The 72,089-nt window shown below is 37.7% G+C and overlaps 3 protein-coding genes across 9 annotated transcripts; 2 read left to right on the forward strand and 1 right to left on the reverse strand.

Annotated features, from left to right (window-relative positions):
• Window positions 1–11,995: 11,995 nt before the first annotated feature.
• On the reverse strand, window positions 11,996–14,844 carry LOC121973278 (E3 ubiquitin ligase PQT3-like). Of its 7 annotated transcripts, XM_042524803.1 has the most exons (6): window positions 14,517–14,751; window positions 14,320–14,430; window positions 13,784–13,822; window positions 13,400–13,652; window positions 13,019–13,138; window positions 11,996–12,248 (listed from the first exon to the last, which is right to left on the reverse strand). In XM_042524803.1, the coding sequence occupies exons 4-6, from the start codon at window positions 13,642–13,644 to the stop codon at window positions 12,158–12,160; spliced, it is 456 nt and encodes a 151-aa protein (XP_042380737.1). In that variant the 5' UTR covers window positions 13,645–13,652; window positions 13,784–13,822; window positions 14,320–14,430; window positions 14,517–14,751; the 3' UTR covers window positions 11,996–12,157. The 7 variants fall into 7 exon arrangements, with proteins under 7 accessions (XP_042380737.1, XP_042380743.1, XP_042380738.1 ...); XM_042524809.1 differs by lacking the exon at window positions 13,400–13,652 and having other exon boundaries at window positions 14,517–14,844; XM_042524804.1 differs by having other exon boundaries at window positions 14,315–14,752.
• A 5,757-nt stretch (window positions 14,845–20,601) lies between these two features.
• LOC121969872 (dihydroxy-acid dehydratase, chloroplastic-like) lies at window positions 20,602–44,646 on the forward strand. Its single transcript, XM_042520160.1, has 14 exons — window positions 20,602–21,312; window positions 24,545–24,616; window positions 33,355–33,402; window positions 35,540–35,694; window positions 35,790–35,984; window positions 36,057–36,168; window positions 36,255–36,324; window positions 36,390–36,448; window positions 36,530–36,653; window positions 36,753–36,823; window positions 37,473–37,574; window positions 38,040–38,120; window positions 44,038–44,196; window positions 44,434–44,646. The coding sequence occupies exons 1-14, from the start codon at window positions 20,731–20,733 to the stop codon at window positions 44,482–44,484; spliced, it is 1,881 nt and encodes a 626-aa protein (XP_042376094.1). The 5' UTR covers window positions 20,602–20,730; the 3' UTR covers window positions 44,485–44,646.
• Window positions 44,647–45,902: 1,256 nt separating this feature from the next.
• LOC121972379 (serine carboxypeptidase-like) lies at window positions 45,903–49,760 on the forward strand (the record flags this gene model as incomplete). The annotated part of the gene is made up of 9 exons (XM_042524060.1): window positions 45,903–46,366; window positions 46,631–46,799; window positions 47,072–47,191; window positions 47,734–47,877; window positions 47,990–48,140; window positions 48,489–48,577; window positions 48,657–48,915; window positions 49,229–49,362; window positions 49,484–49,760. Coding segments are annotated over 9 exons (1,653 nt in total), but the record flags the coding sequence as incomplete, so codon positions are not given.
• Window positions 49,761–72,089: the final 22,329 nt, after the last annotated feature.

Genomic DNA, 72,089 nt, shown 5'->3' on the forward strand with positions numbered 1-72,089 from the left:
TACATAAATATGTGTTACACCAGTGCACCTTTCATCCGGCACGATAAGGCTGGAGATGATTCGCACTCCATGGCTGATCCAGCTGCCGTCCGTCCTCATCTTCCAGATAGTAAGCGCCCGAGCGGAGCTTTTCGATAACCTTGAAGGGGCCCGCCCACAGAGCTTCAAGCTTGTCGACGTCGCCGACCGGCTTGACTTTCTTCCAGACGAGATCGCCAACCTGGAATGATCTGGGGATTATGCGGCGGTTGTAGTTTTGCTTCATCCGCTGCCGGTATGCCATCAGCCGAACGGACGCCTTGGCTCTTTCTTCTTCGACCAAATCCAGCTCCATGTTCCTCCGCTCGGCGTTGTCCTCATCGTAATTTTGGATCCGAGCGGACTTAACGCCGACTTCAACAGGAATGACCGCTTCGCCGCCATACACTAAGTGGAAAGGCGTGACGCCCGTCCCTTCCTTTGGAGACGTTCGGATGGCCCATAAGACGCCCGGCACATCATCTACCCAACTTCCTCCCAAGTGATCGAGCCGAGCGCGCAGAATGCGAAGAATCTCCCGATTGGCTACTTCAGCTTGACCATTGCTTTGGGGATAGGCTACAGATGTGAAGTGATGCTCGATGCCGTAGCTTTTGCACCAGTCTTCAAGCAACTTTCCTGTGAACTGCCTTCCGTTGTCGGAAATCAGTCGGCGAGGGATGTCGAACCGACAGATGATGTGTTGCCATATGAACTTTTTGACCATTTGTTCGGTGATCCTGGCTAGCGACTCGGCTTCCACCCACTTGGAAAAATAATCGACCGCCACTAGTAAAAATTTCTGCTGTCCGGTCGCCATAGGAAATGGACCAACGATATCCATTCCCCACTGGTCGAACGGACATGAGACCGTCGATGCCTTCATTTCCTCTGCCGGTCGGTGATAGAAGTTGCGGTATTTCTGGCACGAAAGGCACGTCGACACGGTCCTCGCGACATCTGCTTGTAAGGTCGGCCAGAAGTACCCGGCCAACAGGATCTTCTTAGCCAGCGATCGTCCGCCCAGATGCCCACCGCAGGATCCTTGATGCACTTCTTGGAGGATATACGCCGTGTCTTCCGGGCTAACGCATTTCAGTAACGGGCGGGAGAAAGCCTTCTTGTAGAGCTGATCGCCGATGAGTGTGAACCGACCGGCTCTCCTCCTTAGCAGCTGAGCTTCATTCTGATCGGACGATGTGGCGCCCGAGCGCAGAAACTCTGTGATGGGTGTCCTCTAGTCGCTCGGAAATGCGAGGCCCTCCATCCGATCGACATGCGCCACCAAAGATACTTGTTCAATTGGTTGCTGGATGGCGATCGGCGTCATTGAACTTGCAAGCTTGGCTAACTCATCAGCCGCTTGGTTCTCCGCTCGGGGTATCTTTTGGATGATAACTTCTCTGAAGTCAGTCTTGAGCTTCTCGAAGGCTTGAGCATAAAGCTTGAGCCGAGCGTTGTTGATTTCAAAGGTGCCTGTCAGCTGCTGAGCAGCTAATTGGGAGTCTGAATGGAGTGTTACCCGTCCGGCACCTACATGCCGGGCGGCCTGTAAGCCGGCTATGAGGGCCTCATATTCTGCTTCGTTGTTTGTAGCTTTATAATCCAGCCGGACGGATAAGTGCATCTTTTCTTCTTGAGGGGAGAGCAACAGTATCCCAATCCCGCTTCCGAGCCGAGTGGATGATCCGTCCACAAATATTCTCCACATAGCTTCCGGCTCTGAATTCTGAACTTCAGTCACAAAATCCGCCAAGGACTGCGCTTTGATTGTCAAGCGGGGCTGGTATTGGATATCAAATTCACTTAACTCCGTCGTCCATTTAATGAGCCGCCCGGACGCTTCTGGATTCAGCAATACACGCCCGAGCGGGCTATTGGTTTTGACAATGATGGTATGCGCCAGGAAATATGGACGAAGGCGCCGAGCGGCGAGGACCAGAGCGAGCCCAGTGTAGCGAGATTCAGCATCTTTTAAAATGTGACTAAGGAAATACACAGGCTCCTCTCCGCTCGCCCTCACCAGTGCTGAGCCGATTGCCTGCTCGGTCGAGGATAGATAAATACAAAGTGGCTCACCAATAGTCGGCTTGGATAATACCGGGAGCGAATTCAGATATGCCTTTAAATCTTCGAACGCCCGGTCGCATTCTTCGTCCCAGTGAAATTTTGTAGCCTTGCGTAAGATCTTGAAAAAAGGAAGGCTCCGGTCGGCGGTTTTGGAGATGAATCTGGACAGAGCGGTTATCCGACCGGTCAAACGCTGCACCTCCCTTGTATTTCTTGGAGGCGGCATATCTTGTAGAGCTTTCACCTTGCTGGGATTTGCTTTAATGCCCCGCTCGGTCACTATGTACCCCAAGAAACGCCCTCCTTTTGCTCCGAACAGACACTTCTGGGGATTTAGCTTGACTCCATATTTGCGTAGCGTTCGGAAGGTTTCTTCCATGTCCTTGAAGAGATCGGCCGCTCGGACGGACTTAATGAGAATGTCGTCCACATAAACTTCTAGATTCCGCCCGATCTGCTCTCTGAATACTTTATTCATCAAGCGCTGATATGTGGCCCCCGCATTCTTTAATCCGAACGGCATCACATTATAGCAATAAGTGTCGTCGACCGTCACGAAGCTGACTTTTTCTTGATCTTCACGGGCGAGCGGCACTTGGTGATAGCCCTGGTAGGCGTCGAGCATACAGATTAATTCGCAGCCGGCCGTAGAGTCCACCAGCTGATCTATCCGGGGCAGAGGATAAAAATCTTTCGGGCAAGCTTTGTTGAGATCCCGAAAATCTATGCACACTCTCCACTTGTTGCCTGGCTTGGAGACTAATACTACGTTAGCCAACCAGCTCGGGAACTGCACCTCGCGTATATGGCCGGCCTCCAGAAGTTTTTCCACCTCCGCTCGGATGATGGAATTCTGCTCGGCGCTGAAGTCCCTTTTTCTTTGCTTTACTGGTCGTGCGTCCGGTCGGACATGTAGCTCATGCTGCGCTATGCTCGGCGAAATTCCAGGCAGCTCATGCGTCGACCAGACGAAGACATCGTGATTCCTTCGGAGACATTGGATCACCTCCTCTTTTTGATTCGCCTCTAGATCGGACGCGATGAAGGTCGTAGCTTCCGATTGGGTCGGGTGTATCCGCACTTCCTCTTTTTCTTCATAAACTAAAGAGGGAGGCTTTTCTGTGATGGCGTTTACCTCAATCCGGGGCGTTTTCCGAACGGAATTGGCTTCTGCTCGGACCATCTCGATGTAGCATCGCCGAGCAGCCAGTTGGTCTCCCTGTACCTCTCCTACTTTGTCTTCGACGGGAAACTTGATCTTCTGGTGGAAGGTTGAGACGGCTGCCCGGAACTCGCTGAGCGTCGGTCGTCCCAAAATGACGTTGTAGGACGAGGGAGAGTCCACCACCACGAAGTTCACTGTCCTCGTCCTCCTGAGCGACTCTTCTCCCAGTGAGATGGCTAGCCGGATTTGCCCGACTGGCAGGACTTCGTTGCCCGTGAACCCGTAGAGGGGGGTTGTCATAGGCAGCAGCTCGGCTCGGTCAATTTGCAGCTGATCGAATGCTTTCTTGAAGATGATGTTGACCGAGCTTCCTGTATCAATAAAAACGCGGTGCATAGTATAATTCGCTATTACCGCTTTGATGAGGAGAGCGTCGTCATGCGGCACTTCAACCCCTTCCAAGTCTCTGGGCCCAAAGCTTATCTCGGGTCCGCTCGCCCTTTCCTGACTGCAGCCGACCGTATGAATCTAGAGCTGTCGGACGCTCGCCTTCCTCGCTCGGTTGGAGTCTCCTCCGATCGGCCCACCAGCAATGATATTGATCTCGCCTCGGGAAGTATTGCTTCTATTTTTTTCTTCCCGAGCAGACGGTCGAGACCGTTCCCTAGACATGCGGCGATTCTCCTGCCTTGGTGAACGATGCCGATCGGGAGTCTGTTGTTGTCGCCTATCAGGTTGGGTCCGGTCGGCCTCATGAGGTCTCTACCGCCTATCGGATGAGGGAGATCGCCGACCGCCATTCCGGGGCACGGGCTGAGCAATTAAGGGAAGGCTTCGACAATCCCTTGTGTTGTGCGTATCCGTCCGGTGGAAGGAGCAAAACATCGGGGTCCATTTTTTCTTTGGCTTGGGCTGGGCGGCCGCTACCTCTTGCACGTGGGTCCTCACATGAGAGGAGCGAATTGCTTCGGCCCTTGGTCCTCTTGGCAGTTGATGAGCGGTGGGAGGCTTCCGCTCGGCAGGTGGAGCCCGATCAGTCGGAGCTTCCTTTCTTCGAGCCGCTTGGGCCTCCTCCACGTTGATGTACTCGTTGGCTCGGTGCAGCATATGGTCATAGTCTCGAGGCGGCTTCCGAACGAGCGAGCGGAAGAAGTCCCCGTCCACGAGGCCTTGTGTAAATGCGTTCATCATTGTCTCTGAGGTGGCCGTTGGAATATCCATGGATACCTGATTAAACCGCTGGATATAAGCTCTGAGCGGCTCCCTCAGCTCCTGTTTGATGGCAAACAGACTAACACTGGTTTTCTGATAGCGCCGACTGCTTGCGAAGTGGTGTAGGAAGGCCGTCTGGAAATCCTTGAAGCTTGTGATGGATCCGTCCGGCAGCCTCCGAAACCACCGTTGAGCCGATCCCGCGAGAGTGGTAAGAAAAACTCGGCATTTTACTCCATCTGTATATTGATGGAGCGTAGCTGTGTTATCAAACTTACCCAGATGATCGTCTGGGTCGGTTGTCCCATTATACTCGCCGATCGTCGGAGGCACGTAGTGCTTCGGCAGAGGATCTCGTAGAATAGCCTCTGAAAATTGGCGATTAATCCTCTCGGGCGATGCGTCCGCTCGGGGGGCTTTCCCTTTTCTGTCATCTCGTCTAGGCATTTCGTCCGAAGAAGATCCACGATCTCTATGAGTTGCTGCGGCTTCAGGGGTGCGAAATAGGGCTCGATGAAATGCAACGGTGGCTTGAGGTGCTTCCGCTCGGCCACCAGAAGCTGAGGTTGCTTGCTGCTCCGGCCGCTCGGCTGTGGATTTCTGTTTTTGCTCCACAAGCTTGGCGGCCCTTATCTCGATCAAGGCGTCGAGTTCCTCCGTCGAAAGCGTCACCGTGTGTTGGCGTCCAGCCTCGTCCATCGTTTCCGTTCGGATGCAGGAGCGTTCCCACAGACGGCGCCAAATTGATCCTGTCCGAATGCTGAATCAACGGACGCTGGGCACGGGGCACTCTTAGACTGCTGACGTGTATCTTCGACTGGTGGCACGAAACTCCGGCGAACCTGTACAGAAGTCGGGCCGAGAAGGAGTTCCCGGCGGCGACCCTCCGACGCTCAAGTCAGGCGAAGCTCAAGAAAGAAACAGTGGCTTCAAAACTTGTAGAATGCGTACCTCCGGCGAACAATGAGGGCCTTTACATAGGGCAGCGAAGAAGTGAGTGTACACCTACTGAGGTGTACACGTGTCCATAGCCCATACTCCAGTAAGGACTTGTCAGTGTGCTTCCCTAACCCATACTGCTACAGTCTCAGCATGTCCTCGATGGGACAGCGGAATCCCCTGTCACAAGATTTGGAGCATGGCCCACACGTGAAACATACCTGCTGTCAGAAAAAGACGTTCCTTGTCCTTTTCCCCTTTGCTCCAGATCTGGCTTCCGGGCGGACAGATCCCTCAACATCCGGCCGGACATATGCGGTGGTTTACTTGGGGAGATCCTCCATCACGTGCTTTGTGGAGACTATTAGCAGTGTTACCTTATGGCTTTGGCCGAGCGTGAAGTCCGCTCGGCCCCGCGACCTTTTCCACTGAGCGCCGGAACCCTGATTTCGACAGGGCGCCTTTAACCATCAGCCGAATATCGTCCGGTCGGCCAGCCGATCGGACCCATCCCTCTCCGGACGTTCGATTCCACCGGACGGCCGACCGGCCGTCCAGTCGGACCCGGCCCTCTCCGGATGGACAACTGCCACTGTGACTTCCACGTGGCATTGACTCCACAGGGTGGGGTCCCCTGTTCTTACTACCGGATCAGTTTCCATTAGTTATAAGAGTAAATTGATAAATACTTATAGAGGTCCATCCAGATGATTAATATTCTTAAGTTTGTTTTTCATTGAAGGAAAAATCTCTTACAGTACGTCACAAATTAAGACTTAAACTTTAAATCTCTTAGTTATCCATTAGAGAGCATAATCATTGCACCATTATTGAGCACTATTTCTTACATGTGATAACATTAAAAATTAGGTTCATTCAATTTCAAAATTATCGAATAAAGGAAAACATTTATCGAATAAAGGCAAAAACAATCTAAAATTAGTTATCGAGAATACAAATGACAATTTCCCCTAAATTTGATATCCAATTCGAATAAAAAAGAGTATGGAAGAAATTTTTAGACTTAATTATTTAATCGGATATTCGAATATGGATATTTTTGGTTTTAGATATGAAAGCGAATGTGTGTGTGTGTATATATATATATATATATATATATATATATATACGCGATTGTATTTTACGCGCCCGTACACAACAGTAAACGTGGCATCTCATGCATTTTTTTCCTTTTATTTTTCTTTCTTTGTCGCATCATTTGTTATTTACTTTTATTTCTTAAACCTAACTTCCAACGTCGTTCCCGCGACCCCGCTCGCCGATCCCCGCCTTGACGCTCCTCTCTTGCCGATCTCCACCGTCTTTCGTCACTGCCGCCGCTGTCTGTTGAGAGCCGCCTTCTCCGCTCTCTGATCCTCACAGCCCTCACCTCGGTGTTCCTCGCTCGTCGATCCCTGTCGTGTTTCATCGCTGCCGCCATTGTCTGTCGAGAGTCGCCGACGCCACGCCGTCCCTACCGTCATCACCTCTCCATGAGACCCCTCCCTATTTTGTTTCTAATAGCAAAACTTTTTCTTGCAACACCACCCTGTTGTGCCTATCCTCTTCACTCTCGGATATAGCCTCCTACTTGAATCGAATTAATCTTCAGTTCTAGTAGTTCAACTTGCTTATAGAAATCATTATTCCTTTTTTCATCCAATTCAATTTCGAGAAGTATAACCTGTCGATGCAACTCTATCTCCTACCTCTTTAACTTTTCGATTAGTTTGTGAAGAGTATAAGACTTTCAATTGTAACCTGTAGTTTTGTATTTGATCGACTCAATAGATCAAACTTCTCTAACACTTCCATACAGCGATTTTTTGTCTCTTATAGCTTTTGTTTTAGTTCTGCTTTCTGCAACTCCGTTTCTACCTTTTGATGTTTAACTTCATTCTTCAAATCAGCAGCAAGTGAGCTTATATCTTCTAAGTACAGCCGGATGGATTCTTTGTCATTTTGTTATGTATTTTAGTTGGGCTTTTAAAGCAGATACAAGTTCTAATAGCTTGACATTTTCTTCTTCTAGCTGAGTTACGTGCAACTCTAACTCATTTTTGTTTCTTTCAAGTTCTATTGAACTTCTTTCAAAAGACTTATTAGTAGAAGAATGCAATTCTATGCTACCTGTGATCACTTGCAATTCTATGTCTAACACCAACAAGATTCACTAAATACCTTCAACCTTTCATGTCTCAATTATTTGTAAGTGAAACAATATATATAACCCCAACCTTATCATCCAAGTCCTGACCACATTTTGTTATTGGTAATCCTTTTTTAGCACAATATCATTTGAAAGAGAAAGAAAAAAATGCTTAAAAAATAAATTTAACACTCATCCACTACTTAGCAACATTTGTACAAGAAAATTTTCTTTTATTCTACATATGGGAAATACTTGGATGCCCTATAAGTTCTCAAACCACGGTGACCTAGGAAAAATAGCATTAGATGGCATGCAAGAGGCATCTGTCTTGCGTTCAGATAAAGCTAAACTTGAATGGAATCTTCTGGAAGCCAATTCAAAAATAAAGAGGCAGGAGATAGAGTTCAGATACACAATACCTCATTTTATACACATTCTAGGCATGATCAAGAGGGGTGTCATTATTTAACACGAAATATCAGTAACATTATTTTGGAAAATAATTTCTCTCTTGATGTTTCAGCAGAGTGGAAATTAACACTTGCAAGATGTGGAGCATGATTTGCAAGTGATCACATGTAGCATAGAATTGCATTCTTCTACTAATAAGTCTTTTGAAAGAAGTTCAATAGAACTTGAAAGAAACAAAAATGAGTTAGAATTGCATGTAACTCAGCTAGAAGAAGAAAATATCGAGCTATCAGAACTTGTATCTATTTTAGAAGCCCAACTAAAATACATAACAAAATGACAAAGAATCCATCCAGCTGGACTTAGAAGATACAAGCTCACTTGCTGCTGATTTGAAGAATGAAGTTGAACATCAAAAGGTAGAAACGGAGTTGCAGAAAGCAGAACTAAAACAAAAGCTACAAGAGACAAAAAATCGTGTATGGAAGTGTTAGAGGAGTTTGATCTATTGAGTCGATCAAATACAAAAGTGCAGATTACAATTGAAAGTCTTATACTCTTCACAAACTAACCGAAAAGTTAAAGAGGTAAGAGATAGAGTTGCATCGACATGTTACACTTCTCGAAATTGAATTGGATGAAAAAAGAAATAATGATTTCTATAAGCAAGTTGAACTACTATAACTGAAGATTAATTCGATTCAAGCAGGAGGTTATATCAGAGAGTGAAGAGGATAGGCACAACAGGGTTGTGTTGCAAGAAAATGTTTTGCTATTAGAAACAAAATAGGGAGGGGTCTCACGGAGAGGCGACGGCGGTAGGGACGGTGTGGCGTCGATGGCTCTCGACAGACAACGACGGCAACGACGAAACACGGCAGGGATCGGCGAGCGAGGAACGCCGAGGTGAGGGCTGCGAGGATCAGAGAGCGAAGAAGGCGGCTCTCAACAGACAGCGGCGGCAGTGACGAAAGACGGTGGAGATCGGCAAGAGAGGAGCGTCGAGGTAGGGATCGACGAGCGGGGTCGCGGGAATGGCGTCGGAAGTTAAGTTTAAGAAATAAAAGGAAATAACAAATGATGCGACAAAGAAAGAAAAATAAAAGGAAAAAAAATTGCATGAGATACTACGTTTACTGTTGCGTACATACACATAAAATACAATCACGTATAATATCATATTTTATATATATATATATATATATATAATTTTCGTCCATGAAAGTATTGGAACTTGAGAATTTAATAAATATTTATAAATTTATTAAAATAATTTATTTTATTTTATTTTAAAATAAAATTATAGATAATAATAAGATACTAAATAGAATATAAATATACGATCATCTAACGAATAAGAATAAATACAAAAGATATAAAATCAAAGATATGAAATCTGATCAGTCCTATCATTGTCCTACCTAAACGAGAAAACATTTCCTTAAAAAGTTTCTTAATATCCAATATTTTTTTGAAATTTTTACCAAGTGTAGTAGATAATTAGTCCATTAACAAAAAATATAAAATAAAATAAAAATATTTTTCGTGAGAAATCCATTTTCGTGTTCGAGAATTAAATTTCTAAGAAAAAGGGCATGATTTTTTTTAGGAATTTATTTAAAAATTTGTAATCACGAAAAAATCATGAAAATTTAATTTTTCATCGAAAATTTTAATTTTCGTGTTCACAGAAAAATAATTTTAATCGAAAACTATTTTTTATTAATTTTTAATTTCAATAAATATGATTTTCTGTAAAAAAAAATTATTAAAATTTTTCTAAACGTCTAAAAAATTTGACTATCGATAGGAAATATATTATATTTTTTCCAGAAAAATAATTTGCGAAAGCATATTTTCATAAATATTTAATCAACCATTGGAAAACAAAAAAAAATCTTTTTCTAAAATTGACTATCTAATATTTTTCATAAACATTCAAATTTGATTTAGACATCCAAATTAAATTTATCAAATATTTTTACGGAATCAAAAAAATCTTAATACTTTTTTAATTTAACCCAGAGAATTTATAAAATTATATCTTGGACTACTATAGCCTAGTCTTTGTCGGTTAAATCTGGTTCTTTGGTTCTTTACTAACAAATTCAGATTATTTAAACCTATAGAAAATTTTTTATCTTTAATTTCAAAGAATCTACCTCTCTGAACCTTAAATTCTCATTTAATAAGTTTTCAAATTCTTCTCTTGGGCAAGAAACAGTTAGTTGGTTTTCTAGATCAAGTTTAATCTTTTTCAGTTCCATGCATTTATTCCTTACATAATGATTTAGAAAATATTTTAATTACGTTATACAATTGATTTAATGGTAAATTACATACCTTACTTATCGTTTTGGATTCATAAGATGAAACTCTCGCTCCACTGTTGTTTTCTTCACTTGAGTCTTCTTGTTCACGAGTCACCATGAATGCAAGTTCCATCGTTTGTTTTGATCCCAAATTTTCCATGGACTCATTCCAAGTTACTTTAGGTTTTTGTAGTTGGATATGATGGATTCTGTTTATTTCCTGCACATGTAAAACATTTAATAAATGATACTCTGCTTATCATTTGCCGTGAAGTCTTCCCATTACCTATTTGTCCAACGAAACTCATCTAGTTCTTCTCTGTCCATGTCTCTAGGCATCTATAAACTGTATTTGATGGAAACCATAAGATTGAAAGAATACCTCTATTTTGCACTTCTAAAGGGTGAAGTCACCTACGTATCTAGGTGGCTGAATGCTTATATTCCTCCCAATCTAGTTGCTGAGTTGACGGTTAGTTGTTATAAACGGTCCGATTCTAATATCAATTGTTGGTGCTGGAGAATCGGCTTGGATCACTAGAGGGGAGGGGTGAATAACGTGCCTACAATTTAAAATACAATTTCTCTTACTAATGACTTAGCAAGGACATACACATTAATTAAAAAAAAAACAAACATAAAAAAGAAAGACTAGAGTATTTACTTGGTTCACAACTTCCTAGGGTTCTACATCCAAGTCTTATGCATAATTTAGCGCATATTCACTCAACTTATTCTCTTGTCACAAGCGGAGAAACCTCTTATGATAGTTGAGTACAAAATTAAAGAAAGCATTAAAGAACTAAGGAGCAGAAGGAATCTCGAATGTTTGTTGTATCTTGAACAGAGCCTCTTGCCTCCTTTTATAGCCTCTGCTCAAGTTGCTGATGTAGCATGTTCGGTCGACCCAATAGACTATTCGATTGATTGGATATCAATGACGTGGTAGATAGAATTCATCTAAATTCGGTCGACCTTATCCCTTACCGGTCAACCAAAACTTATCAGCTTTGTATGACTTTTTTAGATATGTTGCCATGTGTCCTTCGATCACCGATCTTTATCTTCAATCGCCCGATCTACTTACATTGGATCTCCGGTACTGGATCAACTTCCACGTAGACCACCAAAAAAAAAGTTTTTAAAAGCGGTTATAAAAGACCTACAGTAGCGATTTTCACCTGCTGCTAAGCCTATTGCACCAGTTAACTAACCATTACGGATGTTGGTGACGCTAAGACAAACCAAAACGGTAAATCTAACCGGTGGTTTAAATTATACAACCGCTTGTGATGTATGCCTACAAGAGTGATTAATAACCGATTCTAATGAACAACTTTTAGAAGTGGTCATGACCGGCTCTATAAATTACTACACAGTAGAATGATGACTTTTTAGAAGCAGTTAGTAACTGATTCAGAAGGATAATTTGTAGAAGCAATTGGGACCAATCCAATAAATAATTTCGGAGACTTTTAGAAGCGGTTTAAAATCGATTCAAATAGAAGAGTTATAGAAGCAATTATAAACCAATTCTATAAGTTATTTTTGCAACGACAACACTAATTTTAGGAGTAATTAAAAACCGTTGCTAATATTGAATTTGAATCAATTTTTAAAATGATCCTATATCATATTATATTTGTAAATTTTCAAAACCAAATACTCAAATTAAATCAATTGATAATATTCATATTTCACTTCACAAGCCTAATTTATATTAATAACACATAATATTTACCAAATCAACAAATCATATTCATATAACATTTCAAAATATTAATACATCTCATTAACATTTAACACAACACTATACCACCAACACTATTTTCTTAAATCTCCAAAATATATACAATCTTCAAAAACAAATTTTCTCTACTAAAAAAATATCAAATGACATTTGCTCCAAGCGACACAAGATATGTGCTCCAAGCGACAGAGACATTTGCTCCAACATTCAATAGCTAACCTTCAATAGAACCACTAAATCATATTCTATCAACAAATTTCAATATATAATGAAAAAAATATTTAACAAAAGCTTGCACCAAATTAAAAGGTTGAATTTAATCTGAGAGATTAGAAAAAATATAAGAAGTGATGCTTGCTCTGCATTCAAAGTACACTTACTAATCCTAACGTGCCACAACCACAACCAAAGATTGTTATTCTTAGTCAGAAGATTCCCAACCAATTTTTAGAAACATGACTTGATTAAAATGTCCAGTTGTGCTAATTTTTTTTTTAAAAAAAATCAAGACAAGAATAGTACAATGACCTCACCAAGCAATCTGATCCATCTGGCTTTTCCAAATGAGCCGATGAATTATTTAAAGAATACAACAGATAAGGAATTATTACTACTGAAATAAAGTAAGCAATAGCTATTCCTTCACGATAAAGGATAACAAAATTCATGAAAATTGTGTTTTTTTCCAACAGATATAGGAATATCAAAATCCATTCAGAATAGAATATTTTTCCTATTAACTAAATGCACTGTCATAATTTAAATGACAAATGGGTCTATCCCAACGTTCCTAACCCAACTTAAACCATAGGAGGATAGTTTGGGATACTTTGTGAGTTAAATTAGGATGGATAGTAGGCAGATATTAGAAACTGTGATTGAGGCAATTAAAAGAATAGGGGAATAATACAATGAATTTAACCAATTCCGTGAACTAATAACTTTCTAATCACCACAAGGAAGAAAGATAGCAAAAACTGATCACACACCTTTCATTGAATCGGTCCATTCCTCGCTTGTGCCTTATATCAGCCTTCCGGACCTCAATCTCTTCTCTATTCAGGCCTGGAGGCCTCTGAACCATGCCCATGCCTAACTCAGATAGATCCCTACAGAACGTATCAACCAAGCATCAACAATAGGCTGGCAAACACTAAAGTTAAAGCAGTATACCAATTCTACCACCTTATTAAATCAATTAATGGAACACACAACAGGATAAGAATTAAATAATAAACCATGCAGAAAATTAAATAGAATTTTAAACAGATGCGCCCTTCATATCTAGATGTAGCATTCCAAGCATTCTAGATCTAAAACAGAAGAATACTAGCAACCATTAAATCAACCATCAACTTTCAATAGCACACCTTGGAACCGCTGGCATCATATAAGTTTGTGCTGCAAATGGATCTTGTGGAAGCATTCCTCCACCGAACGGAACATCAAAGGGGCCAGGTGGATAACCCATAAATGGCATTGCACCGAAAGGTGTCACATAGGAGGCATCAACTCCTAATGGCATCCCATCACCCCAGTAAGGGTTATAGCCTGAAGCTACTAAAGGCATGCCAAAATTTTCAGTCCCAAGGTCTTGGTAGCCTCTCCATTGCATATCAGCAACTGTAGTTGAGTGAAAGAATGGAGTTAAGAAAATATTTAGGTTGTTTTGCAACCTGAACTGCAGTACATTCCAAGTTGTCATACTTGAAGTAAAAGCAATATGTAACTGAATCTAATTCAAGTGAACGAACCTGTGGCAGGAACTTGAGCTTTCTTCTTTTTCTTCTTTGCTGCAAAAATCACGTGTTAGAAAATGCAGCAGGAAACAAATCAAAAGGTAATTCTGCAATTCAACTCAAGTATAAACAAAAGGCTCAAAATTACAATTGGATAGCAAGGGATAAGAGCCATTTAGCCAATCCGAATAGTTTGGACCAAACAACTTGATGATGATGATAAACAAAGCACTTATGTGACTATAGACTAGAACAACATTGAATCTAAAAGAACAAATATAGCATGATTAGCCATCAGACAAATACTTTTTTACCTTGTTCTCGTGCAAGTGATCAATGACATGTCAGTGTAAATAAACCATTCAGTGAGAATGATCACCAAAATAATAAAGCATTAGTAAGATGCACCTCTATTCTGAATTATGCTATTCTATTGCTAAATGCACTGTCGAGGAGACAAACAAGAGGTAAAAAGATACTTTAGCAGAATATAATAAATGAAGTGAAAGAAGTATGCCAATTTAATCAACACTTCAAGAGATAAACCTTACAACATAATTATGTAGAAGAATGTTGGACATCACAGCGGCCTCTTGATTATTGTCTCATTGTTGAATCTACGAATTTCAGAAATAGGACCAAGAAGAGGCTATAAGTCGATGCTGTAATAAGGATCAGAAAAGAAGGCATGTTAAAAAGGCACTACTCAAAACCAAGGTAAATAAATCAAAAATCAAGTAAACTGCACATCTGAAAATGCAAGCGCTTTCAGTCATAGCACAACGCATGTGTTAGCACTCCACTCCACCATTGTCAGACCCCAAATCATGAAATTCTGAAAGGATGCAAAAAGTAAAATATGTAATAGCAGTGAGATTATCTGTAGATATCGCATCTCAGACAAGCCAGAAATTGCTATTAAATTTCAAACCAACCAATTTCTTATATCCGTAAATCCCAATAAACACTTCATATCAGAATGATAATTATTAAATAGTATTACCGCATATAGTCATTAGATTTTTAGAAATGACATTGATCTCCAAACAAAACTTGCTTCTGAAGTACAAAAATTAAGATTTGACAATAAGTTCGAACAACATTGTCCACTATCAAAAATAGAGTAATGGAGTTCTAAGGAAGAATACCAAAAACAAACATGTCAATTGAAGCTTAGAAAATAAGTGTAATTTTCTTGACATGACAAAAGATTCAATTCTACTTGAGTTAAGCCGACATTACCTTAGATTCTAAGTTCTGAAACTGAAATCTGGAAATAGGAATCTAGAAATCAATCTCAATTCTGAAATTCTGGATTTGGATTTGAAGAACAAAGGAAAAAAATAGAAAAAAGAAACAAAGAAATCTGGATGAAGAATTATGTTGAAATGGATTTTTATGGGTACAAGTTTGGGTTCCAAGTCATTGATCTCAATGATACTCACAATATGCGTTTACTGATTTATCTATAAACTCATTGGATCAAGTGGTTGTTGAAAAAAATAAATAAATAAATAAAAGTCTGAAAAACTAGAATTCATCATAAATGAATCTGATTTCTGAATTTGGGTTCTAAGGTTCTGAAGTTTGAAATGCAGATAATGAATACCATCTTGAAGGCTACTTAGCTGATGTTGGTAGCATTACTGTAATTCTGAAATACAGAATCAGTGAACAAAATTTCTCGAGATGACATTGTTTGTTTTCTCAAGCACCCAAAAAAAAACCTAAAATTTCTCAAGCTAACATTGCAGGTTAAGCAAGAGCATTTACCTGCAAAGAGAGGTCAAAGGATCAAACTAAGGTAGATCCCTAAATCACAAAACGATGGTGTATATTAAAATCCACAGATCGCTTCCCTGACTTCCTTTACCCTCCTCTGTAGAAGACTCCCAAATTCAATAAGTAACCTAAACTAAAAAAGTCGGAAAGGAGGGAGATAGGACGTACCTGGAAGGAGGCGGAGGCGGAGGCGGAGGCAGGGGAGGAGGATCGTCAGTGACGGTAAGGAGGCGGGGGCAGAGGATCGTGAGCGACGGGAAGGAGGTGGAGGCGGGGGCGTGAGGAAAGGAAATGGGGTGGAGCGTAGGTAACGGGGAGAGAAGAATCGTCGGGGGCGTGAGGAAAGGAAATGGGATGGAGCGTAGGTAACGGGAAGGAGATGAATATAAAGCGGGATATGAAATTTTCGGAGTGTGAGAGGGGAAATAATAATATCATTATTATCATTTTTATTTTATTATATTAATATTAATGTTATTAATTAATCGATTTAAATTTAATAATAATAATAATAATAATTAAAAACAGAAAATATAAATAATATATTTTTACTGAATTATATCTAAAATTTATATTAAATTCAAATAGATATATTTTCAATGAAATGATATCTAATTTTTATTTTTAAATGTCCTAACATTAAGATAAAATTTAAATAATAATAAAATATATCATTGACGTAATGGACGATAAAAATATAAGTATTACAATACAATAAAAATATATTTGATTTAAGTCTTAAATATTAAAATTAATTAAGGATACCATTTTTTCCTTTTAAAATAAAAAAGTAAAAATAAAAATAATAATTCTAGTAACAAATAAATTAATAAAAAAGAATTATCATGAAAATATTATTTTTAATAATAATAATAATAATAATAATAATAGTTTAAGTGTGATAAATGATTTAACTTAGAAGAGGATATCATTTAACATTAAAATAAAGGCGGATTGAATTCAAAATGTTACTGTTCAGAATGATTTGACACATTTGTTTATTTTATTTTTCCCTTCTGTTATGTTTTTGTAATGTAGATTCATGCATTTGCACTTCCAAGTTTATATGGTTCCGTGTTTATCAAGTAAACCCTCAATTAGATAATTTCATAATCTAATTTGATTTCCTATACTTTAAATGTTTTGTACTTTTTGATAACAAAGGAATTCTAGAGTTTATCATTATTGAGGTTCAATTAAAGTCTTATATTGAAAAGAGTCGGTAAAAATCATAATTTAAAAGGATATAAAATATTTCCATTGATATGAAACTTTTTAGAAAAATCTTAAGAGCAAAATCATAAAGGTCTAGGGCCAAAGTGGATAATATCATGTCATTATAAAAATATGTAGATATCCTTTGGGCAGAACAAATAGTATCAAAGTCATGGTCCAGACCAGATGTCATGTGGGGTGACCTTAAACAAAGTTGGGGGGGAGTAGGTTAGAGTGATCGAATACTCACGGGGAGACCCGTGGCAAGTTAAAAGTAATCGGATACTCGCAAGGAGATCCAGAGCAGGTCATGATGACTAGATGCTTGCGGGGAGGCCTGGAGCAGGTCAAGGTGACTGGATACTTACGGGGAGGCGAGCAGGTCAAGGTGACCGAATGCTCACGGGGAGGTCCAGAGCAAGTAAAGATGACCAAATACTCGCGAGGTGACACAGACCATGAGAGTAATTATAGTCCTTCGTTTGAGGGGATGATTGTTGAAGTTCAATAAAGTACTACATTGGAAAGATTTGGTAAAAATTATGGGTTTAAAAGGATGTAAGATATCTCCATTGACATGAAGCCTTTTGAGGAGAGTCCAAGAGCAAAGACATAAGAGTCTAAGTTTAAAATAGACAATATTATATCATTGTGAATATATGTGGACATCCTTTAGACACATTAATTATTTTATTTCATGCCAGCTAATGCCCCAAATTTCTGGATTCAGGAATTCCAGTTTAGGCATAAAAAAGGTCAAGAAATCAAAGCTAGGATTTTAGTACGAATATGATGCAAGGATAGTCCCTTGGACATTCAAATAGGTAAAAACAGACTCACCAAGAACCTCCCAAATCACAAAGGCGGACAAGATCAATAAATTTGGCACACTTACCTCCTAAATCAAGCGTAAAAACCTTGTTAGAGCAAAGAAGTTGCTAGAACGACTAAGAGGGATGAATTGCAAAAATAATATGAGATACGTAAACTTTAGTTTTTTAAATTCTCGATCACAATCTTTAGAAGTGATTTTAAACCGCTCCAAATATTACTTATAGAATCAGATATAAAAAAACTACTTCTAAAGGTGGGTCACGATCTTTAGAAGCGGTCTTGAACCGCTCCAAAAAGTAACTTATAAAATCGGATATATAAATCGCTTTTAAAGGTGGACAACAGAAATAATTTAAGAACCACTTCTAAAGATAATTCAATTGAAATGGTTTTAGAAGCGGTTAAATATGATCGATTATATTGGGTATTCTTTTACAATCGCTTATCAACCACTACTAATTTTCTGACGCTAATGTCTATTTTTTTTGTAGGTGTTCGGTCACCCGATCCTCGTTTAGTGATATCCTATTTTATCTCTTGTATTGGTCGATTGAACTGCTAGTCTAATCAATCGAAAGATCCAGTCTATTGAAAATATTTCAGTTGACCAAACTTCTTAACTCAACCGACTACGCCAGAGTTCGCCTAGAGCTGAGTCTACCCTCATCCGATTACAATTCACTCAACTCTTATCTCACTATCTTACCTTGCGCATGCTTCCTGCGGCTTCTCATCCTTCAGATGTCGGAATATTCTTCCATAGCTCCTCATCTCTAGAATATGCTGAGCCCCTCAACTTGCTTTCCATGTCATGCTTCTTGCTCGTTATATCTTCTGCCAAAGTCTGTCGTCTCTAATGCTCCTCATCCTTTCGAATCTCTTGGGTGTTGCATACCACTATATTTCACCAAGACCTGAGCCATCGGATACCTTTGTGTTTTCCTAAGTTTGTACACACTTGGACACACATATTAGAAACACAAGTAAAACCTAACTTAATCTTAGTTGATCACATATCAAAACTATGACTTAACCACTAGAGATACTAATATATGTTAATTGACGGCTAAATTTTCTGTTCAATTTATCACATACTTAGATCAGTAGGTGATATATCATAACACATCAGTCGATTGTTATAGATTGAATTTTAAATTTTGTAATCGAAATCAAACCAGATAAATTTAAATAACTAAGATTTTTTTTGAAAAAAAATTAAAATTTCAAATTTAAAAAACTAAAATTTCAAATTATTATTATTTATTTAACCCGAGATTTTGGTTAGCCCTAATGTAGGAGTATCTTAATTTTTATAATTTTTTACCGAACTACATAGATAAGTTTCTGAAATTACTAATCATGTATTCTAGTTTCAAAATAGCTAAATCATGTGCCCACTTTCATTTTTACTCCTGTTACTATCTCAGTCAAGAGCTTTTTTTTAAGTAGTCGAATTAATTTTTTTGTTGGTTTTAACTGATTTGTGTTTCAACCGAAATTGACTAATGGACCTAAAGACCTCAGAATAATATGACATTAGTTCTCATGTGTTCATCTAATTCTCTTGATTGTAAAAATACCTTCAAACATTAATTTTACCTAATATATTGATAACAGTGATTCTTTAGAATATGAATGTGTTCGAAAAACTAAGTCATGTTCTAAAAAAATCACTGTTTTCGATATATTTAGTCAAATTGATATTTAAGGGTATAAATATAATCATAAAAACTAGACAAACTCATAGTACATGATTTCACGTCATTCCAAACTTTTTAGGTTTATCAACCAATTTTAGCCGAAACTCTTTAGATTCATTCGACCAAAATCGATTTATGGACCTAAAGTGCTCGAAATGACTTGAAATTTGGTCATTTGAGATAATCTAGTCCTTATGATTATATTTATACCCTCAAATATCAATTTACTTTCAGTGATTTTTTTAAACGTGAATTAGATTTTTCAGACACATTCGTGTTCAAAAAATCAATACGCTCAATATATTAGGTTAAATTGATATTTATGGATATAGATATAATCATAAGAACTAGATAAACTCAAAATACCTAGTTTCACGTCATTCTGAGCACTCTAAATTCATCAACCAATTTTGGCCAAATGAACATAAAGAGTTTCAGCTAAAATTGGTTGATAGACCTAGAAAACTCAAAATGACATGAAATCAGATTCTATGAGTTCGTTTAGTTCTTATGATTATATATGTCCATAAATATTAATTTGACCTAATACATTGAGAGCAGTGATTTTTTGAATACGAATTAGTTTTTTGGACATAATTATATTAAAAAATCACTATTATCAATATATTAGGTAAAATTGACGTTTGAGGATATTTTTATAATCACGAGAATTAGGTCAAAACTTACTGATGGACCTAGAAATTTGAATGATATGACATTAGTTATTGTGTACTTTTCTTGTTCTCTTAATTATATAAATACCTTTAAATATCAATTTTATCCTATATATTGAGAGAATAATGATTTTTTTTAATACGAATAAGTCAAAATTAGCTTAAAAAAATCAATTCGATGGTTAAAAAATGACATTAGACTGGAAATAATAATAGGGGAAAAGTAAAAATAGATATATAATTTAGTAATTTTAAAATTAAAATATACGATTTAATAATTTTAAAATTTTATTTACATGGTTCAGTAAAAAAACCTTCTATTTTTTTAGCAATGATATACAAAAAAAGCTTAAGGAAAAGCTCAAGATATACACATAAAATCATGATCCATCATTTCACTTTTTATGGGTTCACTCACTTTATATGTTTATCATTACTTTATATGTTTATCATTGAACTGTTCCTTAATTTTTTTACTTGAACATTTTTTTTTTTTCTAATTTTTATCCTAAACCCTTCCAAATTTTATCTATCAAATCAACAAAAAGGCTCCGGTTTGTTCGTCGTGTATCGCAGCTCCCCAAGTGATATCGTAGGATATCTGACAGGTGCTCCCCCCTCCGTCATCTCCCCCCTCCACTTTCCATATCCAACGGTCCATATCATTTCAACTTCCGTTTCAATCCCCTCCCCGAGCTCCGAAACCCACTCTAAGCCCCTCTCCCTCTTGTGCGCCACCGCCGCCGCCGCCGTCGCCATGCAGTCCTCAGCACTCTCGTCGACGAGATCTCTCCGTCCTTATCCTTCTCCAACCACCAACGCATCCGCCACATGCAGCCGCCCCTTTTTTCTCTCCTGCCTCCGGCCTCAGCGCCTCTGCGTTTCCGCTTCGTCGTCCTACGAGCGCCAGCACGTAGTCGAAAGTCCCCCGCCTCCGGCGTCAGAGATTCCTCCCATTCCCCACAAGCTCAACCGCTTCAGCTCCCGGATTACGGAGCCCAAGTCCCAGGGCGGGTCTCAAGCCATCCTTTACGGGGTTGGCCTCTCAGATGACGATATGAAAAAACCCCAGGTGGGGATCTCATCCGTGTGGTACGAGGGTAACACTTGCAACATGCACCTTCTCCGTCTTGCCGAGGCCGTCCGCGAGGGCGTACGCGAGGCTGGCATGGTTGGATTCCGATTCAACACCATTGGCGTTAGCGATGCTATCTCGATGGGAACCAGAGGAATGTGCTATAGCCTGCAGTCGAGGGATCTTATAGCCGACAGTATCGAGACTGTAATGGCAGCACAGTGGTATGACGGCAACATTTCCATTCCAGGATGCGATAAAAACGTGAGCTTTCTTGAGTTCTTCCTGGACTCATATCTTTCCTCATTCATTTTTCTTTGTATTGATTTTACTTGTTTTTAGGTTCGAGTGTATCCATACTAGTCTCTGTTTCGGCAGGAGAGAGACGTAAGAAGGTAGAAGATGATAAAATAATAGAGCTAAGATCTATGCTTTCTATTAGAAAATGTTAAAGGAAAAATTTGTTTTGAACATGCGGAAAGGAAGGAGAGGTCCTAAGAGATCAAATGGAACCATATAGCAGATATTACCCTCTCATAACCAAAAAACATGGTAAAGTAGAACTTTGACCTTCTCCACTTTCACTGGGACCTATGAGAAATAGATTGGCAGTTCAAATTGGCTTTGCCAGCGATTGTGATTCCATCCAACTTAGTACCTATTTGATCCAGTGTTTGATCAACATTAATCAATTTATGGAGTGGGGTAAAAGGAATATTACTTTTTTGCTAGATGATTGTGATCCTTATCTGCTAGCTCAGTTTTGCAGGATAATTGAAATTGTTCTAAGACTATCTCCAGATGATTGTTGATTTGGTCTTAGGGAATTTACTCCAAATTTTATGGAGTCCCTTTAGCTAAATGATATTTTGTTTCCTAGAATATTTTACTTTATTTCTAATTTTGTTTCAGTTTGAATCTTTAAAAGAAATTCCAATCCCCCCTATTAATAATTTTCCATATTATTAATATTCCTCTTATTAGTTTTATTCCCTTTAAAAGAAAACACAATTCCTCCTATTAATCATTGCCCAGATTAATAATATCCTCTTCATTACTTTTATTTTGTGCATGAGAGATTGTTTCTCATGTTGTATCAAGTCATGTCAAAGCCGAATTTCTAATTATGTGTTTGTAAATCTACCTTCCCCTACACTACATCTTAATTATTCATGCATCCCACATTGCCTACCACCATCCGCCTATATTCCACTCGAGTCCCTTTCTACTCATAGAGAAAGGTCTCGTTTCTATTATATGGTCTCTTACATTGGTGATATATCGTGATGACAAAGGTACCCTTAAACCCTCACTAAAGGAGAAAAGAAAGTTCTAGGAGTCAAACATAGTACCCAAGAAACAATTGTAGAAGCCTTTCCTTAATTGACTCATCTCTCCTTGGGAATAAATCTAAATATATTATTCTAGAAAAGTCACTTGATGACTTACCTTATGAGCAACTTCTAGGACAAATTAAAGATCTAGAGATGAAGCCAATCTTAGCTCTACAAGAGATAGTTCTTGCGCTTGGTGATTTCTGTCTGGACCATAGAAACTATAAGCAAGTACAGATACTAGCTCTCTATGAAATACTCCCACTAGAAAACTTCCAACATTGCACTAATCATATAATCACCAAAGTTCTTAACATATTTAGCGATCCGTCTCCTATGATTGATGATCCTTTAAGTGAGCCTCCTAAGGATTCCTTCACAACTCGGCATCAAAGAAAGTTTAGCTTCCTAAGAGCAAAACTGAACTAAAAACAATAGAATAATCTACCAAAATAAACTTTTCAAATTCTAAAACTTCTAAAAATTAATTCCTAATCTGCATTAATAGGATGAAGAAAGAAGATACAACCATGCCTCATTCATTTGAAGGAATTCTTAAGGAAAGTAAATCAAAATACCATGTTGAACAAATTTGGTGAATAATTTTTCCTTGCATTTGCAAATACAACAACAACAACAACCAAGCCTTATCCCACTAGGTGGGGTCGGCTATATAGATCCTTCTACACCATTGTGTTCTATCCCCTATTATATCATCATCTATATTTAAATAAATTTTATCTTGTTTTATTGTTGCTAACCAATTTTTTTTTTTTTGCCTTCCTCTCCCTCGTTTGATATACGTATTTGTCATAGTTTTCACATCGCCTAACTGAAACATTTATTGGCCGTCTAAGTACATGTTTGTACCATCTTAAATGTGTTTCTTAAAGTTTTTCCTCAATAGATGCAACTCTGACTTTCTCTCCAATGCTTTCATTTCTTATTTTATCCATCTTCGTATGTCCATGCATCCACGTTGACTGTCAAAGTACATGTCCATTTGCATTTGCAAATGATGGCCAAAAAGGATGCATACAGCTTGCCTAAGGTCGAGTTCTCCATACTGCGGAGAATTATACAAACTAGGAATTCAAATTTTTAAAGTTAAGAGTATGGAAAAAATTATTTTCTTTTAATTAGGAAAATAAATTAATCAAGGTAGTTTTTGATTGGTTACAAACATTAATCGGGTTATCTTCAATTGATGTGCCTATTAAGAAAAATAAGGAAACAAACTAGATGATGTGAGGAAACAATAAGTTTTGTTGTATTAGACAGATGTGAGGAAGTCGGTGCCAACAAGTATTTTGTTCATCTAGATCTTGACCTTTACTGAGAATGATGTGTTGGAGGATGGAAAAGTAGGCAAGGGCAACTTGAGAAGAAAGCTAGGAGCAAGAATGGTAAGTAGAGGAGGGAATGGAGGACGTGCTTGTGGCCTTGGGGCTAGCTCTCAAAGGGATCAGTGATGATTCTCATACCAATTGAAGTTTTATGTTTGTGGGAATAATTCTTCAGTCAATATGTGGTTTTTAAATCAACCATGCGACACTATTTTATAGGTATTGCAATATGTCATAAAAGGAAATAACATAGATATTAATATTCTAAAGGGAAATATATCAATACAAATTGGGAAAATATCAAAGGCGGATTGAGAATCAATCAATTAAGTAAAATTGGTGTAAGAGAATTTTAAATAATCTTTTTTTGCTTTATCAATTTTATATCTGATGGCCAAAGTTTTTTTCCCCGACATAGTTCAATGGTTATGTAGTTGCTATTCTGCAACATGCTGAGGTAAGCCAGATAGATCTTATTTTTGTACCATAATTTAATTGTGAGAGATATTTTATTTGATGCACTAAGTTAACCTTAATAAAGGTTCCATGAATTTTGTTCCTGTTTTAAGCAAACGAAACTTTTTAAGATAGTATTTTCAGTTATTTTACATTTTTTTATCAACTAAATTTTTTGAAACCAAGTCTTCAAGATGGTTGCTTTCCAGAAAGAATATTTGTCATATCTGTGTAAAATTGACCACTAGTTGATCTCACTTGTGACAAATGTTTATCTGCTGATTGTATTATATAAAGTGAATTTTGTGCATACAACTATTCAGCTTTAACTAATTGAATCTGTGCCTTATGGCTTCGTAGATGCCAGGTACAATTATGGCTATGGGAAGACTCAATCGACCAAGCATTATGGTTTATGGTGGAACTATCAAGGTGAGAAATGATGATAACAAACTTTATGTTCGATAAATCCTTGTTTCTAGTCTCAGAACAACATTTGGAATCTTGTCTAAATTTGAGTTTAGATTGTTTAGGTCGATCAAAGTATTCTTCCAATAAAAGCTAGAGCCATGATTTAGGTCAATCTAGTCCCTATTTTTATTGATTCAAATCATATAGGAGACATCCTTGCGTGTTCTATCTGATCTTGTCATTTAAACCTTTTCGATTGGGAATTATTTTTGATTGTTCATTCCCAATTAATCAACTATATTATTCCTCTTCTGGAGCTGATGTAACTCCATCTTAAAATTTCTAACTGTGGTTGGTGACAGTATTTTACTGGTGTTACCCTGAGCTAGTAGAGTATGTGCATATATGCCCTTTTTATCATTGATTCTGATGCTTGTTATAGTTCCTGGTTGTTGTCACTCACAATGCCTGGCCTTGCTAAACTTGACAAACATAATTACCCACTTATAACATGCATAGAAAGCTAGTATCTTTTCAGAAAACTTAGTTTGTGTGCTATTGAAATTTTTTTCTCTTGTTCCTGGTGATTCCGTCTTGATATCCTTTTTTGGGGTTGCAATCTTTGAGGGTAAATGGATTGAAGGTTCAGATATTATTATTATTTACTTGTTCAGTAGGTTGAACATGCTTCTTGTTATCATACATACTGGTGATCAACTTATAATGTGTAGGCTTGCTTGATCCTCAAACATCAAATTATAAATATCCCAAGCATTCTGAACTTGATGTGAGATTTTGTGAAATACATGATGTTAGTGCCCATCTACTATTGAAACTGTGCTATACTTGCATCAAAACCAATAATTTTAACTATGCCACTTCTTCTAAGTTCTGAGACCATAGGATTGGCAGAATGGAACTAAGTTTTTGAATCATTAACTCTTACATAAAAATTTCGGTGGAGATCGAAACCTCTCAACTCACAGATTTAAATCGCATCCAGTTTTGAGCAATATGGGAAAGACGTACAATTGTGACAATATGTCGAGATTTACAAGATTGGAATAATTGATGCTGCCATTTTTATTGATATGCAGCACTACCATACAGGTTTAGGTACAAGTAATATAGAGCTAGATACAGGTGACACAACCTTACATGAGCTGCAAAATTAAGAGAGCTACTAATATAATCATAGAATCTAGTTTGATATAGATGCATGTTAAAAAGTAAAACAAAAGTACTAATATAGAAAGAGGTTTCTTTCTAGCGTATTTTGACAAACAAATAGAGGATAATGTTATGCAAATTCCTTCTAGGGGACCTCAAATGATCATAACAAGAATACTAGATATACCGCTTAACATCACATATCAAGCATAAGGAAGCAATACAAAGCTTTTGGCCATGGCTCTATTAAATAATGAGGTTTAAAGTTTTGGGTCATGTTAGAGTTTTGATTTATGGCTAGAAGCATGCACTTTTAGTACCGGAGTGCGCCGTTCTAATACAACTTCAATACTTTTTTAAATATAAAATATAGTATAAGATTAAGAGTCATACTATGCAACTTTGGGAAAAGAGTAGTAGGAAAAAGACCAAGGAAGGAGATCACGGCGATCGAAAATTAATTTAGATTTATGCGTCGACAATAGAAGTTATATATCTTCTTAGGCAACTAATTAAAAAGTATACTTAGGCAACTAATTAAAAAGTATTTGGAACAGAATCAAGACTTACATATGCTATTCGTCAATCTAGAAAAAACTTATGATTAAGTCCCAAATATATATTAAACAAATTAAGGATATGTATGAGGAAGTAATGATCACTGGACACATTTAATATATGGTATCGTGGTGCACGTTTATAGATGATATTATTTTGGTAGATGAGACATGTGAAAGAGTAAATACTAAATTCGAATCTTGGTGGGAAACATTAGAAGTGATAGGTGTTAAACTTAATAGAGTAAAGACAAAATATATGAAATTTAAGTTTAACAATACTAGACGTAATGAGATAATTATTAAGATAGAAAATGACGAGTTGTATTTAACTGAGAGAGATTACGAGAGGTGTTTTACATATAATACAAGCACGATGGTTAAAATGGAGGAGAACATCAGATGTTCTTTGTAATTATAAAGTATCTCTAAGACTTGAATGAAAATTTTACAAAACGGTTGCTAGACTTGCTATATTATATGAAGCTAATGTTGAGTTATGACTTGAGCACATGAGTCAAAGATGAGAGTTGCAGAGATGATGATGTTAATGTGAATGTGTGAACATATAAAGATGGACATGATAAAAAATGAAAATATTAGAGAGAAAGTTGCGATTGCACTTATTAAGGGAAAATATCGAGAAACACGTTTAAGACAGTACAAACATATACTTAGACGACCTATATGTTCCTGTTACGACCTATATGTTCCTGTTAGGCGATGTGCATATCAAACGAGAAAGACCAAAAAAAACTTGATTGACAATAATAAAATAAGATAAAATTTATTTAAATATAAATGATGATATAGTAGGGGATAGAATCCAATAGCGTAGAACAATTCATATAGCTGACTCCACCTAGTGGAACTTTGGTTGCTGTAATATAGCATAAGATTGAGAATTATATTATATTCAAAGATTAAGAATAATTTGTTTCAATACTGCAACACAACAATCAAACCTTATCCCAGTCAACAATCTGCAAACATGATCCTTCTACGTTATTAGGCTCTATCTCCTACTATATCATCATCTATATTTAAATAAAATTTATCTTGTTTTATCGTTGCTAACCAAATCTTCTTTGGTCTTCATTGTTTAATATGCATATTTGTTTCACATTGTCTAATTAAATCATTTATTAGTCGTCTAAGTATATGTCTGTACCATCTTAAATACGACTCTCGGAGTTTTCCCTTGATAGATATAACCTCACTTTCTCTTTAATATTTTTATTTCTTATCTTGTCCTTCATCATCTATTTACATATCCATCTTAACATCCTTATGTTTTCAACTCTCATCTTCTGTTCATGTACTCAAGTCATTATTTAACACTCAACTCCATATAACATAACATATCTAACTATAGTTTTGTAAAATTTTTCTTTAAGTTTTAAAGGTATTTTACTATCACAAAGAGCATTTGACCTCCATTTCAACCATCATGCTTATACCCTTCATTTTGCAAAAATGATCCTAAATACTTAAAACTCTAACTCGTTATTTCCTATCTTAATAATTGTCTTACTCCGCCAAAAAATTCTATATATTCTGTTATACTACTAAGGGTAAAATTTTTCATTTCCAATATTTCCCGCTAAGATTTGAACTTAGCATTTGCTCCTTTACGTGTTTCATCTACTCAAACAATATCATCCGTAAATAATATGCACCGTGACAACATGTCCTCGATGTGTGTAGTGAGTTCATCTATGATTAATGTAAAACGATAGGGACTTAGAACTAATTCTTGATGTAATCCCATTTTTATTGGAAATATTTTGGTTAATCCATTTGGAGTTTTTTACTCTTGTTATTGCATCCGTATATATATTCTTAATTATTTTAATATATGCTACGTTAACACCTTTCTTTTTTATAATTTTCTATATAATTTTCCTAGGGACTCTATCATAGATTTTTTCTTAGTCGATGAATACCATTGTGTAGGTCTTGCTTCTTTCTCCGATACTTATTAATTATTTCGTTTGAGAAGATGTATAACTTCTATTGTTGACATTTCAAGCATGAATCCAAATTGATTTTCGGTCACCGTACCTCCTTTTTTAGTATTTTTCTATCATTCTTTCAAAGTTTCATGATACGGCTCATTAATTTAATGTCCCTATAATTCACACAATTTTATATGTCTCCTTTGTTATTGTATAGTGAGATTAAAGTACTTACCTACTATTTATCAAATATTTTTTTTTATTTTTAATATCAGTTTGAATAATTTTGTAAGTCATTCATTACCCTACATCTTTCATATTTTTATTAGAATATTATCTGGTTTAATAACTTTTCCATTTTGCATCTTATTTAAAGCTTATTTTAAATTTTATGATAAAAATTTAAATTTCTATACCTACTTAAATTATCTAAGTTAAGTTGGTCTCTTAAACCTTCGTTAAAAACTCGATGAAAATACCTCTTTCGTTTATTTTCTTATCATTCACTAGTACTCTATTGCATTCATCTTTAATGAATTTTATTTGGATAAGATCTCTTGTCTTTTCTCTCGCTATTTTATAGATGTCTATTTCTCCTTTTGTATCCCGTTGATATAAACAATCGAAAATTTCATTTTTGGTTCCACTTCTTGGCTAGTGCATATATATATATATATATATATATATATATATAAATTTTCTTCGTCCTTACAAGTGTATAATAACTTATATGTTTGTTTTCCCTTCATTTTCTCTGGTACTTTTTCAATCCACCATGAAGATTATTTACTTAGTAGTGTATGTCCTTTTACTCACCAAGTACACTCTTGGTCTCCATTTTTAAATTTAATGTCGTCTTATCCCTTGTCTTATTGGAGTTATTATGTATTTCTCCTAATACTTGTGCTTCTACCCTCTCCTTAAATTTACTTTGATTCCCGTTCCTTTAACTTCCACCATTGGATTCTTAGAGTCGTGAATATCTTCCTTCTATTGATACTATATTTGAAGTGCATATCTAACACTATTAACATATGTTGGATAGATAAGTTTTCTCTAGAGATGACTTTACAATATTTATAATCTTTTTATCTTTCTTCCTGACCATATAAGAAAGTTAATTTATGACTTTTTGTTCTCACTTTTAAACATAATCAAGTATTCTTTTCTTTTCATGAAAAACATATTAGTTGTTGTAAGTTCATATGCTATCGCAAAAATCTATTATTGTTTTTTCTTCTTTTCTTGTTCTGAAACTATAACTCCCATGCACCTTATCATATTCTTCATTTCTTACTCGTACATGTCTATTTAAATCTATTAAAATCTCGTTTGATAGAATTTTTTATACTACCTCATCTAGCTCTTCCTAAAATTTATATTTGATGTCTTTATCTAATCATACATGAGGTGCATATATGTTAATTATGTTAATAGTTTATTTCACTATTACTTTCTTAAGAGTTATAATCATATCCTCTTTCTAATTACTTGTACTACTTTGTATTTTAACAAACTATTTACAACAATAGGTACTCCATTTTTTTATTTTATTTTTTTCCTATATATCACTATTTAGAACTTGAGTTCTCTATAATCTTGATTTTTTTCTCCTATCTATTTTGTCTCTTATAAATATAAAACAAATATTAATTTTTCTCCTTATTATCGTATCTACTACCTCCGTTATTTTATCGGTAAACGTTCTTATGTTTCATATTCCAATATTCCTATAATGTTTGTTCTTATTGAGAACTTTTGTATATTTAACATCGTCTCAAGTTTTCATGAAGATGTTGTGGTCCTTGCAGTCGGATTTTGTAATGTGTTCCTTCCGGGGGAACAACGTAGCATTAACTCAATAGTTCAATGAATTCATACATATAGAACATTCGCCTATGTTTAACAACCTAACGCAACCTTCAACTTTTTTCATCCAGGTTTGGAACCAACGTTAGTGGTTTTGAATAATTTGGTTTAATAATTAATCAAAATAATAATATATTTTATAAGATTTAGAATTATGTTATATTTATTTATTTGAAGAAAATTCTTAGGAAAAAAAGGAAAAACAAAGATTCTCGTGAATCAAGGGAAACAAAGAGGAATGGGAAAGACACTCATCAACATTAAAAGGTAAGTAAATAAAAAATCAATGAATGAAAGGGGAAAGTAATCAATTAACAGGAAAGGGAAAAGGAATTTAGTAGGAAAGGAAAGAAATTAGTAGGAAAGGAAATAAAGGGAATGAGATTAGAACGAAATAAAAAATGGGAAAAGGGAAAGAAAAAAAAGAGTTGTCGGTTGCAGTGGTCAGTCGTGGCCTAATTGTAGGCTCTCCGAGAGGTGGCAGTGGCCGAGCGAGGTGAACTACGAGAGGCCTCGCGACCTTACTTACTGTCGCGACCTCGTGGAAGCCTGCAATCGGCGTTTGGTTGATCGTTATCATCCGTGTTATTGGTGTTTTGGCAAGACTGTTGCTCATTCTCTTCTCCTCTTTTGGTTTTTGTTAGCTTAGTGCTGGTGTTGTGATGGTTAGCGGATAGAATGACAACTTTCTCCTATGTCAACTGGCATGACACAAAACATTAACCCTTGCTAGAAAAATCTAAAAATTGTTATGTGATTTACAATAATTTTTTAATATGTTTTCACACTCAACCATAATTCATGGTTGAATGCCTGGGGCATGGTTGAGTTGCTACTGCGGGAAAGATATTGCTATAATAGGCAAGTGGTTGAATCTAGGCAAAGCCAAGAAAAATGCTCTCGCAGTGGTCAACTGTAACTTTCTGATTTACCTCCTCACATATAGTCGTGGGATCGGCCGTGTGTGGCACGAGGTGGCGGATTCCACTTTTTTGCTACAATGGTTGAGTGCCAAATTAGTGATAATGACGTGTAAATTCTTAGCAAAGTGCTATAAATTATCATAACAAATATTAAGAATACTAAACATACTTCTAACATCATATATCTAGAATGGGAAAGCATAAAGGGCAGCTCGGTGCACGAATCTCTCGTCATGCGGGATCCCGGGGAAGGATCCATTGTACACAACCTTATCCTGCTTTTTGCAAGAGACTATTTTCAAGATTCGAACTCGTGACTTTTAGGTCACAAAGCAACAACATTACTGTTGCGCCAAGGCTCCCCTTCTGAATGGGAAAGCATACAAAACCAATTTTATCCAAAATTTAGTGCAAAGAAATTTAAAAAATATTTGAGTGTCAAATAACAACCTACGCCATTGTGCTCGAAGTTTTATTATATCATTATTTATATTTCAACGAATTTTATGTTGTTTTATCGTTGCTTTTGAATGCCAAAATGGAAAAAACAATAATACAACGTATGACTATTTAGGATCAAAATATTGTGGGGTGCCAAAGCATGCTCTATAATCTTTTAAAATGATGTCCTAAATAGTCATAATATGCATCATCATTTATCTTAGTGTTTTTTTTTCTTTTTTTGGCATTCAACTATTTCTAATTGTTTTCTGTTTTTTTTTTAAAAAAATTTCTGCGTTTTTTTATGGTGGTGTGGGTATTTTGGGCAAGAGGGGACCTCAACAAAAAATTTACAAAAAAGGGCCTTGGCTGAGCTTTAAATAAAACTGGGAGTCTTTTTTGGACAATTGTTCTCTCTCTCTCTATATATCTTGCAGGATAAAAAAACATGAGCATCATCTTCCACTTCAAGCTTCAAATTCTAATGTATTAGAAGCTGTAACAAAAATGATGGAGTATCAATTAATGAATAATTAAGGCAACAAAAATGCCATATCATTTATTTAAATGCAAGAAATATAAATGAGTTTATTTGCTATAATTACAAACTAAATTAAGCTAGGATAGCCTTTTGGTTTTAATCTGTGTACAATATTTGAAGATCAATTTCTAAATCATTAAAGTTTGAATCTTGGACCTCTTATGGATAATTGGTTTATGTTTGCAAATATTATAAGTTGTCAACAAATTGTCGCAATTTGGTAGGGTGAACAAGAATGTAGAACTATGAAATGCCCAATGTCACAAATGAAAGAGAATATGCCATTAGGAATATATGAACTGTAAATTCATGCGAACATTGATTTATATGGTTAGATTGGTGCTAACTCATGAACGTAGGATAATTGCTTGAAGAGTCTAGAGATCATGCCAACAAAAATATATACACTATAAATTTATGCAAAAACATCAATGTACAGGTGTATCTATATGGGTCAACTTTGTGTATTATTGTTTTGAGCTAGGTTCGAGACGACATTGAAATTGAGATGTAAAACCATGTTGAATTTGATAACTGAAATCTGTGAAAGATAAACTACTTAATTACTAAATTAAGTGACTTATTGGATAAAATGAGAAAGCCACATAGACAAATTTTAGGGCTTGAAGATTCCCTCTTTATAATTTTAAATCCATTTATCACAATACCGACGCACCTAAAATAGTGTTGAGTGAACAGTGATTCACATATTTAAATATCTATATTGGATGTTTTTATCCAAATAGGAATATAGATCTGTCATGGTTGGGTGCAACCCCTATCTGGAATTTTGTTTAGGACCAAATCGAAGCAAAAATGAATACTTATTCCTGGACAGAGCATGGTCTTACTGAGATATAAAGGTGGTTGGTCAGCTGAGTGCAGATAGTTTATGCAGTATAGCTTTTTAAGAGGCAAATGGAGCATATATGTGGGGGTTTAGACATTAAATAAACCTTAAGACAAACAATTTTTTTTGGAATGTGACAAGTCCAGGAGACTGGCAGTCCTGTTGTGTATATTGTGCAAGTGGATGGCTGATGGCCGATAAAAGCTAAGCGGAATTGAACTCGACAAAAAGATAAATTTCTTTGGTTAACACAAGGAAATTACATAAACCAAAGGCAGGAAAATATATTGGTCTAGAAATCTGAAAATATCACTGGATATATTCTCTGTGGGCTTTTCTGATAATTTTTATTTTTCTTTGTGGAGTTTGGGGAATAATTGTGTTTCCTCTATGTCCGACTAGTCAAATATCTATCAGTTTGTGTGCTTATTGTTCTCTATTCTCTTGCAGCCTGGACACTTTAATGGAAGTACCTATGATATAGTTTCAGCATTTCAGGTATGGAGTTTATGGAGATGATTTGTTGTTTTAGAAATTTTTGTTGTTGTTGTTGTATGTCTATGCTTTGATGAGTAATTGTTTTGTGCTTGGACACTTGGTCATTCATGGGATTTGGTTTTCTTTTATTATATTTTATTCTTTCTTTTGTCAAATATATATTAGTTTTTCATTATTTTCTCAATTCCTTCAACTAGAAACCTGTCCTTAATTGATTTGATGAGATAAAGTTGTTAAATTGATCTTGGGCTATGAATTTGGTTTGCCTTTTTTCTAAGTTTTGAAAAAAGGTACAGTCATATTCATTTGTCGTAACATTTCATTTTCTGCTTGACTATTCTCTACTGCTCTCTTAGAAATAAGCTTTGTTATAAAACAGTAGTTGAATGATAATCAATTCCAATTGCAAGGCATTTGGTAATTAGATGTAATATTTGGGACACTTTCTGTGTATGTGGTTAATGTACATACAAATTTTAGATGTAAAAAGCTGCATGCTGTACTCTAAAAATGTTGCATTTTAATATATAACCCTAATAAAATGTTGAAAAGGGTCAATAGAAAAGGACAAAAATCATAGGAACACTCTATTTTTTTTTTTTTTTCAAAATCGTCAAAGTAGTACCCCACTTTGATTTTTTATCAAAAGGGTGTCCCATCCCCTTGTAAAATGATACTAATGCCCTCTGATGCGCTACATGCACACTCCCGCCTATTTTTCAGCCTAAATCCGGTCACGTTGTAGCAACTGTAAAACTGTAACGACTACAATTGAGCACCAAACTATGTTATAACAACTACAAAATCATAGCTACTATAACTGAGCAGTAAAACTGTGTCGTAGTAGCTACTACAACTGCGAGTGGTGAATTTAATATATCATAAATATTCAATTAATTTTGGAACATATGAGTTTCTCATTTAATATTTTCCTTTTTTTAGTTGTATTACAGAGACATTTGATGCGGAAGATATATCCCAAATATGGAGTTCATTTTTTAATTATCTCATCAAGTTAGAGAAGGATATATCATAACTATTCAATTATACACGCAACAAAAGTTCATCGACTAGTTCATTTTAGGGTTTAGGCTTTATGGTTTCTGAGCAAGCAACTTGTCCATGGAATTGTCACTCTTCTCCAAATTAAAACATCAATTTCTGATTCTTCTTGTGCATGGATTACAATTGTAGCAGCTGCGGTTTCATAGCTACTACAACGTTATAGTTGTAGTAGCTACATCCCCGTAGTTGCTACAATGTTGTAGTTGTAGTAGCTACGAAACAGTAACTTCTACAACTGCAATAGTAGTAGTAGCTACGTTCCCATAGCTGCTACAATGTGATGGGATTTAGGTGGGAAAAAAGGGTGTATTGCATGTGTCAGATGCATGCATATGTTAGAGGGTATATGTGTCCTTTTACAGGAGATTGGGCGCCCTTTTGATAAAAAAATCAAAGTGTGGTGCTACTTTGATGATTTAGAAAATGAGGGGCGTTTCTATGATTTTTGCCCAATGGAAAATGTCTAGTGAGTAAAATTCAAGATAAACTCTATACCACTCCAACAATTTCATGACTGTTAAGAGCTTTCTTTTTTGGAAATCTAAGTTGTTTTGGTTTTGCTTGTATGTAATAAGGAAACATTTAAAATTATATTACTATTTACTTTGGTTTGAGTCGTGGAAACAATCTCTTGCAATAGAGGATGAATATTCATGGAATTTTCACAGGTAAAGTTTCAAGCTTTTGATATACTGTGTTGTGCTTGGACATTGTTTCTTGTTTTAGCAACTGTTGACAGCTTATCTCATTGCAAAACACTAAATGCAACCAAAGGAAGAAATCCTTCCTGGCATCCTGTTACATAATTGGAATTTTAATGCTTATTGAAATGATAAGATGCTCAAATAATTGTGTAGGTTGACATTCTGTGAGAAGCAGAACTCTTTTTACATATTTTCAACCCTTGTTTTAATTGATACAGAATCTGAAGCTTTTAATTGACATTCTGTGAATCTAAAACTTTGTACCTCTGTGCTTCTAGATCAATTTAATGGTTGATGACTTATCTTGTTTGTGGACACAATCTAGAACTGTTGATGTAAACTTCAAATAATTGCTGATATATTTTCAGTGTTATGGAGAATATGTTAGTGGGACAATAAATGACGATGAAAGAATGAATGTGGTACGCAATTCCTGCCCCGGGGCTGGTGCTTGTGGAGGCATGTATACTGCAAATACTATGGCATCTGCTATTGAGACAATGGGCATGTCACTTCCTTACAGGTATAAATTATGATTTAGAAACTTTATCATTGGTTCAAACCCTGAGGTTTCATTCTATCACAGATGAATTTAATCATTTTTTTTAAACTTGAAAGCTCATCAACACCTGCAGAAGATCCACTGAAGTTAGATGAATGCCGTTTAGCTGGGAAGTATCTATTGGAATTGCTAAAAATGGATTTGAAGCCTCAAGACATTATAACAGATAAATCATTACGCAATGCTATGGTTATTGTTATGGCACTAGGAGGTTCTACTAATGCAGTATTACATTTAATTGCTATAGCTAGGTAGGTAAGGCTTCTTTAGAAAAACTAATTTAGAAGAGACTTCTTGCAATTTGATACATGCCATGTCTGCAGGTCTGTGGGTTTGCATTTAAGTCTGGATGATTTCCAGAAAGTTAGTGATAAGGTCCCTTTCCTTGCTGATCTCAAGCCCAGTGGAAAGTATGTGATGGAGGATTTACACAAGGCACGACTTGTTTCTAATTTCTTTGCTTCTTTGTCTCTTGATACAAATAGTAGTTAAACATTATAATTTTATATAATATCTTGCAGATTGGAGGGACACCTGCAGTGATTCGGTACCTTTTGGAGGAAGGCTTTCTGGATGGAGATTGCATGACTGGTTAGTGTACGTCAGCAGAACTATTGTTTTATGTATTCAGTGTAACAAATGCATTTCACTTCCAGTCACAGGGAAAACACTTGCAGAAAATGCCAAGCTCTTCCCTTCTTTAACTGTTGGACAGGTAGAATTCTGAATATTAATCCTCTGAAGTTACTTCCCTGGATCCAATGCCCATTGCTAGCTCTTCTTGTGATAAAAACAGCAAATTATAAGACCGCTTGAGAACCCTATCAAGGCCACAGGTCATATTCAGATACTTTATGGAAATCTTGCCCCAGAAGGTTCTGTGGCTAAAATTACTGGGAAAGAAGGGTTATTCTTCTCCGGTATAATATTTAACAAGGATAGATCTTGCTGTTGGGTTCAATTTCATTATCTTTGGATTAAACAATTTTTCAATAACAAAAACAATGGGTGATTGGTAGGTCCTGCTCTTGTTTTTGAGGGGGAGGAGTCGATGATTACAGCAATTTCAGAGAACCCATTGAAATTTAAGGTAATCAACTTCTAACATTTTTTCTCTCCAGAGTTATCTCCTTTGCTGGCCTCGTTTTTGTTCATTTCACCGTACTGAACATCCAGACATACACCTGATTGCATATTTGTATATATCAATGAACCTAGATTTGTAGATTTTTTAAATGTATGAAGCTTGTAGCTAATATTTTTGTCATTATGGAGCTTACCTATCAAATCAAAGAAGCGCAAGGAGACCAACAGGTGCATAGGGCATTTTAAATTTTGTCAGATTGGACTCTGATGCACTATTAGTATGATAAATGCAAATATCCTTTGAAGGAGGTTGTGTTATGTTTTTGATGCCCCTTAAGTTGCTTCAAATGTAGATTAAACTTTAATAAGCAGCCAATTTCACTACTTTCACCTACTATTTGAGATTTACAAGCTTTCCTGAGTAATCCAAATAATCAGCCTTGGTTGCATATAGGGGGTCTTTGTTTAACAGCTTATCAGTTGGTCTCTGATGACCAACCAGTGTCGATTTTGCTGATGGAACAATTTGGAACAATTCTGTAACTAGATTTTTTTTGTTTCAAATTCTTATTGTAGAGTATTTTCTGATTTGTCTTTATTGTTTGTTATGTTTCCAGTGCACCAATAAGTCTTTGCATTTTGATGCTCAACAGGGTAAAGTTGTTGTCATCAGAGGGGAAGGACCCAAGGGTGGACCAGGTATGGCTGAAATGTTAACACCAACTAGCGCTATAATGGGTGCTGGTCTTGGGAAGGTACATTCTCTTCATATTTTCTTTGTTCGTTTTCCTAACAGTTAAAGGACTTGCTGTTTACTTATTTTCTATTTCACTCATTTGGAGCTTTAGTGTTTAAAGGAGTGTCACTCTTATCTGGTAAATTTGACTGAATAAACGTCTTCAGAATCACTTTGATCTTCAATAGAATAATGGTCTATGTCTAATTGAATTTATATAAAACAAACAAAATTCAAATGCAGTGTTTCTATGAGCTTGTTTACTTGTCATCACCACTATTGCTTGCTACTGTTTGGTATGATCTAATATTTATGATCTTGTTGCAAATGACATCTATCAACCTTTGCCCATATTTTATTTTCAATCTACTCAAATCTTTGGGCTTCCAAAATCTTTGTAAACCTTGGATGATAAATTCTTCAAGAATTGGTGATCTAAATGATGCTAGGTCTTTATCATTTTCTGGTTTTCATTTGTGCACAGGAATGCGCCTTGCTGACTGATGGTAGGTTCTCTGGAGGATCCCATGGGTATGTTGTAGGCCATATATGTCCTGAAGCACAGGTATTTAACTTTCATTTCTATATTTAGTGGCAAAGTTTACCTTGAGATACCATTGATTCCATTGTCCTTGAATGTTCTTAGAGTAAACATTACATGGAGTACTAGTTTGCTATCCTGAAATAAATTGTTTGAGCACCTTAGTTATTTTTGGTTGAGAAAATTATTTTATTTTCTTGAACTATTTTAACCAACATGTGTGGAAGACAAGATCACAAGAACGAGATATTCATTCTAGTAGGAATAAATTCATAACATATCTGCAGAATGCAGACAAGTTATTGTTACATAATCTACATTTTCAGTATTTTCCCAAATATGAGATATTGATGTGTCTTTCTAACTTGATGTCACTATTTTATTGAGGCGGCCTTAGGTTAGGTGAAGAATAATGCTATATTTGGTTCATGGTATGAAATTTATATAGAGTAGAATATTTAATCCTAGGAAATGAAATTGTAAGGGAGTGAAATAAGAGCAGGAATTTGTCTTAATTTGTGCATGAAATTGAATAGATAAAAACATTTTTTCATTCCTATGTTTGGAATATAAGAATTCCTATATTTGGTCTATTAGATTATTGTATTGCAAGTAATAGACAAGTATGTGTTCATAATCATAGTATTACAAGGGATGTGTTCATAATCATAAAATGTTCTTCCTATTAATAGATAATGGTACACTTAATTCACTTGGTCCACTTGGTTTGCTCAGTTAACTTGGCTCATTGGGTCCACTCGGCTAATTGGGTCCACTCAACTCATTGTGTATCTTCTTGTTTATGAAATAGATAATGATTCGGTCAAACCACTTGGTTCATTTAGCCTGCTAGTTCCACCTTGTCACACTCCGCTTGAGCTAGGCTTATCAATATTTGCTGAACACACATGATCTACGCTAAAGTTAGAGAAAACAAATATTAAACTAAATGTGTATCTCTGAGGAGAGCCACAAAAATACCATGCAATCAACTCAAAAATCAACCTACAATTTGAGACTAAAAACTCTAGTATGTGAGAACACAATGCAAAGTGAGGTCAAAAAAGAAACACACAATTTATATCCGTGAGAAAAATCCATCTGAGAAGAATTCAGCAATCAACAAGTAATCAAGTTAACATTAAGTTATTGCCACCTTTTACCATTTAGGCACTTTATTATTCGCTTTATTTAAGCTTACATTATTTGTATTCTCAAGGTTATCAATAGTTGAATTCATTATTCTCTTATCATAATTCACATCTCTGTATTTGTTTTTTTTTTTTAACAATTTTAACATGTCATTATGGTGAAACATAATAGTCTGTACCACAATCTCACAAATAGATAATCTCACTTGAGTGGTGTCCCCTATCGATGCAATGACATAGAAATATGTAAATGTCCCACATAATGTGTGACGCTAAAACCTCTGCACTCAAGTGCATGGACATTTGTCCCAATATACATATAACTCTCCAATGGACTAAAGTCCCTGAGAGCATGGGGCCGAAACTCAGCTTACATGGTTGGCTCAAAGTTTTCACCATCATCACATTGGATGTTTCAATATAAGTTAGACACTATTTTACTTGGTTTTCTCACTAGGTTTTATATTTCTAAGGACTAGCCTAGACTTCATCACTTTTAAAGTTTCTCTTGTTAGTTGATAAGTGAACAATTATAAATTTCATACACAGGGAAACAACTTAAAGGAAAGTATCAATAGCAAAAAGTAAGAATATAATTTTGAAAACTAATTCCCTAGCATATTTCACCACATGTATAAATTCCTAGGAGCATGATAAGATAGAAGCAACAACTGAACATTAGTTATATTCCCTTATATAGCCCCAAATAACATTATAATTATCCTCGCGCTAGTCATTTAAGGACATTGTAAGTTTCCACTTATTAAAATCAGTCATATTTATAAATCTCATATTATATATAAGTTTCACATTTCCAGCCATCCACAACATAATTTAAGAGAAACAATCAGGAACACCCACCTCAACCAACTTTCTCATTTTCAATCATTCACAAGCTAATTTAAGAGAATTAAGCAATAACACCCACCTCAATTGAAGAGCCTCCACTTGATACTACTTGTTTGAGCATACAATGCACCCTTGAGCATATCCATAATTTCATCTAAAAAATGAAAGCCGACTCTTAGTTAAGTCAAAAATCACAGCAAAGAGCTTACCTTAAATGCAAAAGGATAGCAATTAGTCAGTTAGAAGAATACAAAACATAGCCCATGACAACTCAATTCTCATTAAGACAACACCTCCAGCAAGCAAAAGAAACTTACCGAGGAAATCTCAGTGCTCACAAGGAAGAAAGGTTGTTAAAAGATCCATGGAACCTCCACCCCTTATGATCAATGTTGCCCTAAACAAAGAGGTGAATTTGCACAACTTAAGTAGATCAATTGTAGAAACAAACCTCCCACAAGAGGAATACACACTCAAATGGCTAAGTGAATCCCAAATTAGAAATAAAGACACGAAGTTAAGCCACTCAAAAGAGAGGATCTCATATTGAGGGTTTCATCAAAACAATCATAGAGGTGAAAAAACCCTCATGTCGCAATCAGGTTGGCAAAAGGCGATTGCGCTCGCCCCTAGCGGCCCCACCAATCCGTCCCAGAGGTCAACACGGAGGAGGTAAATTACGGGTGGCTACTAGCCCTTGGAATACTGACTGACGCATGAGGGAGGCATTTACCTCGATTATGTCGAGATTTGAACCCCAGATCTCAAGTTGACAATACCTGATGCGCTAGCCACTAAATCGTTCCGAGGGGACCTCATGTCACAATCAGGGAGATGACAGAAGGAAACATGACTCAGATTAAAGGGGGAGGAGTATTTACTTAAAATTTTCCCAACTTGAATATCCATTAATTGAAGATAATATTGTTAGTGATAATGCCTTAGGTGCACTCAAATTGCAAAGAGAATCACTTAGTTGCATTATTTCATTTATTTATTAATGAAATTAAATCATTCTTTCTTTAGGATCACATTGAGTTTTTGTGATTGTTGATTAAAATAAAAGATTTTTGCAATGATTTCCAATCATGTCTATAATGTGTGAACAATAATAAAGCATATAACAATGTTGCTAAAATCATCCTTGGTTGGAGTGATTATGAGAAAAGGATATCGATCTCATGTTCAACTAGCATACACTATGTTTTTTTGTGACAATTTGGTGATCTCATGCATATAAGCATAGATATCTCTAAACAAGTGCATAAATGTGGAGTTGAAGAATTCACGTTAGATGTTGTTGGTACGAGAACTAATTTGGTATACTACTCGATGTCTAAGAGATCTCATACAAACCGTACAAGTGAGCTTTAGACTTCAGTATTACTTATCTCATAAGAGGGTGAATATATTTTGATGTTTATAAATTTGGTTCTTTGCAAGTCAAGGGTTGCATGTGCCTTTATGTTGGGTGTGCTTTTAGCCTTATGAAGATAAGAAATAATCAATAGAGGATTCATTACTCTTGGTAATTAGGAAGGTTATGCCACATGACCAATTTAACCGATTACCACTTATTAAACTTATGCATAGTAGTAGATGCTAATTGAGAATGATTCTCAAATTGGATCCATTCCAATGAGCTATGGTTGAGTCAAGCAACTTCTTCGACCTTAGACCTGCTATATTTGGATAAACACTGATCCAAGTCCTAGGGACTAGGATAAGATGAGTTGTTGACTATTATGAAACCCACCACTTCTAGAATAGTAGATACTATTGTGCCTTTAGAGGCCAACCAAGTCTTGTGTGTAAACCAACGAAAAGGGTCTTCTTACAAGCTCAAATGATTTGATCACTCAAACACATTGCTACAGACACATTGCCGCTATGTCATGGATTTTCAGAGTCACACGCATAAGGCGTGATTCTTTTAGCATGGATGAATGTAGCTAACGAAGGATGAAAAATAATTAAGATATTAACTAGTTTGATTAATGAGAAATTTAATCGGATAAAAAATTGATTAATTTGTCTAATTAAATTGAGAGAGATATTGTGTAATTAACATCTAATTGTAACATAAACTTGAGGTTTTTAACAAGTGTTGTACAATTAATTTTGAAGGGACTATAATTTTGGAATATTTTTACAATAGTTGGCTAATTATTATTAAAATCTTTGGAAAATTAATATTTTTTTTTCAAAATTGATCTATATCAAAATAAAATAAGTTGAATTTAATTTAATACTCTTTTGAATTTTGGCAATATTAGATGCAATAAGCAAGGTTTGAAGTGTCGAGCCGTGTCGCTCGAAACTGTTGGAATTTACTGTTTTGGTGCGAAAGAGTAACTGGCACCGCACACAAATAAATTTCCCGTGCGTCATCTGCGCACGATCGACGATCATGGGATGCCTCCGTGGCGCCGGCAGAGGCGGAGGCGTCTCTCGGTGCTTCCAGCGTCGTGGGACGCTTTTGGCGCCATCGGAAGCGTCTTGCAACACTTCCAGCGATGCTGGAAGCATCTTGGGATGCCTCTGTCAGTGTCGGAAGCATCGCACATGCCTCCGTCTCTGTCGACACCGGAAGCGTCGCACGACGCCTCTGTCGGCACTCGAAGCGTCGCGCGATGCCTCCGTCGTCGCAGGAAGCTTCGCGCGAAGCTTCTGGCACCACTCATGGGACTAGCTATGGTGCGTCATGTTTTGAAAAAAAAAATGATTTAATTAATTTAAATAATTCTCAACTGAGATGTGATATTTTGAATAAGTTTTTATAAACTCTAATAAAATTATCCCTATAAAATATATAAAAACTATATTAATTTTTTTTTAAAAAATATTAATTGATTTGATATTATAAATTTTTTTAAACTGTTTTAAATTTTATTTAAAACAGTTAAAAAATAACCTCTTTGTATGAAATGATCAACCATCCAACGAGATATTTCTATATACGTGTCAATCCGTGGAGGCTTGATTTCTCTTAATTTACAAAGGGTGTCCAAGGAGATTTGAGGTTATATCTCATTTGTGGTTAATATGATTAATTAATTCATTGGAGACAACTTCGAGAATTATATGATACCTTGGGAATTCTCCACAGAAAGGTTTTTCAGTTCAGGGCCAAGGTCATCTTTCAGTTATGGAATTTAATTAAACTGAATTAAATCATCAATTTTTTTTTTTCATTTTCAATTCATATGTAAGAATCATATTATTTTAAATGTGGATGATAATGTAGCATAAGATACAAATTGTGAATTGTAAGATTCTAACAGCCCATTAGAGAAAAAGATTTTTTTTTTCTAAGCTCCATGCCAGATTCAAGTGGCTACTAGGAACTGGGAGTGTTTTTTTATCTGTAACGTATGATCTATAAGTGGTTCACATGGGAGAAAGACTGGTTGCCTGCCAAATTGCTGGAGCGGGAGAAGAAGGCTCTAAGGACAGGGAAGAATGGAGTTGGCACTAGGGAGGGAAGATTATGGCTCGAGTTAGAAGAGAAGACTCGGTGGCATTCTGTGGAGTAGAGTCAGATGTTTGCTTGGAGGAAGAGAAGTCCCAGCTGTTTATGTAGTGAACTTGGGTTATCAGGGGAAGATGATGGTATTATGTCGCTTGAATGAGCTGAACGTAGCAAGGGCTTTTTGAGGGATTAACTCTAGGGTATTTTCGTGTAAAGGCATTTCTGATAAACTAGGAATTATAAGTTTGAGGGATAATGCGAGGAATAGTTTAGCTGGACTTGGGGGAAATCATAAATCCATTGAAATTATTTTTCCTCATCATTTGTGTTGCCAAACAAGCACACGAATAGCTATTGCAACATAGCTGATAGGGAACGAAGTAGCCTTTCCTGTCATCCATCCAAAACACATCACATTAATTGATTATACTTACTACTGTTTGATTCCTAAGAGATGTACTCATTTCAGGAAGGTGGCCCAATTGGTCTCATCCAAAATGGCGATATAATCACCATCGATGTGGTGAAACGAAGAATGGACGTTCAGTTGACAGAGGAGCAGTTGGCTGAGAGAAGGAAAAATTGGACTCCACCGCCTCTGAAAGCAACCCGAGGAATTCTCTACAAGGTATTATAGATTCAGGATTGTTTAAACTTTCCTGTCACTTGCCTTTTCAGTCACCGTGATTTACCTCCTCCATGTTGGTCTTGAGACGGGCTGGCGAAGGCGCTGGGGCGAGCGTATTCGCCTTTTGCCACATGATTATTTAAACTTTTAGAGTTGGGAGTCGTGATATTGGTTCGGTCATCCCCTATTTCCTTGATATTTTAGATTTACCCCCTTACCGATTGTCTTTGCTTGCAGTACATCAAGAATGTGCAATCTGCTTCGCGAGGATGTGTAACAGATGAGTAAAGAACTGAGTTTTCTCCTTTGCGTCTACAATTCAACCTAGCAAGTTACCTTCCAAGATATGTCTTGTATTCTCAGATTTTGTAGTGTGATTGTGCACGTTTTGGATCTTGTTTTGGCTGTCAATTTGATTCTTGAAAATAAATCTTCCGGAATATTTGCTTATGGGTCTCAAAATGTTGAAGTTTGAAATAATGTGAGATAGAATTCAGTTTTGTGCTGGTGGATCATCTGTAAGATCCAGCAAGCACTCTATGTTTTTATGGTACTCAGGCTCAAACTTGGACAATTAACACTCGGGCGATTGAGATACTCGGCACTTAGGCTCAAACTTGGGCAATTGTTCGGCACCCGCAACCCACACAGGCTCGGACAATTGACCCGCAGTCTCGAGATTGGTTGAATGATTTAGACACGTGCCCCTGATCTGGCATAGGCTAGATACCGACGGTATTAAATAATATCATATGGATTTCAACCCTTACTTTAGCTTAATTTCCATTAATTTACAACCAGACATATGCCCCTGAAGTTATCTTGAAACATTATTGTCAGATTTCCTTAATTTAGCTTGATTTCCTTTAATTTATTATTAGAATAAAAGATGATATTACTCATTTAGTATTATCGATTCCACGATAAAATACAAATAGATAAATTAAAAAATATTTTATTCTATACAATGACCTCTTTGTATGAAATGATCAAGCATCAAACACGAGATATTTCTGTATACGTGTCAATCCGTAGAGGCTTGATTTCCCTTAATTTACAATGCCCAAGGAGATTTGAAGTTGCCTTAGCGTGCAATGCAGTCCTAAATAATTAAATAGTAACTCAATAAACACACTCAACTGCTCTTCCAAATAAAACATTATAAATTAAATACGCACCTTTTTATTAAAATTATTATAATAAAAAAATATCCGATTTTTTTTTTTTAATATATTGGAACTAAATGACCTCCTCATATTTTAATAGTTATAACTGGCAATATCAACACATGTGTTCATATTATAAATGGAAATCCTACTAATGTATAGGTTACAAAAGAGTAGTTATAGGTCATAGTTATTACCAGAATGATTGATATAACAAGGGATAATTCTTATCGTCAGACTGCGGTGCAATAATAAGACGCTCAAATAGTGTCTTAAATATTCATAATTTGAATCTTAATTACAATGTAATATAAAATATTTTTTTATTATGAAATGAAAAATCTAAAATATTTACTGCTAATTGAGGAGGCTCACGTTCTAAATTTATTTGATGACCGGTCTGTGATTGATATCTGGATTAAAAATAATAATAATAATAATAATTCTTATAATAAAATGTATATATATATATATATTTGATTAAAATAAAATAAAAGTAGTGTTTAAAGTTGGGTCCGCTTCTCGCGGGACGACTGATAAATTGAGGAAGGAAAAGGCGAGAGTTTTCCTGCAAGCAATGGCTTCTCCAACATACGCCTCCACAGCTCAGATCCTTCTCTCCCTATAAATTCCCCTTTCGCATTGCCTTCCTCCTCAGCAAAGATGGCTCCTTTCTTCCTCTTCTTGGCCCTCTTCGCCGCATCGGCGAACCTCCCTTCCTTCGCCCTCGCCGATGCCTCTTTGGCGATGCCTCAACAGCTCGATTTGCCCTCGCACGCGACCTTCCCTGGGCCGCAGGCCGAGAGGCTTATCCGCGCGTTCAACCTCCTCCCGAAAGAGAGTTCCTCCCTCGGAGGTCGTCATCCTGGCGGCCTCGAGCTCGCCCACGGGAGACTCGTGGAGAAGCGGTTCAGCCTGCCGGGATTGTCTTCTGAGGATCCGTCCGTCGACGTGCTCGGCCACCACGCTGGCTACTACGCTCTCCCGCATTCCCACGCCGCCAGGTGAGGTTTTTTTTTTTTTCCCTTCCCCCTTTCGACCTCAGGGTTTTTGCTGTTCGTTTCGGATCCACTGTTTGATTTTTGATGCAAAGTTGGGTTGGGTTAAAGCGTTGTGTAATGCATTAGTAAAGCTGTGATTTATTTTATTTTATTTTTTTCTTTACGAGTTTTCTATGATTTAGGGGCATTGCTTTTCATTGTGCTCCGATTCTTCCTGATGCCTGATACGATAATGTCCTAATGATTCTTTTGATCGATCTGCTGTAGGATGTTCTACTTGTTCTTTGAATCGAGGCATCACAAGGACGATCCGGTTGTTATCTGGTTGACTGGAGGGCCTGGTTGCAGCAGTGAGTTGGCCATTTTCTACGAGAATGGTCCATTTAGTGTTGCCAAAAACATGTCCCTTGTATGGAATGACTTTGGGTGGGATAAGGTATAGTTTCCTTTTCACCTTGTAATTATTTGGTTAAGTGGATTGTCACATAAATTCCATACTTTATGGTTTATGCCTTATGAAAATTTCTCGAGCCATCACCTTTAAGCCCAAACAATCTATGCCTAAAAGTAAAGTTGCAGCAAGAAATATATAAGCTGCAATATCCCAAAGCTCATTTCGTATCTCCAGTTGAATACCTTATAACATTACAAAGATGGATGGTTTCTGTCTGTTTGCTATTTTATTTGTTTTGATGATCAATTCTACAGGTATCCAACCTTTTATATGTCGATCAACCAACTGGAACCGGTTTCAGCTATACCACAGACAAACGTGACATTCGACATGATGAGGCTGGAGTCAGCAATGACCTATATGATTTTCTTCAGGTAATCAAGTTGTACTCGAAAGCATTTGCAAAAAATTCATGCATTTTCATCATAGACAAATACAATTGTTAAGCTGTTTTGTGGCAGATGATTCTCATTCCTTTTTCTCATCCAAAAACTTTGAAGTTGAGGAATTCAGGAGAATTCTATCCTTTTATTTCAAACATATATTTTGAAAGAATAGAGAAAACATAGCATTCAAGTATAATATATGGTTGCCATTCCAGATTTTCCTTGTCAAATAGGACAATATATGACTTGGAACCAGAAATTTGCGATCCTTTATCTAGAATCATCGACCTAGTAGTTGTTGACAATCTGTGCAGTTTGATTTTTCTTTCAATTAACACGAATCTTTATTAATATAAATGATCAATCCTATTGTGACTGAACACTGAAAGAAACAACTACAAGACACATGATTCTCTCATTTCTATGATCTCTATCTTTCTTATCTGGAAGTTAATATTAATAATGTCACTTAATGATCTCAGATTTTCTTTCTAGAAGTTAATATTAGTTATGTCACTTTATGATCTCAGGTTTTCTTTAAGGAGCACCCTGAATATGTGAACAATGACTTCTATATAACTGGAGAATCATATGCTGGACACTATATCCCTGCACTTGCAAGCAGAATTCACCGTGGAAACAAAGCCTGTGAAGGCATTCGCATTAACTTGAAGGTGGTTCACTTTTCAAGTTTAGGTCTTGTCCTTCGAGAGAAATAGTTTAGGTCTTGTTCATTGCACACCTATCTTCTTTCACAAACTTCTGACTGAACGAGCAATATGGCAGGGCTTTGCTATAGGCAATGGGCTTACTGACCCTGAAATACAATACAAAGCATACACGGATTATGCATTAGATAATGGTTTAATACAAAAATCGGACTATGATCGGATCAACAAGATCTATCCTGCATGCCAACTAGCAATTAAACTTTGCGGTAACTATTCCTATCTTGTATTTTAGGATTTTGAAATATTTATTTGGTTACCTCTAGAATCAATATTTCACTTTTGGATTGAACATTCACAATATTGTTTAAAAAGGAAAAAATTTTGAACTCAACTTGCGTTGCATCTCATTTATCCTCATCGTATCAAATCACAAGTTATTTTCAAAGTGCATACCATTTGTAAATCTATGTTATTATTAGCCTATCTCGAGAAGTATTTTCACTATGTACTGTCAATACTATCTATAACCCAACGGTTAGAACTACAAATCCTCAAGTTTCCATGTTTATATGTTTTCTGAATGTGAAGTTGTTGATGGTGATTTAATCTATCAGGTACATCTGGGACAACTTCCTGCTTAGCTTCATATGTAGTTTGCAATTCTATATTCAACTCAATCATGAAGATTATCGGACAAGTCAATGTGAGTAAATTGCAACGAATTAACTAAAATTTAATGCTGATAGCAAGTTTGCTAATTTCACTGCACAAAATTTATGTAGTATTACGACATTAGGAAGCAATGTGAAGGAAGTCTATGTTATGATTTCTCTAACATGGAGAAGTTCCTTAATGAGAAGTCCGTTAGAGATGCTCTCGGAGTTGGAGACATAGAATTTGTCTCATGTAGTACCACTGTGTATCAAGCCATGATGGTGGACTGGATGAGGAATTTGGAAGTAGGTATTCCTGCCCTTCTAGAGGATGGCATTAAGTTGCTTGTGTACGCCGGTGAATATGATTTAATCTGCAATTGGCTCGGTAAGGCTCTGCTACAAAAGTTGTCTTTCCTTGTGCAAGTACAATGAATTGCAGCTTAGACACAAATTGTTGTTTATTCCAAAAAACAAACAGCAAAAAAAAGAACCATGAATAGTTGGTTAAATATCAGTGTATGTAAGAGCTGAAAAGATATTTAAAACCTCTTGAAACCAAAGAATCCTCGATGAGTTAGAGGTATTATTCAAAGAAATTATGTGAGAGCAAGAGAAATCTGCATGATTCCCTAGAAACTTCACCTTTAAATGAGTGTTGCTCTTCATCCTTTAACTTCTTTACATGTTCATTTGAGTAGGAAATTCAAGATGGGTTCATAACATGGAATGGTCTGGCCGTCAAGAGTTTGTGTCTTCACCCGAGGTGCCATTTTTGTTGGATGGTGCTGAATCTGGCATTCTGAAAACCCATGGACCTCTGAGCTTCCTCAAGGTATCTTCCATGCTTGTGCTGATTGATCTTTACCCACATTCTTGAACCGGTTTCACCTGATGGATTTTGTTCATACTTAGCACACTTGATGTCTTCGCTTAATTTGTCATGCTTGCCACAGGTTCATGATGCAGGGCATATGGTTCCAATGGACCAGCCAAAGGCTGCATTGGAGATGTTGAGGAGGTGGACTCATGGACAACTTGTCGATTCTCCTGATTCAAGTCTGCATGGAGCAATGTAATGATCCTACATATGCTTTGATTAACCATAATAACGGGTGATTGTACAAATTTCATATGTTTTCATCTTTTCTTCAAAACTGTAAATTCTGTTGTATGAGCTGAAACATTGATTGGTATATTCCACATTTGGGGTGTTTGAGATAAAAAAAAATGCAATTAGATTAGAGCAGTGGGTACAACCTTAAGAAGTTTTAGATAAACATAAAAGACTAGCCGGTGAATATTATATGATGATGTATTGTCAATTGGTTTTTCTTTTTCCAAACTCAAATCTATCAATCTCAACTCAGCTGCTTTCCTAGACCTATCCCTTAGATCTTAATTTATCTTTCAGATCATTGGTAAACAAATTAAAGTAACAAACACTAAATCATGACATCAAGAAACAACTGAAAGTAACAAGGACACAAGAAATCTCATCTAGAGGATTTCGGATCTCACACAGTGAGACTCAGGGATATAAAGTTATTGTCTTTTATAATATGGCTCTCACTATCCTAACCGTTATATCATACATGGTATGAAATATGTACCACAATGTTAATCCCCCATATCTTAGAAGGGCATATGTCAATTTTCGCTAACATTGTGCAGATATGAGACTCAGTTTACACATAAGACTTTACCTAGAGATCTCTAAGAGAGTACCTCAAAGACATATCACAATTCGCAAGTCCTATCTGAGATCTCAAACCTAGCTTCTTACAGGCAATATGGATATGACTACGCCCATGTTGGTCATCGCATATGACCTCATCCTGAACACATATCAGGCGATTTAAGTTCTAGCAGGGCTACTCTTAAAACCTCTTACAGGTAGAAATCATGTTATATCCACTCTTGGAAGTGGTCACTCATGTGATAGAGTCGACCTTGCCTGCTTGACATATCTATTATATCATAGAACATATATATAACAAGTATATTACAAAGACGTTATATATATAAGTTTGACTAATTAATGCACAAGAAGTTATATATTTCATTAAGCATCACTATAGTCAAGTCAATATAAACTAAGACATGTTATAAAATATACAAACCCAATGACTCTTTATGTCCCATAAAAGAGTCTCTACTAATAGGTTTGGTAAAGGGTCAACAACCATGCTGTGTGTTGAAATGTACTTAATAGTCACTTCATTCTTCTCAATGATGTCTCTCACATAATGATATCTAGTGTATATGTGTTTCGTTCTACTATGAAACTTAGGGTCTCAAGTGTAAGCGATAGTGACCTAATTATCACAATAAATCATTACTAGCGTCTCACTATCCGTTACAATCCCTAAGTCATCTAATAGTCTTCGGAGTCGAACACTCTCTTGAACTGCTAATGAGCAAGTCACGAACTCAACCTCCATCATAGATAGAACAACACATGTTTACTTCTTACTAATCCAGCAAATGGCTTCCCCATTGAGCAAGAAAGTAAAACTTGATGTTGATTTGCGTTTATCCAGATTACCTGCCCAATCGACATATGAATACCCACAAGTCGCAAATCACCTCCTTCATAACACAGAGAAAAGTTCGCAGTTCCTTTGAGATATCGAAAAATCCTTTTCACTACTGTGACCCCTTCTAGGATTTGCTTGATATCTACATACCATACTGACTGCATAACATATATCTGGTCGTGTACACAATATTGCGTATATTAGACTTCATACTGCACTGGAATAAAGTACTTTACTCATTTCCCTTACTTCTACTTGAGTTTTAGGATACATTTCTAAGCTAAGACCTTCACCTTTAGCCATTGGAGTATCAATGAGATTACTATGACTCATCTCAAAGCGCTCGAGAATTTTCTTAATGTAGGTCTCTTATAAAAGAGCTGATACTCTTCTCAAGCGATCCCTCTAGATATTTACTCCAAGGATGAATTTAGTTTCATCCATGTCTTTCATGTGGAAGCTAGATGATAACCATGTTTTAATGGTTATAAGATACTCAATGTTGTTCCCAACCAACATTATGTCTGTTGGCGTTACTTGGAATTCCGTTCTGTTTCCCCTGTACAAAAATTTATACAAGCACAGAATTTTTCCTAGCAACCCATGTGCTTTTTATAAGTTAAACTTGGATTACAAACAAAACTTAACATTATTAATCCGAATTCAACCCATGCGTTCTTCAGAAGTTAAACTTGGATTGCAAACAAAACTTAACATTATTAATCCAAGTTCAACTAATGTGTTCTTCAGAAATTAAACCATATTACAGAAGTTGATTAAATATCTATTTCAAGGATTGACTTCTAGGTTGTTGGCGAGACACTCGACCTTCTTGGTCATGGGATTATCCACCACTTCCTAGACAAAGCCTTTCAAAGAAATTGAATATTTAAACTCCTTACAGTAAACCCTAGGTTTAACTACAGAGAACTCAATTAAAGCACAAAAATCGCTAGCCTCTTGTGTTGGTATTTCAGGATCCATACAAAGAAAAACTAAACTAGTTTCGCTGCGGAATAAAGAACTAGTTGTATCTTTCTTCGTAGACAAAGACCCCTTGATCTTTTGTTGTATTCCTCTCCTCTTCTTGGACGTCGTGTGGGTGATGATCTACCAAGACAAAGACACCCGACCTTCTCATTCCTTTCCAAACTTTCGGCCACCAAAGAATGTAAAGAGAATAGGCCTCCTTCTTCTTCTTCTTCTCCACCAAGCAATCGGCCACCAAGTGCTTCTTCTCTTCTTCTTCTTCTTCTTCTCCTTCAAGCCGTGACCACCAAGGTGAGATGGGCACTGGCCCTAGAGGGAAGAAAGGGAGGAAGTGGGGCGCCGGCCTAAAGAGAGAAAGAGAGAAGAAAAGGGCCATGCACCAAGAGAATAAAAGAGAGAGAGCTTAGGTTATGTTTTAGGGAGCACCCCCTCCTCTTTTATAATCTTTGCTAGCGGCTAAAAAGAAAAGTTTTAAATAAAATTTTCCTTTTATTTGCTATTGTGGATGGTTACAAAAAAGGGAAGATTTTAACAAAATTAAAATCTCTCTTTTAAACCATTGTAAATAACTATAAAAGGAAAGATTATAACAAAACTTTGTTTTAACAAAAACTTCCTTTTATTCCTATAATGGTTGGTTACAAAAAAGAAAAGATTTTAACAAAATTAAAATCTTTCTTTTAAACCATTGTAGATAACTACAAAAAAGGAAAGATTTTAATAAAATTAAAATCTCTCTTTTAATCCTTTATAGAAAGCTATAAAAGGAAAGATTTTAACAAAATTTTGTTTTAAATAAAAACTTCTTTTTCTCTTCTATTATGGTCATCCCCATGCTTGACCAAGCATGGCTTGGCCGACCCACATATTGGGCACCAAGCAAGGCTTGGCCGACCCCTTGCTTGCGCACCAAGCAAGGATGTGGCTGGCCCCTCACTTGGGTAGGAAGGAAAATCAAAACGGGTGAATGCGAGGTTTTATAGAGGCTACAACAGGGACCTAGAGAAGGAATTGGTTTCGGCCTCTTGGCGAGCTTGAGCTTCCTATGTTCGACCCGAACACTCAACTCAAGTTCATCAATAATAACTCATACCACTGAAGAGTTATTATTGAACTACCACACCAATCCCATATTACATTATGGGCTCTTTCTTATCATGAGTGCGTTAATCTCCCTGTGTTTAAGATATCGAATGTCCATTAATTAAATGAGTTATTGACAACTCACTTAATTAATCTCTAGCTCTAAGAGTAGTACCACTCAACTTCATTATCATGTCAGACTAAGTCCACCTGCAGGGTTTACATGATAATCCTTATGAGCTCTTCAAGGGGACATCATCAACCTAGATAATTAGGACACAGTTTCCTTCTATAATCAACAACACATTATATAAATAACATCATGTCCCAACTTATTGGGCCTATTGATTTAACGAATAAATCTCACCCATTGTTAAATTAAAGAAATAAATACTAAGTATATGTGCTTGTTATTATATTGGGATTAAGAATACACACATCCATAATAACAGAGGTTTTGTTTTTTTATGCAGTCAGTATAAAATGAATAACCTCAAATGGTCCTACTCAATACACACACAGTGTACTAGTGTAATTTTATAGTCAAGATAAACTAATACCAAATTACACTACAACCATTCTAATGGTTTGTCCCAATCCATCTTGGTTGTGAGCTACTATTTATAATTTATAAGGAACTGATAACATGATCTTCTGTGTGACACCACATACCGTGTTATCTACAATATAAATTAAATGGAGAACTGCATTTAACTAAATGCAGATATTTGACCAATGTGATTCTCATTTCAAAATAAATGTTTATACAAAAAAGTTAGGCTTTTAGTATACATTCTAACAATGTTATCCGCATATAACGACAGAATCACAAAAGAGTCATTTAACCTTTTTAAATAGGCATAATGATCCTCCTCGACCATTGTAAAACCATAAGATATTACTTTTTCATGAAATCTTAGATACCACCACTTGAATGATTGCTTTAGGCCATATATCGACTTTTGAAGTCGACAAACCTTATTTCCTGACCTACTAAAATGAACCCAGAGGGTTGTTCCATGTAGATCTCCTCATCTAAACTTTTATTAAGGAAAGCAGTGTTGGCGTCCATCTAATGTAGCTTTAGATCTAAACTTGCAACAATCGCTAAAAGTAAACGGATCGATGTAAACTTAATTATTGGGAAGAAAGTCTCCTCATAGTCAATGCCCTTTATTTGTGTGTGTAACCCTTAGTTACAAGACGAGCTTTATATCTCTCGATCGATCTATCAGCCTTCCTCTTGATTTTGAGAATCTACTTGTTCCCAATAACCTTTCTACTCTTAGGTAAGTTAACTAATTCCCAAACCTTATTGACTTTTATTGATTCCATTTATTCCTGTATGTCCATTAACCATTAGTCTTTTTCAGAACCCCCGAGAGTCTCTCCAAAAGTCCTCGGTTCATCATTGTCCTCTGGAGTCACAATGAGAATCTCATTTTCAATCAGGAAACGATAACAAAGTATATTTCCCCGACCACTCCTACAAGGAGAGAGAGCCTCCCCACCTTCAGATAGACCATTCCCACTAGGACCAAGATCCATAACTAGGTCTTGAATCTCGCTACTGGACTCGACTGTACCATTAGGCTCATCCATCTCATAGCAAGTGTAGTCTAAATCGATTTCTCCTCTCTCAGGAAAATCATTCTCGAGAAACATGACATCATGAGATTCGATCTCAGTTATTGTGTTGTCCGTATGCTCTCCTAAGAACATATACCCTTTGGAGTGTTCAGAGTATTTAATGAAGATACACTTCTTTCCTCGCGGACCTAACTTGCCATAATTGTACGAGCAATCTCTAACATACACAGGACAACCTCATGGCCTAAGATGGTTAAGGATAGGCTACCTCCCTGTCCAAAGTTCGTATGGGGTGCTAACCATAAACTTTGTTGGAACATGATTAAGGACATAGATAATGTTGGTGCAACTTCCCTAGGTAAAGGTTGACCAGGTTGACTAAACTTGAATTGGCTCAAGCTTGAGTCGTAACGTGTGAGTTTCGATATTTGACAATATATGAAGATTGTTTTGATAATGTATGGAGATTGTAGGAGTAATCGTTCGTTTGGAGAGATTAGTAGGTTGAACAGTTTAATGCGAAGAAGAGTCAAGTAGGTCAACATTGACTAGATACTTAACTAGGAAGTACAACGGAAAGGTTGGTAGAAGATGAAAATCTAAGTGGGTCAGTCTTGACCTGACACTTGGTGGGAAAGTCCTGGTGAGTGAAGCCAGGTAGAATGGAAATCCTAGTGAGTGAAGCTAAGTGAAAGCCCTAGTGAGTGAAGTTGGGCGGTAAGGAAGTCTTGGTGAGTGAAGCCAGACACTTGGAAATCTAGGTGGGTCTAGGAGGACCAGACACTTGGCATGGAGAGAAAAGTCCAAGTGGGTCAAAGGATTGACCAGACACTTGGTGACGAAGTCCTAAGAGGTCAAGGTTGGCCGGATGTTGGATTTGAGAACCCTAGACTTGAGTTAGGCAAGTTGGGTTGGTCAAGTTGATCAGGAGATCAATTGAACCATAGCCCAATCGATTAGGAGAGTGCTGTGAGAAAAAGGGGTCCAATCGATCGGGTGATCGATTGGGAGACATTCTTGCGAGCATAGAGAGGTTTCCAATCGATCGGTAGATCGATTGGGCACTGCCAATCGATCAGTCGATCTATTGGGGTTCAGTTTCTCACAGTGTCGCGAGGAAAAGTCGGAAGCGATTGGTTAATCAATTCCGAGACTTTCTGTGAAATTATAGAAAGCCTCTGGATCGATCAGTTGATCGATCCAGCTACACCCAATTGATTGGGATATGATCGTTGCATAGGATGCAAGTTTTGGATGGCTGAGATCACTAGGATCTGACGTGGCAATTGATTGGGAGGAGGCCTAATCGATTGGGAGCCCTAGATCGCACAGATATAAAGGTGACAGCGAGGTTCAAATGGGACATCTCTTGACTCTATCTTCTCCACTATTGTTAGCTAGACCTAGAGTCTTGGAAGACAAGTGTTGCTATACTTTCCAATTGGTCCAGAGGCATCTATAAGCTACAATAGATCAAGCAAGAAGGTTTTCATTTGTTTTATCGTATATTTAGTTCTTGTTTTGAGTTGTATGCTAGTGAGAGTCTTGTACAAGGTTTCTCCACCTCCGGTTGTTCTGAGAAGGAGTTTGCGTTCATAGTGGAGAGAGCGCATCGTGTGGATCCTTGGATTAGTCACCTCTTTTTGAAGTGGATACCAAGTAAATCTTTGTGTTAGCATTAAGAGCTTTCTTCGAGTCTATTCCGCTGCAAATCATCATCATCGAAATGCGACAAGTTATTCACCCCCCCTTTAGCTCCAAAGTGTACTAACAAATAACGCATCCCTCCAATGAGAGATTGATAAATTAGTTTGCGCCATCATGGACCTCACCATCTCCAATAGAGTCCTATTACTTCTCTTGGCGACTCCATTCTGTAGAGGAGTAGTAGGAATAGTCAGCTGTCTTGTAATGTCTTTTTTGAAACAGAGCTCTCTAAACTACTTAGACAGATACTTGCGCTCCCTGATCGGTTCTGAGAGTTTTCACTCTCATGTCTAGCTGATTTTTTACCTCGCTAATAAACTTTCTGAAGCACTCTAGTGTCTTAGACTTATGTGAGATTAGGTAAACATAACCAAAATGCATGAAATCGTCTATAAACGTAATAAAATGTGTTGCTCATTTCTGAGCTCTCACATTCATGGGTCAGCAAATGTCAGAATGAACTAACTGCAATGAAGTCTCAGCCCTCATTGCTTTTTCAAATGGTTTTCTTGTAGTTTTGCCTTCTAGACAAAATTTACATAAGAGCAACTTGACCTTGGTTAGCTAGCCTAACACGCCATTTGCTACTAACTGACCCATCCTCTCTTGCCCTATATGACTAAGTCTATTATGCCAAACATTAATATCATCCACTACACTATCAAATGTAAAGGCAATGATAGATGTAGGATAAAACTCATAAAAGAAATCAAGTTCAGTTCATATAGTCCCTCATAGAATAAACCGGAACATATAAAAGTACTATCATATGAGATGAAAACCTTAGAATTTCCAATTACAACATAATATCCTAACTGGTCTAGACTACGGGCAGAAACTAGATTCCTCCTTATTTCCATAGCATATAACACATCATGGAGATACAGGACTTGATTACTTTGTAGCAACAGCTTGCAAGTGTCAATCCCTCTCACTTGCACAAATGCCCCATTTCTCACATACAATCTTCTCACATGTGGGCTTGAACGTCGGAATTCCACATATGCACTCCTATCACAAGGTACATGGTTTGTGGCTCTTGAGTCTATAATCTATAAAGGATATGAGTTAGTGAACATCACACAAGGTGACACATAAGTCATATCATGTAAAGAAGAAGGGTATACCTTTCACTCGCTACACTCATGTGCAAAATGCCCTGGCTTATCACATACGTAGCATTGGACATTACTCTTTAGGAGCTCCTTCTTCTTGCCTTTCTATCCCTGTCCTTTTTCATCGATCTTTACAAATGACTTCTTTTTTCCACGACCTTTGGTCTTCTTCTCATACTTGCACCATTTATGCTTTGTATTCTATGAGCCCGTACTTGACTCTGTAAAGTGAGCATAACTTGAAGCAGACCTGGTCACCTCCTAGTGCTCCTCCTCGAGGTCACAATGCCTACTCACATCCATGAAAGTACTGATACTTTCAATATGTGTGAGATAGGTATTAACAGTCTCCTAGGAGTCAAGCAAGGACTGAATCACTCTAATACTTGAAGCTCATTTGACATAGACTCCCCCATATTCTTCAAAGAGACAATCATACTCAATATATACATTAAATGTCGCTTCATAGTATGATCAAATCTCTTCTTATAAGTTATGAACTTATAGGTCAGCATCCTCAACGTAGGAGCTGACGAGGTGTCATAATGCTCTTTAAGAGCATTCCAAACCGACACAACTATAGTACACTGCTCATAAATTGTGATTAGTTCATCATGCATGTTACTAAGAAGAAATATCCTAACTTGATCATCCTTCTTTTTCCAAGCACGATATACCTCCTAATCCAGTCTTGCCTGTGTTGTGGTACCTTCCTTAGGGTCTACCATCTCGTGCTTAAGAACCTCCTAGAGTTTTTGTTCCTCGAAAACAAACAAAACCTTCCAGTGTCAAATTTTATAGTTATCACCGTTCATCTTGTCTCCCTTCACGAGACGTAGTATGATATTCTTTGTTGCGCCCATATCTCTTGTTACATAGAATAGAGAGACGTTAGTGACATTTTGATACTTAAATCATAACTTTGTGTACCCTACAAATCATTTTAATTCAAATGACTCGAATACAAATTTCAAGATGAGAATATGAGTCAACAGATGTCATACACTACACTTTGAAATTGCCTCTCACCATTCGGATTAAGATGTTGTACACAAGTAGTCACTTTATAATCTCAAGGCTAACTTACATGCCGTCATGAGTCTACACACCACTAAACACCGACAGTGTTATGTCACACATCTCAAAGTTGAACCTCTTCATCTTACCTCGAGACACTCGGTTCAAGCCAAGGTCAAGTGGTTGTCTCCCACTCTCAGCCATAAACCGTGTGTAATTTGAACAAGTTCTATTGGATCGAGACGCACGTGAGAGAGGGGGGACGGGGGGGGGGGGGGTGAATCATGTGGTTTTAGAAAACTGACTTTTTATTTTTGAAAAACAAAGTGTGTAGTGGAAAATGAAATACAAAAAACAAAAACAGACACGGTCGGTTTTAGTTGGTTCGGAGTCTTCAATGACTCCTACTTCAAGACCCAGGTCCAGCAGACCTATCGATGAGAAATTCACTAAATACCTCTTTAGGAGCCATCGAAAGAGGTGATCGAATACAAGAGATAGGGACAGTGTAACAGCCTACACTTCCCCTTTTTAAAGTAGTAAAAAAGAGTACAATACTTAAAAATATTATCAACAATTAAGCACGCTTGTGTGTTTCTATCAGTCTACCGAAGATGATCGGATGACTCGGAAGGGTGGCTTGGTGGAAGACAAACTTTTTTGAAGCAGCAGCAGGAAGCCAGAGTAGTTGGAAAGTTGATTGGATGTGTAGAAGCTCATGTAGGAGTTGATTCTAATGGCTTAGGAGAAACACCCTTATAAAGGGTGTGGATGGCGCCTTCCATAGCCTTGAAGGCGCCTCCCATATGAGAAATATGATCCCAAACCACTTGGTTCTTATTTGCGACAAAGTCTAAAATTTATCTTACAGAAGGCACCTTCTATGAACAGTGCGAAGGCGCCTTCCAATGCTTGAAGGCACCTCGGGCACTGTTCACCCAAGGTATTTTGTGCTTTTTTGCCCTACAAAAAGTGTTAGTCCAATAACTTGCAAGACAATTATTAGCATAGTAATAATAATGAGTGGTAATTAGACCTTGTCTCCTCAAGACTAGGATTTAGTCAAGGTCTCAATTCAGGTTTCCAAAATGAACTTAAATTGGATTGACGCCTACTGTCCCTTCGAACGGAGATGCGTCCTCACTTGATCACTCTCCTCCAGTGACTTATCTCCATTTACCAGGTGTAGAGATACCTTCTGGAATCAAACATCCAAACTTTGGGAATCAAACATCCTGACCTACCAGAATCGCACATCCAGTCTTCTCCAATCGGGAATTGCACATCTTCACCTACCGAAATCGTACATCCAGTCTTCTTCAGTCGGGAATCACATATCCCGACCTACCGGAATCACACATCCAGTCTTCTCCAATCGATAATCGCAAATCCCGACCCTTGACAGAATCTCACATATGGACTTCAACTTGTCGGAAATCGAACATCCCGACTTACCGAAATCACACATTCGGTCTTCAACCAATCAGGAATCGAACATCCTGACTAGGGTTAGTCAACCCTGCACACTCAATAACAATGTTAGATCGTAATACTGTTAGAGTGTATACTAAAAGTCTAGCTTTTTGTAAACATTATTTTGAAATAAAGAATCACATTGGTCAAATGTCTACATTTATATGCTCAGTGTAGTTGTTCAATTAATTTATATTGTAGATAACATGGTGTGTGGTGTCACACACAGAAGATCATGTTATCAGTTCCTTATAAGTTATAAATAGTAGTTCACGACTAAGATGGATAGGAACAAACCATTGGAATAGTCGTAGTGTAATTTGGTATTAGTTTATCTTGACTATAAAATTATACTAGTACACTCTGAGTGTATTGAGCAGGACCATTTAAGGTAGTTTCTTTTTATACTGACTGCATAAAAGAACAAGATCTTTGTTATTATGGAAGTGTGTACTCTTAATCCTGATATAATAACAAATACATATATTTAGTATTTATTTCTTTAATTTATAAGTGGGTGAGATTTAGTTCGATAAATCAAGAGGCTCGATAAGTTGGGAAATAATATTATTTATAGTGTGTGTTGTTGATTATAGAAGGAAACTGTGTCTTAGCAATCTAGGTTGATGATGTCCCCAAGAGGAGCTCATAAGGATTGTCATGTAAACCTTGCAGGTGGACTTTGTCCGACATGACAATAAGGTTGAGTGGTACTACTCTTGCAATTATATATTAATTAAGTGAATTGTCAATAACTCATTTAATTAGTGGACATTCGATATCTTAAATATAGAGAGATTAACACATTCATGATAAGAAGGAGTCCATATAGTAATATGAGATTGGTGCGGTAGTTCAATAATAACTCTTTAGTGGTATGAGTTATTATTGATGAACTCGAGTTGGGGGTTCGGGGCGAACACGGGAAGCTCAAGTTCATCGGGAGACCAAAACCAATTCCTCCTCTCGGTCCCTATCGTAGCATCTTATTTATAAAGTCTTATATCCACCCAAATCCAACTTCTTACCCACCTTAAGGTGGCCGGCCAATCCAAGCTTTGAGCCCAAGCTAGGGCCGACCAAACCAAGGCTAGATGGGTTCAAGTGGTGGTCGACCCTAGCTTGGAGCCCAAGTAGGGTGGCCGACCACATTAGATTAAAAGGAGTTTTAATTTTTAAAATCTTTCCTTATGTGGAAGCCATGATTTTAAAAGAAAGTTTAAAATTTAAATCTTTCCTTTTATAACTTTCTACAAAAGATTAAAAGATTTGATATCTTTCCTTATTTATAGTTGAAAAGGAAGATTTTAATTTTGGAGAAAACTTTCCTTGTAACCATCCACATGTTTTAAAAGAGAGATTTTAATTTATAAAATTTCCTTTTATAACCAACCATGAAGGGAATTTAAAAGAGAAATTTTTATTTTAAAAATTTCTAGAAACAAATAAGGAAGTTTTAATTTTGTGTTTAAAACTTTCCTTGTTTGGAGCTCAATGAGGTGGCCGACCATAGTAAGAATAAAAGGAAATTTTAATTAAAATTTTCTTTTATTCATTGGTAAGGAAAATAAGGAAGTTTTAATTATGTTTAAAACTTTCCTTATTTGCCATGACCAAGGATTATAAAAGAGAGGGAAGGGTTGCCCCATGACACAACACATCTATTATTCCTCTCCTCTCTTTTCCTTGGTGGTGGCCGGCCCTCTTCTTTTGCTCATCCTCTTCTCTTCTTCCTTGGAGGGCGGCGACATCACATCTCTTGGAGCTTTTGGTGGTCGGATCTTGTTTGAGGAAGAAGGAGAGAAAGGATACTTTGTTTCCTAGCATCCCTTGGAGCTTGGTGGTGGTGGCCGAAACTTGGAAGGAAGAAGAAGGCTTGAGTGGATTCTCATCTCGGTAGATCGTCGCTCACACGACGTCCGAGATAAGAAGAGGAATACGACAGAAGATCAAGAGGTCTATAAGCTACAAAAGGTATAACTATTTATTAGTTTCCGCATCATAGCTAGTTCATTCTTTTGTTTAGATCTTGAAATACCAAACACAAGAGACTTTTGGTTTTTACGTTATCGTTTTTCAATTTCATGTTCGATATTGTGCTTCTATTGAGGTCTTTGTAGTTGAACCTAGTTTAATGTAAGAAGTTAAATATCTGATTTCTTTGAAAGGCTTTGTCGAGGCAGTGGTGGATGATCCCATACCCAAGAAGGCCTAGTGCCTCTCCATGTTTGACCTGGGAGCCGATCTTTGAAATAGATATTTGATAACTTCTGTAATATAGTTTAACTTAGGAAGATCACATCAGTTAAACTTAAAGTAAGAACGTTAAGTTTCGTTCCCAATTCAAGTTTAACTTCTGAAGAGTAACTTGGATTAATAATGTTAAGCATCGTTTGCAATCCAAGTTTAACGTCAGTAGAGTACATGGGTAGCTAGGTTAAGTTCTATGCTTGTACAAATTTTTGTACAGGGGAACTAGAACGGTATTCTGAGTGGCAACCAACAAACACGTTTAACTTTAACCTATTTGTCATTCTTCAAAACTCAGGTTTAACCATTGGTGCAAACTGCACCAACAGTGTCAAACAATGCGCATGCCACATAGCACTTTGTGTTGAGCACCTCTGCATGCCGAGTACTGCGGACCTCTGCTCCCAAGAACAACACTCGTGTGCTAGAACTCGAGCAAGATAGTTTTTCCCGAGCAGCGCATTGAGAGCGCAATTGAGAAGTTTTGTGTGTGGCTTGAACACGCACGCCGAGCATTTCTTCTCAGGCTTCCTAAGCATCTCTACTTGCCCGGACGTTCTGAGAAAATTTTATACGCTCGATTTTTTGCCGGATTCGTGAGTTTCTCACTCGTAAATTCGTTGATCACTTGATCAACGAAGTGCATCAAACCAACTTGACTCTGATATTAATGTTGGGTGTTGATAAAAGTAAAACATATAAATTTACTTCTATTTTAGGAAAATTAAATTTGTACTTTGGTTGGTGATGCACTAATCTCTGGCACTACTAACCTTCGGAATTATTGTGAACTCTAGCCATGAATTACTCGAAGTTAAGATGAAAGTCACGTATCTCGAACTATCAACGTTATATCACAACGTTTCAACCCTTAACCTAGTAATGTGTTGTTAGGGTGTATACTAAATGCCTAGCTTTTGGTATAAACATTTATTTAGTAATAAGAATCACATTGGTCAAATGTCTACATTTATGATAAATGTAGTTGTTCAATTAATTTATATTGTAGATAACATGGTGTGTGGTGTCACACACAGAGAATCATGTTATCAGTACCTTATAAATTATAAACAGTAGCTCACGACCAAAATGGAAAGGAACAAACCATTAGAAGGTCGTAGTGTAATTAGGTATCAGTTTATTTTGACTGTATAATTACACTAGTACACTTAGAGTGTATTGAGTAGGACCATTTGAGGTCGTTTCTTTTATACTGATTTTATAAAGAAACAAAGATCTCGGTTATTATGGAAGTGTGTGCTCTTAATCCTAATATAATAACAAGCACATATATTTGATATTTATTTCTTTAATATTTATTTCTTTAATTTATCAATGGGTGAGATTTAGTTCGATGAATCAATAAGCCCGATAAGTTGGGAAATGGTATCACTTATAGTGTGTGTTGTTGATTATAGAAGGAAACTGTGTCCTAGAGATACTAGGTTGATAATGTCCTCAAGAGGAGCTCATAAGGATTGTCATGTTAAACCCTGCAGGTGGACCTAGTCCGACATGATGATAAGGTTGAGTGGTACTACTCTTGGACTAAGATATTAATTAAATGAGTTGTCAGTAACTCACTTAATTAGTGGACATTCGATATCTTAAACACAGGGAGACTAACACACTCATGATAAGAAGGAGCCCAAAATGTAATTTGGGATTGGTGCGATAGTTCAATAATAGTTCTCTAGTGGAATGAATTATTATTGATAAAATTAAGTTGTGTGTTCGGGACAAGCACGGGATGCTTAATTTTATCGGGAGACCAAAACCAATTCCTCCTCTCGGTCCCTATCGTAGCCTCTTGTATATAGAGATTTATACCCACCACATACCCACCTTCTTACCCAACCAATAGGGGTCGGCCAAGCTAAGCTTGAAGCTCAAGCTTAGGGCCGGCCAAGCCTAAAGGTTGGTGGCCGGCCAATAGCTTGGAGCCCAAGCTTAGGTGGCCGGCCACATCATATTAAAAAGGATTTTTATTAAAATTATTTCTTATGTGGATATCATAGTTTTAAAAGAGAGTTTAAAATTAAATCTTTCCTTTTAAAGCTTTCTACAAAAGATTAAGAAAAGATTTGAAATCTTTCCTTATTTGTAGATTGAAAGGAGATTTTATTTTAAGAAAACTCTCCTTTTAACCATGATAATAATTTAAAAGAGAAGTTTAAAATTAAATATTCTCTTTTATTAGTTTCTACAAAAGATTAAGAAAAGATTTGATATCTTTCCTTATTTGTAGATTAAGAGAGATTTTAATTTTTAGAGATAACTTTCTTTTATCCACATGTTTAAAAGAAAGATTTTAATTTATTAAATTTCCTTTTATTAACCACCATGAAGGGAAAAATTATTTGAGAAATTTTTATAAATTTTCGAAAGCAAATAAGGAAGTTTTAATTCTTGTGTGAATTAAAATTTCCTTGATTAAAGGGATTAAGGTGGCCGGCCATTACAAATTGAGAAAAGAAAATTTATTTTAATAAAATAAAATTTCCTTTTAATGGCAAAAGAATTAAGGAAGTTTTAATTTAAATTTCCTTATTTGCCAAGACCAAGGATTATAAAAGAGGAGGTAGAGGTGCCTTCATGGGTGATCAACTCTATTTTATTCTTCCTCTCTTTTCCTCCTTGGTGGCCGGCCCTAGCTTCTTTCTCTTCTCTTCTTCTTGTGGCCGGTGGCAATCCCTCTTGGAGCTCTTGATGGTGGCCGGTTCTAGCTAGAAGAAGAAAGAGAGAAAGGAGGTTTTGTTTCTTGCATCCCTTGGAGCTTGGTGGTGGTGGCCGGACCTCTACTTCTCTTGGAGAATTTTGGTGGCCGAAACCTAGAAGGAAGAAGAAGGTGCTTGGTGGTTCTCATCTCGGAAGATCGTTGCCCACACAACGTCCGAGGTTAGAAGAGGAATACGGTAGAAGATCAAGAGGTCTTTCTAGAAGGTATAACTAGTATTTTTTCTTTCCGCATCATACTAGTTATTTTGGAAATAATACCAAATACAAGAGGCTTACGTTCTAGTATTTCGAATATGTTTTTCGAAGTTGTGTTCTTTTGTTTTCTTTCTTTTCCTTGTGATTTGATTGTTCTCTTTGGTTAACCTAAAGTTATTTTAGGAAATTAAATATTAGCTTTCTATTAAAGGTTTTGTCTAGTCGGTGGTGGTTGCTCCCATATCCAAGAAGGCCATGTGCCTCGCCACGTCAGTACTGGGAACCTTTTATGGAAATTAATATTTAATGGAATTAATAACTTAAGGAGACTTGGGTCGAACGTGTTAAGTTCCGCAGGAGATCCAAGTCAAAACCTAAAAGAACAAATAGATTAAGTTTTGGATCAAACGTGTTAAGTTCCGCAGGCGATCCAAAATTTAATTTAAAAGAACACATGGTAGCTAGGAAAAGGTTCAGACCTTTGTACAAAATTTTTGTACAGTGGAACCTCTAGGTTTTCCGAGTAGCAACCAACATGTGTGATGATAATTTTCTTTTGTTCTTCTCAACAAGATAGACACTACCACTCTCTTCTTTCTTAGACTCCCTTCTCTTTTCTTTCTTTTCTCACACATATACTTCATACAAGAAGTATGAATTTATAGGATAAAATAAGAATGAGGGGTTACTAACATTAGGGGGTTACTAACCTTCATATAAATGCCCTATAGTAGACATAAGTTATTTACATGTATTAATGTCCCATAGTGGGCATAAATTACTTACATGTATTAATTCTTCATAGTAGATATAAATTACTTATATGTATGAATGCCCATAGTAAGCATAAATCATGATCCTGTCCGAAAACAGGAAGGTGGCTAGCTAGGGATGTGGCTGCTGCACTGACTGACTGTAGACTGTGTCCCACTTTGCAAAACAAACAACGTTAGTGCGGAACCAAGGAAGGGGTCTCCGCCCTTGACCCTCCAACGCTCAAGTCAGTCACCGGAACTGCAGAGGAAAGTGAAGTAATAGTAACACAAGCATAAAAAGTGAATAACACGTACCTCCATCGGTGCTTAGACCCCCTTTATATAGTCCTGGTGGGCGATGTGCATGCTTCTCGAGGCATAGACATATTCTTCAATGTATTTTATGAAAGAACCTGTCAGGAAAGTGTCTCTGACACCATACCTTAATAGGGCATGCATATCCCTGATAAGACAGTAGAAGATTCCGCTGTACGATTTGCCTATTGCCCATGCTTTGCGTCAGTGGAATTATCTCCCAAAAGGATATTGAGAGATATAACAATTGTCCCGCTGCTTAGTCAAGTGGAGTAACCGCTCGGTTAGGACTCCTCCGCTTTGTTTGCCTCAGCTGCTCTTCCTTGTGGTGACTGGGTGTAGTAGCTTGTCCCTCCTGATCAGACAAGCTCTTTGGTCTCCTCTGCGTCCTGCTGATCCTCACCGAGCATCTAGTTGTCTTATCGTATTATCCTGAGTTAGACGGATGGTCAGCTCAGACAAGTCTCTTGCTGATCAGACACTGATTGCCTCGACCGACTCTAATAAGGTCCTCTGCTCGGACACTGTAGGCGAGCTTTTTGACACCCTGACATTGACCACCTTGACTTTGACCTCCACCTCGGTAGTTGACCCGTGCCAGGCAGGACCCCCTTTATCGCTGCATCATAAATCTCTCCCTCAAGTCTAATCGAAGGAGACTGCAAGTCTGACTGATTGGACCAGTAGAGTCTTTTGTGGTTTCCTCGTCTGATTAGACCATATATGCTCCCAGATTTCTGACCAGAACAAATGTATACGTTGTTCGACTTTATTTCGTTGGCTGGGTTTGTAGCTGTCGCTCGGATCATACCGCTTAAGGCAGATGGTGCATTGGTCGCTCGGCTGTGTGATGACCCACTCACTAAGCCGATCGGAATGATGGACGATAACACTTAGCGAAATTTCTCCTTTTCCTGCACTCCCTCGGATGAACGTCCTTTCATAGTAGCTAACGTCATCCAAATTTCTTGAAGATCATGCAAATATCTGCTCATTATAGCCAAGCTCGCAATCATACTTTTTAATTAAGCCTCATTAATGTCTTTTGATAGCTGAATGCCACGTGTTCCACTTTTTGTCGCACACACGTTTGATGTGACAGGTGGATATCCGCTGGTGATGTGACAGACGTTTTTTCAAATTCTACGGTCAGATCTTCTCCTGGTTTTTCGAACCCTGGATTGGATGACTCAGGGGGATCAGTTGCGATGTTTATAAACCTTACTTCACGTCTCCATCGTCTTCATTCCTTGCAATTTCGTCTTCGAGCCTTCTCTGTGATGCTTCATCTCTTCTTCTTCTCCGGTGATCATTTTCTGTAAACTTCTTTGCCTTTTCCTCATCTGAATCCATTCGTTGCTCCTTCTCGAATCCTTTATTTTTGATGGTCAGTTCTTCGCAACCTTCGTCCCTGTCCTTGGGCTCTGGTATACTTCCATCGAGTCCAGGTTCGACAGGGATGACATTGAAAAGATGAAATTTGCCTACTATTTTTCCTCCGATTACCAAGTTGTCATTCCATCTGCATACGACCGACCACATGCACCGCTAGTGGGTTTTCTATGTTTTTTTAAGGATTAGTTTACCATCGACCTTCGGTTCCTTGTTCATCCCTTATTTTTCGCTGTTTGTAAATATTTTCATATTTTCCTTAATCAGTTAGTGCCGAACTCCTTTAAGATGTTGTGCGGGGTCGTAGTTTTGTTCCGCCTACACGGCATTCCCTTGACTCCTTGGCTCTTCCATTATTTTTATTACCCTAAATTGTCTGAACTGAGGACCTTCTTGTACCAAGCCCGAGTGGGCTTAGTCTTTTTTGATAAAATGTCGTCCTTCAATAAGCATTAGAGGGAACACTACCTCTTTCTTCGTTTTCCCGAGCAGCCAGACTTCCCAACCGGCTGGCAGATGGAAGTGATGAATCTCCCGTCACTCGGAAAGTACAGAAGTCGATCGGACTTTCTCTAGGAAGCTTCCTGTTTGACCGATCAGAAGTATCATATTCACCGATTGCTGTTGGAGGGTGTCCTTTACATGTTCGGCTTGAGCCCGATCTGCATGCGACTTTCGTTCAGCATAGGTATGCCCTTTCTTTTCTTCATTTTGAATCTAACTGATTTTACCTTCTTTTTTGCAGTCCGCATCATATTGAGGGTGCGTCTGGCCAGCAAGAGTAAGCTTGTAGACACCAAGATCAACGTTGCAGGGTGACTGAACTGGAGAGTCGAGGCCTACAACCGATCGACTCCCACGAGGATCTGCTCGGTGACGCCGAAAGAATGCAAGCGCCAGCCAACAAAGGTGGAAGAACTCAGATTGCAGTTAGTGATGTAGCGGCCGCTACAGCGAACCTTCCTCCCGAACGACCCTCGATGTTGTCGATCGCGATGGCTTCTGAGTCGGCCACTTCCGGTGAACCCCTGTAATGGCGCAAGAGGCGCTGTGCGGAATCATCCTCCCGCTCTGCCACTTTCGCTCTGTAGACTCCAGCACAAGCCAGTTCACGACCATCCTTCGAGCGGGGCGAGACATCCATGCCTACTCTTCCCAAGCAAGGAGCCGCAGTGCTCCACACTTCACTATCATCCGACCAGACACCGTTGTTGTCCGGGCTACCACTGGGGACAATTTATGCACCACCGGTCGCCTTCATGCCACTTTAATCCTTGTTGGCAGCCCAAGGAGCCGCATCTGACATCCATGCCTACTCTGCCCGTAGACTGGGGCGTTGGGGCCGGTCAGAGCTACATCGGAACCCTCTGGTCTGAGCGGACAGAGACAAATAATGACAATTATCTATTTGTCGACCGATGAGTGGCGCAGTTCGGATGACAATGCATCCCGCACCCCCGAGCACCAGATATGGATCCAAGAGCCACTCGCACAAATATGAGCCGATGCTTGGGCCTGTACAGCGGTCGTCTCTCCAGGGGAGCTCGCGAATAGCCATACCCAGAAGTCCACTGAGGTATGTACGTTGCCTTTATTCTTACTTCTTTTTTCCATTCGGACCTTACAATTTCTTTGTTGTTGCAGTACCAGGTCAAGAGTCCGGTCATGTACTAGAGGCTTTCATTTTTGGAGAATAAAGTTCAGCAGCTGCGCACTCTGAGCGGCCAGTCAACGGCTTCTGAGGTGCACTTGGAGCAGCTGACTGCCGAGACAACCCAACTAAAGGTCGATCTGCAAAAGAGCTCCAAGCTACTAGAGGCAGAGAGGAGCAAGAGTGTCGAGCAGGCTTCTCAACTGGCGCGGCTCAATAAGCATGTCATCACCTTCGAGTCGAAGATCCATTCAGCTAATACTTGGAAGTTTAGAGCCATTGAGGACCTAGAGATAAATAATAAAGAGGCTCGGATCCTGGCTCAAAACTTGAAGGAGGCAGAGGCAGCTCTGAATGTCGAGCGAGAGAGCCGATCGGTTGAGCAAGTAGTCGCGCAAAAATAGCTGACGGCTAAGGATGTCAAACTGGCTACTTTGAAGGTTGAGCTGGAGGCTTCCCGAATGGCCTTGGAGGTGTATCAAGGCGTAGAGTCTAGCTAGTTCGAGATTCTGAAGCAGGATTACTTTTGATCGGACCCTTTCAATGACTGGCTCACTAGTCGGGTGCTCCGCCTCTTCAACCTCGCCATTGATGGATGTTTGACCAGTTGAAGGGCGACAGCTATATCCCAACCACACTAACTAACAAGGTCATCAGTCGGGATAAGCTGACCGAGTCACTACCCGATGATGTGCTGGATTACCTTGAGTGAACCAGCCCCCTGCGAAGCTCGACTCCTTTTGTACGACCCCTCGGAAACTTGTAAAAATTTCTAAGTTTTAATGCATGATCGCCCGTTCGACATCTTTTTGTTTATTTGATTATGTATTTCATCATGCATTGTCGTTCAGTGTTGCTTTGCTTTGTTGGTTGTCGCACTTTTTCCAGCATGCATCGTCGCTCGGCTCGAGTAGGACTACAAACCACTTACCATTTTGGAAAAACTTTCTAAGTCTGGTTCCATGTCCTCCCGATCGTTGATGTAACCAGTCGAACGGCCTTATTTTAGTGAAAACTATTGCTTCTTGGAGCAGCACATTTCCTGGTCAGCTTTATTCTCGGCTTACATATTCGTCGATCCTCTTTATTTGTCATAGACTTGGTTTAGATCGGTTGATCAGCCGTTATTCGTTGTAGACTCAAGTTTATAACCATCGTTCGGCTGTTGAAGGCGTAGACTTGGGTTTAAAGTCACCGTTCGACTGTTGACGAAGACCGAGGTTTAAAGTCGTCGCTCAGCTGTTGATGAAAACCAAGGTTTAAAGTCGCTGCTCGACTGTTGAGGAAGGCTAGGGTTTAAAGTCGCCGCTCGATTATTGACTAAGATCGGGGTTTAAAGTCATCGCTCGACTATTGGTGAAGACTGGGGTTTAAAGTTGCCGCTCGACTGTTGGTGTAGACTGGGATTTAAAGTCACTGCTCGACTATTGGTGTAGACTAGGGTTTATATTCGTCGTTCGACTGTTGGTGTAGACTAGGGTTTATAGTCACCACTCGACTTTTAACTTGGCCAATTGGCGCAAGAGTCTGGAACACTTGGGATTTTCATTCATTTTTTCCTGTATTCACAAGACATACACTTATACAAGTATATCTAGATTTATTCACTCACCTCTCACCCAGCTCTATAGGGTTGGAGATGGTTCGCGCTCCAAGGTCGTTCGAACCGTCTCTCATCTTCATCCTGCAGGTAGTAGGCTCATGAGCGGAGCTTTTGCACGACCTTATAAGGTCCTGTTGGAGGATCGGTGGCCGTCTTGAAGGGGGGTTGGATAGCTAGGCCACCCCCAAATCGATTTCTTCTCTACACAAGGGTTAGTTCACAGCGGAATATACTAAAACTAAGGCAATGAAACAAACAAGAATGCAAACGCTAACAAACTCGATGTAACGTGGTTCGGAGATGATGCTCCTACTCCACGGCGTGTCCTTGAGGTGGACGATCCCTTGATCCTTCGGTGGATCAGCCCCCGGCAATCTCCGGCTAAAGCTTCTCCTTCTCGGTGGAGCAAACCTCTCATAAGGGCACTCTTCCTCTTTACAAGATGGAGTTAGAATTAGGAGGAAGAGAATTGACTTGGGAGCTTTGGGCACAGAATAGGAGTTAAACTACAAGCATCAGTAACCACCTTAATGCCCCAAAGCTCTCCTTAAATAAGAGGAGAGAGTTGATCACTAATCAACTCAAACCCCGACACCAGTCGACTGGTCCAAGCACCAGTCGACTGGCGTGCTGTTGGACCTAGCCAACGGCTCTCTGCAGAAAGCCAAATCCTACCAACGGCTATGTACCAGTCGACTGGTCTCAGGACCAGTCGACTGGTCCCCGTAGCCGACAAGCACAGAATGCTTCTGTGCATTCTGTGAAGTTGGATCAGTCGACTGGTCCCATTACTAGTCGACTGGTCCCAGTACATTCACTCCTCTCATCCTTTCCGGAGTCGCCTTTGAAGTCCTCTTCCTCGGCTTTCGTCCATCAGATGCACCTGAGCCCGCGGCTCCTCTCCGTGCCATCCTTCACGCTGCCTTGAAGTCCACTTCCCTCGGCTCCACTCCATTGCTCCTCGTCCGGCGGTCCCTCGGATGTCTTCCACACCATCCTTCACCGACTCAAGGATCCGAGCCCTTGGATGAGTTTCTCATACTTGGTTGTACCAAGTTCTCATGTGTTCCACCAAGTCCTGCAAGACTCAAACACATATCAAGTACATATGAAAGCCTAACTTAAATTCTTTGACACACACATCAAA

Source organism: Zingiber officinale, chromosome 4A, assembly GCF_018446385.1.
Source record: "Zingiber officinale cultivar Zhangliang chromosome 4A, Zo_v1.1, whole genome shotgun sequence".
Classification (NCBI taxonomy): domain Eukaryota; kingdom Viridiplantae; phylum Streptophyta; class Magnoliopsida; order Zingiberales; family Zingiberaceae; genus Zingiber; species Zingiber officinale.

Coding starts and splice junctions, on each gene's coding strand:
- LOC121973278 (XM_042524804.1), bottom strand. CDS start 13,644: ATGCAATGGAGAGGCTACCAAGACCTTGGGACTGAAAATTTTGGCATG. Junction 13,139..13,399: donor ATGATGCCAGCGGTTCCAAG/GTGTGCTATTGA, acceptor TACGTTCTGTAG/GGATCTATCTGAGTTAGGCA. Junction 12,249..13,018: donor ATGGACCGATTCAATGAAAG/GTGTGTGATCAG, acceptor GTTCTATTGAAG/GTTAGCTATTGAATGTTGGA.
- LOC121969872 (XM_042520160.1), top strand. CDS start 20,731: ATGCAGTCCTCAGCACTCTCGTCGACGAGATCTCTCCGTCCTTATCCT. Junction 36,449..36,529: donor CTTCTTTAACTGTTGGACAG/GTAGAATTCTGA, acceptor TGATAAAAACAG/CAAATTATAAGACCGCTTGA. Junction 36,654..36,752: donor AGAAGGGTTATTCTTCTCCG/GTATAATATTTA, acceptor GGTGATTGGTAG/GTCCTGCTCTTGTTTTTGAG.